This window comes from Arachis hypogaea, chromosome 19 (genome assembly GCF_003086295.3).
Source record: "Arachis hypogaea cultivar Tifrunner chromosome 19, arahy.Tifrunner.gnm2.J5K5, whole genome shotgun sequence".
NCBI lineage: Eukaryota > Viridiplantae > Streptophyta > Magnoliopsida > Fabales > Fabaceae > Arachis > Arachis hypogaea.
This window is the reverse complement of record NC_092054.1, coordinates 115,601,292-115,673,380: the sequence shown is the minus strand read 5'-3', so window position 1 is coordinate 115,673,380 and position 72,089 is coordinate 115,601,292. Positions and strand designations below refer to the sequence as shown.

The following is a 72,089-nucleotide window of genomic DNA, read 5'->3' as shown; positions in this document are numbered from 1 at the left end:
TATAGCTTAATTTTACATTCAGCAATTCCCCATTCCCATTTACATTCAAGTCATTTATGATCCTGCTCTTTACATTCTACCATTTCTATTTCTGTACTTTATTGCTTTTCTTTATATTCTAGTCATTTACATTTATGTCATTTACAATTCTGCACTTCACAACCTTATTGATCCGCTTGACTAATTCATCAATTAATTAAAACTGCTCGAATTTGCCAATCTCTGTGGATACGATCCCACTCCACTGTTGGTTATTACTTGACGATAATTTTGGTGCGCTTGCCAAAAGAACTAATTCACCAATTTTTGAATGGTGAATTGGACTCATCAACCACTGTCTGGGAATTCAAGCAAAGCTGAATTCAAATCAAAAGGGTTCCCCTAGTTAAGTGCATGTGTCGTTTATGTATCCGGTGCGAATACTGGAAAATAAAATGGTTAGAGTCATGGCTAGGCTCAATAAGGTGCAAAGAACCAAAAAGAAGCTGTGGGTCAAGAATCAAGAAAAGCTAAACTAGGAGAATCAATAATATCATCTGGATTCCAGTTCCAAGAGATATCAATACTTCTGAGCTTCAAAGGAAAGTGAGGTGCCAAACCTATTTAGAAATTAAGAGCTAATTTCCCCCATTCAATAATTGGAGCTAAGCTTCATTGAGAGCTCTGAGACTTATTGTATTCTTCTCTTCTTAATTCTATCTTGTTTTTGGTTGCTTGGGGACAAGCAACAGTTTAAGTTTGGTATTCTGATGAGCGGATATTTTATACACTTTTTAGTACTATTTTCCTAGTATTTTTGGTTATGTTTTATTAAGTTTTATCAAGTCTTAGTAGGTTTTAGTGAAAAAATCACTTTTTGGATGCTACTTTGAGTTTTGTATTTTTCTTATAATTTTAAGTGATTTTTGGGAGAATCTGGCAAGTTTTGGCAAAGTCTGATTCAGAGGCATTCAAAGGACTGCAGAAATTGTCAAATCCTGACCTCCGTGCATTCCAACGAGTATATCTTGAGCTACAAAAGTCCAAATGATGCCCTCTCAATGGTACTGGAAAGCTAACTTCCAGGGCTTTCTAGCAATATATAATAGTTTATACTTGTCTTTGGAAATAATGGCCCAAAATGGGCGTTGAACACCCAACTTACCCCCTGCCTGGCGTTCAACGCCCAAGAAGGAACAAGCTCGGCGTCCAATGCCCCAAGAGGAGCATAAGGACATGGATTCACCCCAAGCTCAGCCCAAACACTCACCAAGTGGGCCCGAGAAGTGGATTTTTGCACCTTTAGCCTAAGTTATCTTATTTTTGTAATCTCTAGTTATTGGATTAGTATTTATAGGAGAAGATCAACCATGTTAAAGATCTATCTCTCTTTCTTCCAGCACTTTCGAATTCACTATTATTTTTCTGTAAGCTATGCGCAACTAAACCTCCTAGGTTAGGATTAAGAGCCCTGCTGATTCTCATGGATTAATAATATTACTGTTTCTATTTCAATATATGTCTGATTCTATTCTATGATGCATTCTCGTTCTTCATTCTTATGAATCGGGGGTGAAACATGACATTCATCCCTAGTTCTACATGGGTTTACATGAGTCCTGACCAGGATAATGGGAGCCAGAGCTTGAGGACGCATCACAGGTTCTAAGAGAGTTATCTGGGATAATTGGGGATACGTGACATATAATCCCGTTAGTTCTGGGTAGATGAGGTCTCTGTGGCACTAAGGCTAGAGTTAGAAAAGCAGCATTCTCTGATCCAAAAGATCCGACCTTGTCTGTGACATTTTGAGTAGGATCATTTAAGGGGAGTGGATTGCTAAGAGCTTCATCTTTGGCTATAGTGAGAGACCATGAGCTAACTTGATGAGAGGACATGAGTTACTCAAATATGGTGGATTGCTATGGTTTAGAGGAGATTAACTTGATGAGAGGACATGAGTTAATCACTTACGGCTTTGCCATTGAATAAATCATTCGTTATTGAAGTAGACAGTAAGAAAAGTTAATCCGGAAAGATAAAGCATCTCCAAAGCCTTAACCGATTTCTTATCACTGTTTTCACATCAATCTGGTATTTCTTTCTTTATTATTTTGTTTATGCTTTCAACAAACACTCATCCTTTTTATTTGCCTGACCAAGATTTGCAAGATAACCATTACTTGCTCAATCCAACAATCCTCGTGGGATTCGACCCTCACTCACTTGAGGTATTACTTGGACGACTTGGTGCACTTGTCGGTTCAGGTTCGGAGGGAAGCACAAAACTGCACTTTGGAGAAAAATGTCCTTTATAAAAGTGGGATATCTACACCATTGCTAAAGTGCGTCCCGACTTCTATGACGGAGGAAGTCCTGGAGGAAGTGCACAATAGCATCTGTAGGAATCATCTCGGAGCAAGGTCTCTAGCCAGGAAAGAAATCCAAGCTGGGTTCTTCTGGCCGACTCTACAAAAGGACGCCACTGACTTCGTTAAAAAGTGTCAACCTTGTCAGATGCATGCTAACTTCCATGTCGCTCCCCCAGAAGAACTTATTAGTATAACTTCTCCATGGCCTTTTGCAAAATGGGGATTGGACCTACTCAGACCTTTTTCCCAAGCACCTGGACAAGTAAAATATCTTATTGTGGGAGTGGACTATTTCAACAAGTGGATAGAAGCAGAGCCATTAGCTACGATTACAGCGCAAAAAAGATAGAAGTTCCTATTCATGAATATCATTACCCGATTTGAAGTCCCTCACTCCATTGCCACGGATAATGGCACACAATTTACTGATTCTACATTCAGAAGCTTAGTGGCTAGCATGAAAATAAGCACCAATTCACTTCGGTGGAGCATCCCCAAGCAAATGGGCAAGCCAAGGCAGCCAATAAGATCATATTGGCAGGATTAAGGAAAAGGCTCCAAGAAGCAAAAGGAGCTTGTGCTGAAGAGCTCCCTCAAGTGTTATGGGCTTATCGAACTACACCTCACTCAACCACGGGGGAAACACCTTTCCAACTTGCTTATGGCATAGAAGCCATGATTCCTATAGAGATCAATGAGCAAAGTCCAAGGGTGAGATTTTATGATGAGGTCAGAAATATTCAAGCCCACAAAGAAGAACTCGAACTGCTCCCAGAAGTCCAAGAACAAGCCCAGATAAGAGAAGCGGTGTTAAAGCAGAGGATGACAAGCAGATTCAACAAGAAAGTCATTTGAAGAAGCTTCACCTCAGATGACTTAATTCTGATTAGAAATGACATTGAAGTAAATAAGTCCGGCAAAGGGAAGCTTTCCGCAAACTGGAAAGGACCTTACAAGACAATTGAAGTCTTGGGAAAGGGTTATTATAAAGTGTCCGACCTGAGTGGAACCGAGCTCCCCAGGTCATGGCATGCTTGCAATATGAAAAGATATTATAGCTAGAAGCGAACCTCGCTCCCCGGTGTACTCTTTTTTCCCGACTTCATGATTTTTTTCCCGAAAAGGGTTTTCTTGGAGGAGGTTTTAACGAGGCATCATAGCGAGGATTAGGGGCAAGAGAATTTTTAGTCCCTTAGTAGCCAAAGCATCCTTGTAAAGTTAGATTTCATTAATGATAATGCTTGTTTCACCTCAAAAGTTCCATTATTATTCTTATGATATGCATCGACTTAAGCACAAAAAAGCACAAAAATCTATTGCCTGACCTATGTGTTCAGAAAGATAAAGCGACGAGGTACAATTCGATGTAAAGAAGTTATAAAAGGCGATCATAACAACGTAGCCATAAGACAGCAAACGACTTACAAGTCGAGAAGCCCCGAGCAGAATAAAAGTGCATCGCAAAAATAACCTAAGTTACAAAAATGATTCAATAGTAATAGATTGAACGTTTGGGCCAAAGTAATGGAAAGACGAAGTTGCAAAAGTCCCTAAGAGATCTTTTGGAAAAGTTATCACAAAATCTTGTCAAATTGAAGAACTACTTAGAAAAAAGTTTTCTTAAAGCTTAGCTAAACGACAGTAAAAGCATCTATCAAACACAAAAATTTTACGAAGAAAAACAGAAAAAAGCTATTTCGTTAAAAGTCCTTTATAAAGGACTAAAACACCTAAAAAATAGCAATTGTTGTTAAAGATCCTTGGGAAGGATCAAGAGTCAGAAGCCATACATAAGCAAAATATACAAAAAATACATAAAGTGTTTGTAAAAAAAGGTCCCACAAGTCGAGCCTTAATAAAAACATCACATCGAACCGAGGAGAGGAATGGGATCATTAGCAGGAGAAGGAGTCGGGTCAACCACAGAAGTCGAAGGAGTCGGAGGAATCTCTTCTGCACCAGAAGTTGGAACGACCTCAGGAGCTACTGAAGAACTCATAATTCCTCAGTTAATATGACCTCGCAAGGAGGAGATTCAACCAGGCATTGTCTTGCCGTCTTAAGCTCGGAGTTGGTGTCATGAAGAGGAGGAAAAACAATTTCACCATTAACGACGACCTTGTCGGGGTGAAGAGGTTACAAGTCCAAGTCAGGAGCAAGAACTCCGACTTGTTGTTTCATCACCTTAAACACCTCTTCGGTGCCCTCAACCACAGAATCCTCCAAGTCCTGATACCCCTCCCAAAGCAGCTCTAACTGTTTATTCAGATCGATGTTGTCCGAGAACATCCGGATATAGTTTTGCTCTACCTTCTCTTTTAGGCCCTCAGCCATAGCACAAGAGGCCATCAACAACTTCTCCCTCTCCTGGGATTTAGAAAGTTCATCTTCCAGCCGAGCCTTCTCCTCTTGAAGCTTCTTCTCATCCTCTCGATACATGGCCAGTTAGCCCTGGAGAGTCTCCAAAGAATGCTGAGTTGCATTCAAAGGAGTTTTATCCAGTTCATCAAGAAGAGAGATGCAAACCCTAGCAGTCTGAATTCCTCCCCGGATTAAGACCTAGAGATGAGTTCGGATAGAAGCATCATTCAAAGCAATAGAGTTATAAGGAAGGATGTGCTTATTGCTGAACTTCACCCCATCAAAACCAGCGTCCCCAATATTAAAGACACTAGCTTCCGAGGTCTTGCGTTTCTTTGAAATAGGTTCCGAGGAGGAAAGAACTGTGGGGGTAGGGGCAGGAGGAGGAAGAGGAGGAAAGTGTTTATAAGATACCAGGGGCATAATCATGAAACTACTCAATCATTAAAGGGGTGCGCCTTTACTAATGTAACCGCTCCCTACGTGTTAATGCGGAAAGCCAACAGACATGACGGTTAGAAATTCAAAATCACGCCGGTTTTAAGCCAAAATAACATCGGACTTCCGACCTAAACCAATACTCAAACCCGACTCAAAATGAAGAGATCGAACTCAAGTAGGGGCACTGTTCATACCTTGGCCCAACACATAAGCCAGGCCCAACCAAGTTCAAAGGCCCAATCTAGAAGGTTGGCCTCCACCATTTGTCCAACCTTCTCAAAGATGTCGGGATTGATGAAGCCAGGAAGCTCAGACTTATCCAAGTGAGTAACTGCCTCCCCAAATCTCTCACCCACTTCTAGAAGAGAGATTTCAACAACCCTAAGATAAAGTGACGATTATCCACCATCAGAAGTGGAACTACTTCAATGGTGGTTATTGGTTCGTCCCCTATAAATACACTGACATACTCAAGTAAATCTAAGTTCTAATACCTTAAAACCTGCTTAACCCCTTGCTGACCTAGGTATCAGAGTATCTTGCAGGTACTACCCCCCACCTATTGGAACACATGTACAACTTGGACGGCGGCTCTCAGAAGTGAACAAGTCGGAGGCCACCTTCTTTCAATGCTTGGGCCTCACAAGCAAGCCCAGTCATCATCCAGTTTCAAGTAACCCTCAAAACAGATGGTATTGAGCTCACCGGCATAAAAAGATGGGAGTTCCCTTCTCTTAGCAAAGGTTCTTATCCCAAAAGTTTATCAATCACTTTCCGAAGGATCATTTCGATATCTTTTCTTTGGGGTCACCTTTTCTTACCGAAAGATTCCCTCCGTTATTTTAATAATCAATTTTATTTAAAATATACACAAGAAGAGAGTCAGGTAAAAAAAAAGACATATACCTTCAACATAAGAATTATACATGTGTAATTGTAAGAGAAAACTTATGTATATAGACAGTATTACATTTATATATATTTAATTCGAGTATAAATAATAATAATAATAATAATAATAATAATAATAATAATAATAATAATAATAATAATAATTGCATAATATATATATATATATATATATATATATATATATATATATATATATATATATATATATATATATATATATATATATACTCGTTAATTTAAAGATTCGTAATATAATAATGATAACAATATTAATGGCACAAAAAAAATAATGTAGGATTATACTTTTAGGAAATATAATAGTAATTATGCAAATTAAATAACTATATAGAATCACAAAATACAAGTACTCTTGGCATAAATAGTTTGGAATATAATGACAATGATTATAGGAATGCTATCAATTAAGGAATCATACAGAAATGCATGTAATCTTAATTAAAAAATCTCATATAATGATAAGTTTGTATGTGATAGAAATTTGGATGATAAACCAAGTATACATGTATAGAAAGAGAAAGGATAAATGCGATAAAAAAAATATTAAAGATTGAAAAGACAAAGCATTAGATGTATAGTAAAGACATAGATAATAAGGATTTGGTATAACAATGACATAAGAAATATAATCCATGCCAAGAATGTAAAATAAAGAAAACATAAAATTCCTACTTTTTCTAACGCCTCTTGATCAACTTATAAAATTGACTCTTCCTTGTGTTCACTTATGGAATACCCTTGTAAGAGAAAGAGGTAGAAGGATAGGACTGAAAGAGACGAGCTTTCACTTGTTCGTCTATCTTTATTTATATACTCTGGTAGCATGTGAGCTTAGGATATTTAAATTTTAAAAAGAAGGGGTTTAGAGTGGCGGTTAGGCATTTATTCAAATTTTAAAATTTTGAGACGTTCCGACTCTATCTTATAATTGACTTTTTGAAATTTCAAAATGAGGTTTTGAATAAAAGGGAGAGCACAGTTGTTATAGTTGGTGTCTTGGTTGTGTGCTGGTACTATGGTAGTTGGATGTTATTGTCACGTGGAAACACCACTGCCATGAGTGCCGGTGATTTAGCCACTGTCGGAGTAGCACGACAGAACCAACCTCTGCGAAGATCTCCGTCGGAACTCAGTGCTATCAACATGTGACTGTTTGTCGCTCGTGGTTCTCCTCCTCATGTCACGACAATGCCGCTGTGAAGCATACCCGTAAAAAACCACTCACATCACCCTTATTCATAATCTTCACCACTGCAATTGCCTCTCCCTCCATAGAGGCACCAACCTTGGTGCTGCTCTTGTCAACGTCGTCAATGTCACCACCGTCGAACGCTACTGCTGAAGACCCCACAATAAAAGCGGTTCTGCTTGAACTTTGAAAGTTGTTCTGATTTTTCCACTATTGTTGTGATCTGCTACTTTATTTGCAATTGTTTCTGAGCGTATGTGATTTTTTATATTTAGAATTATTTTTTATTGAATTTCTGGATTTAAATTTAGAAATCCTGCTTGATCTGTAATTTCTGTTGATTCTTCTTATTGCTGTTGTGGTTGAAATTCAAAATTAAAATCTAATTCTTCTTCTTCTCTTGTGATGTGTTGCAGTTGCTGTGGTTGATACTTCTTCAAGTACGCACTAATTTCTTCCAAAGATACATCTAGATCTGAAACTTCATTCCACAAAATTTCTGATAAGATTGGGCGAGAATCTGACTGATATCTATTCATAAAAGCAATATCTAATACCATTCTGTCTGCATTTGGATTGTGTTTCTTCCATAATCGGTACTAGGCAAGAGCCTTTTTCTATGAGACCTTTCTCAACTTTCAAAAATCTTTGCACTTCTGTAATTCCTTGAGCATTCCAAAATTGTTTTGTGAATATAAGTCAATGGTAACCATCTCTAGAACTATCGAACGAAAGAGATTGTGATGGAATTTGTAACACCCCGTTACCTTAAACCTTACCTCTAGCTATAAAGCCGTTAAATTCATAATATATATCCAAGAATTTATATAACTAGAAGCCCGATGAAGGAATAAAGTTCAAAGTCGCATAAAGCGGATTTACAAAGCGCGACGCGTTCCCAAAACAATAACTAAACGTGTAGGCATGAACAGAATAAGACATAATATATATAAAACCTTGTAGATAACTCCAGCATACACAAGGTAATAATTAAATTTTATAATATATATATATATATATATATATATATATATATATATATATATATATATATATATATATAAGTAGGATATACCAAAAAGAGGACTAGTTACAGCCTGCGGAGTTTAGGCCGGCTAGTCAAACTGAATACAACAGAGTTTTGATGTCTAAAATAGCTTATACAACTTCTCTCTCAAAATCAAGCCTCTAAGGCCATAAAGTCTAAAAAAAAGGTGAAAGAAAGTACTACAACAAAATAATCAAAATACGAAGATAACAAAAGATCCTCCGCTCTATCACCATCCACAAACTCACCGAGGTCGGTTGTGACCTGCATCTGAAAAATAACAATGTATGGTATGAGAACCGAAGGTTCTCATTATGGTAACAAGGCCCAATATATAAGATGTAAGGATCTGGGATGCCAAAGGCAATCCTAGAACTTCACACTGATACAGATATCCAAGCATAATGAAAAATAAATAACTTAAATCATAAACCATAAACAGGGTTATCTAAACTTAGGAGATTTCTAACTAATGCTAATCACACCGCTGTATCCCACAGCCTCTGCCAACCTACCCTCCATGTGAGCCCATCGCCATCGCCTCTCGGTCCTCCTCAACGCCATTAAAACACATTTAATGCAAACAATTAAAGCACAAATACTATTTATGTGTAACAGGTAAGTCAATTAGCATTTAGACATATTATTCAATTAGGCATAACTCAAGTAATCAAAGCAAACAAACAGATAGAAGGTGAATATGATGAATGCCTACCCTATTTGGCTGGTGATATCACTTGTCGGTTCAAAATGCCAACCCAACACATCCCCTGCTCACTCTCTATAGTGCCCAGCACTTTATCTTGCGCCCCGTGAGTTATAGTGTCCGGCACAATCTTTCGGGTTATAGTGCCCGAGTTCACTCTGGCAGCAGAAAGGTTATGTGAGCGGGAGACTGTCACAGTCCTCATATCTCAATGTTGGCGGGAGACTGCCTCAGTCCTATGCTGGCACTGCCACCTCGACAAGTGGGAGACTGCCACAGCCCTTGCCCAAGGTGCACAACGACTTACCAAACATAACAATTCAGTAATACAGCATAACTCATTAGCCAATATCAATATACCTCAAGTTCATCAATTTCAGATCAATCTCAACTCATTCACGAGTTCCGGTCTCATCATCCATTATTCATATCTCAGGTCTATCATCAACCCGGCTCCCCACTAGTTCACAAGATAAAACCACCCAACTGACATACCAACCTTAAGTCACCGTCTTCTAAAACCCATATATAAATCCATTAAATCTCAAACATAAACTCATATATAGTAGTCCTAGGTCTAATTACTAGCCAAAAGGTTTTAAATCAGTGTTATAGAAGTTTACAAGCTTGCCAGGAAGGTAAAACAGTTAAAAACAGAGTCTTAGGGGAAAAACAGGGCTTGTGCATATGCATGATGTTGTGCGTACGCACAACTTGCAAATTTCACAGGGTGTGCCTGCGCACCAGAGTGTGCGAGCGCTCTCAGCAGTAGGCATATCCCTGAGTGTGCGTGCGCATCAGAGTGTGCGTCACACGTTTTCAAAATTGTACAGGGTGTGCGTACGCACAAGTGAAAATATGGCCCCTGCTCAGAGCACGCACACAAAGCAGAAAACACAAATTCTGCAACATCACAGAATTTCATATTTTTGGCACCAACTTTCAACGATCATATCTTTTTCTACTAAATTCCGATTTCTACAAAATCTATACCGTTTTAAAACTCTTTAAATTATCTTTAATTTGATACAAAATTCAATCAATTTTAAAAACTGTAGCTCAAGATATGATCTGCCAAATTTTGCTCAAAATCCGTTTTTACCAAAATCCTTAAAAATCCAATTTCACCAAAACTCTCAATTCAAACCTAGTTACTCACAACACAAACAATACCCAAAACAACACAAAAGTCCATACTAATCATTTCTCAACTTAACCATCAATAATGTCCTAGTTACGCCATCCCACCTATCAAAATCATTAATCATCAATATTATCAACAAACCTTCATCACAACAATAAATTACAACATTCGTCATCAACCTTTGTCATCACACATCATAATCATCAATATCCTTCATCAATCATCATAATCATAAACAACAGCAATACTCATTATATTATCATCATGATTCATACATCACACATTTTAATACTTCGTATAATTCTCCTCATCATCAAACATAGATTCACATATAATTAATCATACACCAACATCATTCAATCCTATCTTAGGGTCAACTAGCCTAAGTGTCCAGAAACATTACATATTACATAAAGAAAACTAAAATCATACCTTGGCCGATACCCAATATGCACCAAACACCAAAAACGAAGCCACCAAGCTCGATCCAAAAGCCTCAAACCAACTCCAACAAATACCAAAACTCAATCTATCATCATACAACATACCAACATCAAACCTAGAGTTCACCAAACAACTAAACACAAGGGTTTAGCGAAACCTTACCTTACCCAACGAGATTAGGGACAAAATTCAATAATATTCCAATACTAGATCACCCCTAAATAACCAAAAACACAATCTACTCAAAAACCACAACCAAAATGCAAAAGAGTTAGGGCTAGAAACTGGAGCTTGGATTTAGAAAATCTTATCACTTTTCCTAAATAGAAACGAAGAGCTTGATAAGAGCTTCATGTGGCCACAAATGGCTCATCAATCGGAGGACCGTAGCTCAAGTTATGGCTCCCGGAAGATGGTGATGAATAGTAACCTAACCCTCTTCTCCTCTTTTCTCATATCGACGCCCCACTCTCTCAAATTAGGTTAAAATGAGATGAATGCTCATTAAAAGTCATATATATGTGTGTGTGTGTGTGTGTGTGTGTGTGTGTGTGTGTGTGTGTGTGTGTGTGTGTGTGTGTGTGTGTGTGTGTGTGTGTTGGACTTGGGCCCAACTTGAGCCCGGTCCAACGCTTGTGTGTGTATGTTGGACTTGGGCCCAACTTGAGCCCGATCCAACCCGTTAGCGTTTTAGGTCTGGTTGGCCCACTTTAGACTAAAACCTTTAAGATTAGTGCCCGATTTTTAATTCTAAATTATTTTTGTACTTTCAAAATAATAAATTAAATTTTCAAAATCTTATTTTACTAAAATATGTAGTACCAGACAGACTAGAGCTGGTACTGCCAGCTTAAACTCCGGTATATATTTTTACAAAAATTTTCTATAAAAGATACATTTTCCCACTCAGAAAAATTCATTAAATTCAAATTTTACCTTTATATTTTTAAATTAAAACTTCTAAATTTTGAATCTACTCCGAACACTCAATACTCTTATTTATATTCCTAACAATCTCTAATCGACTAGCCAACTAATTAAGTGGCTTAATATTAGTCGAGTTGTAACATAATATGGTACAATGTACCCAATGATAACAAAATAAAACATATAATATGGTACATGTACTTTTTTGTTAAAGAACTAAAGTGATTAATAAAATACATGTAATTATCAATAAATATTAATTTTCATATTGGTCATTGGAAATTATTTTTGTATAATGCACTTTATATTTAAAATTTATAATAATATTGTATGAACAAATATTCAAAAATTAATTTTTTAAGAGTAAAGTACCAATCCGGTCCCTGTCTTTTTACCCAAATGATAACCCGATCCTTAACCAAAAATACGATCCATTTTGGTCCCTGACCCTATGCTTCGTTTACCAACGTGGTCCTTCTGTCACTTTCACGGTGAAAGCTTGACGGAAATTACTGACGTTTGTAGACAAGTGGATGAGGTGTATGGCTGAGGTGGTTACGTAGATGATGGAAGCCCACGTGGCTTCTTGGAAAAGATAGGGGCTTACCTGTCCTCATCAACCAAACACAAATGGCATCGTATTTTTCATTAGTTTTCATTTGGTTTTCATGCATTTTTAGGCAATAAGTGTTTGAGTGACAATTTCATGCTTGTCTTGATTCAATCAAACATTAGTAATTTTATGCATTTTCATTATATTTCTTGCAAGATTTAGTTGATAATATGAATGATGCAAGATTTGATAATTATGCCAAGGCTTTGATGTATCTGTTTGGTTGATGATAGATGGAAAGATAAAGGAAAAGAAGCAGAAAACACAAAATAAGCTCAAAGGAAGAAATCTGGACATACTTTTGAAGTTTGAGCACGTTTGGAGCCTTAGGCCACGCTTTTAAAAGCGTGGCCCATGATTTACCAAGGAAGAAGTGCTCTCAGGCCAAGAACGCTACGTTCACAAGTGACGCGCATGCGTACAAGGCGCTTACGCGCAAATGATGATTTTGCAAACTACGAGAACGCATACATGGCGCGTCTGCGTGGGTGGGGGATCAGCGTTCACTCAGTGACAACGCTACGTTCATTATCAAAGAATGCCTACAACAAAGAGCAAAGTTTGGATTTGAATATTTTCCATCGACGCGTACGCGTGCATGACGCGTACGCGTGGATGTGATTTTTGGAAGAAAGCGCGCGAATGCGTGAATTGAGCGCAACGTGGATTTAACATTTTACAACCCACACATAAGTGTGAATGACGCGTACGCGTGGGAGGAGCGTTCGTTGCATGAATGCTACGTCCGTTTTGTGAACGCTGCAAGGGACGCGTACACGTCGATGAGCCAAAACACACCAAGGACGCGCAAGTGTACAGCACGTATAAGCGTGGGTGCCCGAATTCTCTGTTCTCTAAATGAACGCTACATTTTCCTGGGAGCAGAATTCTGGCTCAATTAATCTGATTCAAAGCCCATTGAAGCTCCAAAGCAAGCAGAGCCCATTGAACATCACTCAGGCACAAGACACACTTAGAATAGGATTTCATTTGAGTTGTAATTTGTTTTCAATTTCAATTTCATTTTATAAAGCCTATATAAAGGCATCAAATTCATTTCATTAGGGAGAGCTTGGTTAGGCTGCTAGGCAGCAGTAGGAGTAGGAGTAGAAGTAGAATATGAGGCTCTCTTTAATACACTTTTATTTTTCTGCACTTTCTATATTTCAGTCTTGAATTTAGTTTATGCAAATTTCAATTTCTACAATCCTCTACTCCAATTTCCTTCTCTGCAATTTTACTTTTCTGTTTACATTGCTCCCAACTTACTTTCCTACCATTTACATCTTCTGTAATTATTCTGAATTCTGATTTAAGTTTCTAGCACCCAACTCCCTTTACATTTGCTGTAATCTACATTTCTTACTCTTTAAGGTTCTGTCAATTTACTTCCTGCAAGTTAGATCTTCTGCAATTTACTTTTCTTGCTCTTTAAGTTTCAGTGAATTTACTTTCTGCAATTTATAATTCCTACAAGTTACTTTCTGTTGCTTCAATTTTCACCCAATTCACTATTGTTAGCTTAACTAGACTAATTATTCACTAAAGTTGCTTAATCCATCAATCCCTGTGGGATTGACCTCCCTCTTGTGAGTTATTACTACTTGATGCGACCCGGTACACTTGCCAGTGAGTTTTGTGTAGAAATCCAATTTTCACCATCAAGTTTTTGGCACCGTTGCCGGGAATTGATATAGATCGACAATGATTAAGTGGGTGAGGAGTCTAGATTAAGCATTTTCTTTGTTTTGTTCTGATAAATTTTCTATTTTAAGTTGATACCAAGGTATTTGAGTTATTGCCTCACTAAGAAATTCTTCTCTGTGACATGAATTTCAATTTTCATTGGTGATGTGTTTTTCGAAATTCAAATGGAGTTCAACTCATCTTGTGATCAAACAAATTTTATGGGATGTTACCCACCATCACCAATTGACAATTCCAATAGTGGCTGGGAATATCACCAAGAAATCACAGATTCTGAGCACTCCAATCAATAGAGATATGCTTCAGAGCCACAAGATGAGCAAGACAATTTCATGGGATATTGCCCACTATCACAATATGATTCAAGTCATTATCCTAATGATGGCTGGGAATATCACCAAGAAATGATAGATGATGAAGTAATTCACATGAGATATAATCCAGAACCACAAGATGATTTATGTCATTACCCTCATGGTGTCTGGACATGTCAACAAGAGTGTGAACAATCAGTTGAAATGGGACACTTCCCAGAGATACAATATGATCCAGATTTTGATGAGTCTAACAACTACTCATATTGTAACTGAGAAGGTCAAAATCAAAGAGATCTTAGTGATCCATACTTTGTTCATCAAGAGACATCTTCACTGGAGTGTACTTTCAATAAATTCATGCAAGATTGCCCCCCCACTGCCACAAGATGATCCATACTGTGATGAATTCCACAATTTTTCAAGTTGTGCTTGGGAGGATCAAAATCAGAGAGGATTCAATGTGTCATACTCCATTAATCAAAAGCCATCATCATTTGAGCAAACCTTCAATTCATTCATGCAAAATTGTCCAACCTCACCTCCCAGTTTCTCATGTGAAAATTCTTCATCACTTGATGATGTCTTAACTCAAAGTTTCCTCCACAATCTATACCAACCACAAAATTTAGTCCACAATTCACAAGATTCATTCCATGTCCCTCAAAACATCACCACAACACATCCATGCCCACAAAATTTCTCTCAACCTTCATCTCTTGATCTAGCATTTGAACAATACCTACAAACATCCATAGACTCTTGGAAAGAGCAAGAAACCCTCTGCAATAAGATGGATGGATATTTGGAGCAAGCAAAGAGAAACTAAGAAGTGCTAAGCAAGGGAGATGAAGACCAATTGGTGGATATGAAGGAGGAAGTAGAAGAGCAAGATAAAGAGGCTACTGTGTCAAGCAAAATTTTGATGAAGAATGAGGTGGTGGAGGTATTTGAACCTGAAATTGCACATCTACAGAAGCCACTTGAGATGACAAAGGAACATGAAAACTCACAACCCCCACAAAACCTCCCTGAACCAAAAACTCTCAACACTTGAATCTGTGATTGAAAGATATGAAGAGGAGATAAAGAAATCATGGGAAGAACAACAAACCTCCTCCATAAAAGTGCTATTAAATCAAATCTTGAGTACAAAAGAGGAGGTGGAAAAATAAGAAAGTGAGGAACACTATCAAGGAAGTCCATACTCAAGTGAGGCAGAAAGTTGCATAGAAGATGGGCTTATTGAAGCAAAAGAAACAACAGAAAAAGCAAAAGAAAAATCCAATAAAGCTCAAAAGAAAGGAAAAGGAGAGCTAGGGTCCAAAGCTTTGAGCATCAATGGTTAGGAGGGTCAAAAATAAGGCCTAAAAAGATCAAATAAGCTGCTTCCCTAACTATATGCTTATGGCGTGAAGGTGTCAAGTGAAAAGCTTGAGACTAAGCGGTTAAAGTCGTGATCCATTGCAAAAGAAAAAAAAAAGAGTACGCCTAAGAACTCTGGGTACCACTGTCTGGGGATTCTAGCAAAGCTGAATCACAATCTAATTGGGTTCACCCAGTTAAGTTCCTGTGGCGTTTATGTATCCGGTGGTAACACTGGAAAACAAAATGGTTTGGGTCACGGCTAGGCTCAAAAAGGTGCAAAGCACCAAAAGAAGCTGTGGGTCAAGATTCAAGAAAAAGCTAAACTAGGAGAATCAATAATATCATCCAGATTCTAATTCCAAGAGATGCCGATACTATTAAGCTTCAAAGGAAAGTGAGGTGCCAAACCTATTCAGAAACAAGAAGCTAATGGCCCTATTCCAATAATTAAAGCTAAGATTCATTGAGAGCTTTGAGACTTATTGTAATCCGCTCTTCTTTATCCTATTTTGTTTTTGGTTTCTTGGGGACAAGCAACAGTTTAAGTTTGGTGTTCTGATGAGCGGATATTTTATACACTTTTTAGTATTGTTTTCTTATTATTTTTGGTTATGTTCTGTTAAATTTCATTAAGTTTTAGTAGTTTTTAGTGCATAAATCACTTTTTTTATGCTACTTTGAGTTTTGGTGCTTCTCCTATGTTTTTAGGAGATTTTTGGGTGATTCTGGCAAGTTTTGGAAATGTCTGATTCAGAGACAGAGAAAGGGCTGCAGATGCTGTCAGATTCTTACCTCCATTCGTTCAAATGAGCGTATCTGGAACTATAGTAGTCCAAATGGAGCATTCTCAATGGCATTGGAAAGCTAACATCTAGGGCTTTCCAGCAATATATAACAGTCCAGAAAAGCAGCACTCTCTGATCCAGAAGATTCGACCTTGTCTGTGGCATTTTGAGTAGGATCATGAAGGGGATTGGATTACTTAGAGCTTCATCATCGGCTGTGGTTAGAAGCCATGAGTTAACATGATGAGAGGACATGAGTTACTCGGATATGGTGGACTTCCAGAGAAAGAGAAGAGACTAACTTGATGAGAGGACATGAGTTAGTCAATTACGGCTACCATTGAAAGAATCATTTATTATTGAAGTAGTCAGTAAGGAAAGTTAACCCGGAAAGATGACGCAACTTTGAAGCCTTAACTGACCCCTTATCACTGCTTTCATAATCATCTGGTATTTCGTTCCTATTTATTTCATTTATGCTTTCAATCAAACAACCACTTTTTCTGATTTCCTGACTAAGATATATAAGATAGTCATTGCTTGCTCAATCCGACAATCTCTGTGGGATTCGATCCTCACTCACCTGAGGTATTACTTGGATGACCCGGTGTACTTGCCGGTCAAGCTGTGCAGAGTTCTAAATTCCATGCCACCACTGGACTTATTTAGGCAAAAAGAAAAGATGGTTGTTGTTGTAAACGCATAAACGGAATAAGAATGAAAGTAATACGGAATTGATGTAGAAACAGTGGTGGGAAATCAGTTAAGGTATTCGGTCTGGGTTTAGACCTGGTTTGCGTTGCCCTAAATTGGATGCGATCGCTTTGAATGATCAAAACCCTTAATATGCACCATCAATTTGTTTTATGTCCAAGTATCAAAAGAACCAAGATGCTCATTTTAGCCACTAAACTAAGGGTTATGCTACGATGAGGAAGATTATTTTTTCCTCACTTGCGGAAAGTGATGTGGTCATTACTGGAGGGCTACGCATGTAAGCAGCAAGGTTCTGAAAACCGGACCAGTCATCAAACTATTTTATTCACGGGTTCAGTGGTTTACTGGTCCAACCGGTCTAACTGTGGTTCGACCGAAAAAACTGTTTCATAATAAAATAATAAATAAACTATAAATAAACATCCTAAATATCTTTCAAATTTAAAACCCTACGTAAAATATCACCAACTAAATGTAATTAATCATCAAAATATGCAGTAACTTGCTGCAAATTTGTTGACAATTAACATAATTATACTTCCATTAAAAATAGCTGGATTGAATTACAATGCACAAGTTAAAGATAGAGAATATTGTCTTAATGTAGCTAAGTCAAAAAGTAAAACAAAAAATGATAGTGTTGCACAATAAACACACAACAGAGCCCGAAACAAACACACAACACAACAAAGGCTGAAACAAAAACACAACAAAGCCTGAAACAAAAAGAATCCAACACGGAGGAGGGGTAGCAAGTCGGCAGACATCAAGAATAGGGACAGTGCAACCAAACAGTGAAAACAAAATTTTGTTTATATAACAAAACAATCAAAACATGAATCATACAATCAATAATTGCAATTTTTTTTCTTCATAAGAACAGAACAATAAAAACATGAAGCATATAATAAATCAAAAGATCACCAATTACAAATCTTTTAATAAGAACAGAAGTTAGAATAGTGAAAAATGAAGAAAGATTAGTAGTTTTCAACCCAATTTTAACAAAGCTCATCACAATGATTAACAACAAAAAAAAAGCAATGAAGGAACAATTAATCAATAACATAGGTAGTGCAAATTCAAGAAACTTTAATAAAATTTAACTACAAAAATAGACAGTAAAGCAGTAATAGAGTTATCAATTTAAAATTTTTCATCAAATACATTCAGTGAGCAAAACCAATCAACCAAGTATTAACTGGGCATTCGGAAAAAAAAAAGAATCAAAAGAACATTTAAATCACAGCAAAAACACAACAACAATAGGAACATTTAAAACAAAGCAACCCAAAAAAATCCAAAAATCACCATTGCTGAAAATAATGATTTGATCTGTGTATGCTCAAAGAATTAAAAGCTAAGCTTACAGGAAAGTGAAGAACACCAAAACCAAAGAACCTTCAATCACAGCTTAAATCAAGAACCGAAATCACAAAAAAAACAAAAGAAAATTAAAAGTAACAGAAGAACAACAAAACAACAACACAAGAATAATTAGTAAATTAATAAATTCACAATAACAGTTAAAATTTACCAGAAGGACACTAATGCAAATGGAATCATCATGCTAATATGTTTTCTGCAAAGATGCTATTTGTGCAGCTAAAATTTCCTAATTACTAAGATCCAATTATTCTAATTTCACATGCAATCAACTTACTAAGTTTCTAAAAGTTAGAAATTATAAAACCAACCAGAAATATGGTTAAAGCATTTCATCAAACATGTTGAGTGCGGTAAAATTAAAACAAAATAAGAGAATTAAAAGCTTAATATCAATGTGATAGAGAAGAGAACATAACTATTGTAACTTTAATTCTGCCTATGAAATAATCCAAACTTCTACCAAATCAAATAGTTACTTATTGTAATAGAAATCAGAAGTTGCAGAGTTTGAAGCAGAGTGTTGGTGTTGTGTGAGTGTATTGTCTGGTGGCGGGTTTAGGGAACTCACAATGTCGACAAAAGAGAGCATTTTGACGGTAAGGTAGAGCGCGCAGGTTGGTTGCAATGTTTGAAGCAGAGCAACGTGGCTTCGAGACGAACACGAATGCGAACTCGAACGGTGAACGGCGAGTGAACGTGAATAGTGAACACCGAGCGAACGTGAACGGTGAAGAACGCGAACGAAGATGACAGATGAACAAAGACGCGAACGTGAATGGCAAACAAACGGCGACGGAAGCGCGGCTGAGCAGACAAAGATGACGGACGCCAAGCTCGAGGAAGCAGCCGCGATCAATGACGGCGAACAGGGGTTGAAGACTTGGATCACGAGGGAAGCTAGATAGACGGACAGCTAGCAAACTTTGAGTGCGATGGACGTGGCAGTATGCCACTTCTTGCGGCGGTGGTGTAGGCTTACAGTGCTAGGGTTTTTTGGCTGGGGTTGTGTGATTTCTTTCTGAATGAAAGAATGAAAGGGGAAAGGGATAAAAAATGAAGGAACTTCCGTTTTTGTGTAAACCGGGCAGGTTCCGGTTCGGTCCAACCGGCCAGTTCTTGTCCGGTTCAATGATTTTTCACCAGTTTTCTACACGAATGTTTTACATGCCTGACCGAATCGCTAATGTTGCCGGTTCGTAGTTAAACCGATTCGACCGGCCGGTCTGGTCCAATTTTCAGAACATTGGTAAGCAATGTTTGGAGAGAGGGAAACAGCTCCTGTAATACCTTTTAGAGATTGCAGATATTTTCATAGTTTAATACTTAATAATGTTGAATGTGTCAGCGCAATGGAGATGATTAAGTTTGTGGACCTTTTTGGTATTTGATTTGAAAATTTTGAAAAAAGATGGATTGGATTGATAATAGATATTTTTAATCCATCAAACAAATAAATATAGAATGAATTTTTTTTCCATGAAATCTGTGTAGGTATAATAATAATAATAATAATAATAATAATAATAATAATAATAATATATAATCCTTTCTTTCCTCGTCTTAGGTTTTCTCTCCTAGGGCTTGGAAAGTGTAGTGCAATTTGTCCGTATTATATCGTGCAACTCGTCCGTCAATGATCGTGCACCCCAAACTAAAACAGGGAGGGGTTTTAGTACTCTATCGACTTTGTCCTGAAAATGCAAAACATGGAGAATGAGGAACAAAGAAAAAGAAAAGAGATAATAGAATAGTAGAAGAAGAGGAAATAATAACCTATGATGAGGAGGATATAACGAAAGTGGTCCAAGATTGTAAGACAAGCATAATAGGAAAACTAATCACCAACAAACTAACGGAGAAAAAATATCGGTAAAGATTTTCACAAAAATGTCGCGTTGCAAGTATAGTTCTAAACCGACAATTAAACCTCAATCAATGTTTAAATTGTTTGTCACAAATACAAACCCAATGAAATTAACCGAAGTACTCAAACCTCAGGTCGTCTCTCAAGGAATTGCAGGAAAGTATGTTTATTATTGGTTATGGAAAAGTATATTTTTGGATTTTTGAAATAAGGAACAAGAAAATATAGATTGCGAGAAAAATAAACTAATAACTAGGAAAGCTCTTAGCAAGGATTGAGAATTAGAAATCCTATCCTTATTATCATCATCAATTGTGATGGTAAATGTGAATTGCCTTCACTTAGTTAACCTCTAACCAATGGAGGAAGGTCAAGTGCATATAATTAACTTGAGTTCACAAGTCCTAGTCAACTCATAGTGAGAAACTAGCTTTGGTGAAGTTCAAGCTAACCGGCAATCTTCAATCACCAATCAACAAAAGACTTTTCATAACTCAAGAGTCTCTAAATAATCAATCCAAGTCAATAACATAAAAATCTAATTTAAAATCCAACCAAGCATTTTATCAAACACTTGGAAGACACAAAATAAAAGCATAGAAAATTGACAAGACATAGGAAATTCTAAGACTAACCAAAGCAAAGAAATAACCATAACAAAGCAATTGAACAATAAGAAACATGAAACATAAATTGCATTAATGAAAATTGAGAGTAACACATGCCTCATAAACTAAATTAGCAAAATAAAGGGATCAACAAGGGAAGTAGATAACTAAAGTGCTAGAACAAATAAAAGTAAGAGAAAACTAAATTAAAGGAAGATTGAAATCTGAATTTGAGAAGGAACAAGACTAAAAACCCTAAAAACCTAGAGAGAGGAGAGAGCCTCTCTCTCTAGAAAACCTACATCTAAAACCTAAAGTGTGAATGAATGAGAAGTGAATGATTCCTCCTTCCTGCTCTACCCTGCAGCCTCTCATCTGTATTTTCGGGCTTGAAAACAGCCCAAAAATCGCCCCTAGCAAATTTGCTTTACTGAGGCACGTGACGCTCATCACGCGTACGTGTCAGCCACGCATACGCGTCACTAAACGAATTCCTGGTCACGCGTACACGTCGCTACCAGCTTCTGAAATTCTCAATTTCTGGTGTTCCTTCCACTTTTGCATGCTTCCTTTCCATCTCTAAGCCATTCCTGCCCTATAAACCCTGAAAACACTTAACAAACATATCACGGCATCTAATGGTAATAAGAAAAGATTAAAAATTAGTAATTTTAAAGCCAAAGAAGCATGTTTTCAATCATAGCACAAAATTAGAAAGGATTTGTAAAATCATGCAATTTATATGAATAAGTGTATGAATAATTAATAAAATCCACTCAATTCAGTACAAAATAAATCGTAAAATAGTGGCTCATCAAATCTCCCCACACGTAAACATTAGCATATCCTCATGCTAAGCTCAAGATAACCAAAAGAGTGAAGGGAAAATGGTAGGACTTATGCAATGCAACCTATCTAAATGAAGCTACCTACATGCGTCTAGCTATTCTAATTACTATCTATCTATATATACATATAAGCATATATGTGGTCAAAGTGAGTCAAGTTTCCAAGAAATCATATATGCACAATCAAGAGCTAAATCACTCATATCAAAACACATTCACAGTTGAATTGAGTTATTCAAAAGAGTTCACAAACTTACAAGATAAGCAATGATCAAATATGGACATATGGAATTGAGCAATTGAACCATCACCGGATGTGTATATGCACTCTAATCGCTCAAGTGTTTAGGGTTAAACCACTCGAATCTCCTCTAATCATGCTTTCTAAAACTTTGTTCTTCATCTAACCAATCAACAAATATTTAGTGTACAAATACAAATACCATGAGGACTTTTTAAGGTTGTAATGGGGCTAAGGTAAGGGTGAGAATATATGTATGGCCAAGTGAGCTATCATTTGAATCTTTGACTAATCTAAGTTCTCAACTAACACATACACACTCTCTATACAATTCTAAGATCAAGCCTAGCCACCCACGATCTCACTTTTACACATATACTTACACTCATGTATCAATTCCAATTCCATCACATATGCATTGATCTTTTTATTGAACTTAACATTGGGGTAATTTTATCCCCTATTCATTTATTTCTTCTTCTTTTTCTTTTTTTATATGTGAAAGAATAATACATCAATGCATATGGTTTCTATAATTTCACACGAGTATATACCCAAATTCTAAATATTTGTCAATAAAAACAAAACACATTCTCATCAACCAAAGTTCTCACATTTCTCCACACTTAGTTTACACACACTCACTATCCTAAGCTAACCAAATATTCAAATAGGACAATTAATTATTTTCCGCTTAAGGCTAGTGATGTCATAATCTAAAGAACAAAAAGGGTTAAAAAGGCTCAAAGTGGCAAACAAAGGCAAATGAAATAGTAGGCTATTTGGGATAAGTGAGCTATAATCAAATGATAGCCTCAATCACATAATTGAATGAATATACACTAAATAATGGACATATAGAATGGAACAAACCAATGATTGTAATCATAGGGAAGAAAACACACAAGAATCAAAATCATGGTTAAATAATGTAACCATATAATTAGACTCAAAAACTCACATGTTTTGTGTTCTTTTTTCAAAAACCATATTCCAAACTATATATATACATCATGCAAGTTTGAAAAAATTTCAACTCAAATCAATGTGAAGCTTAATGCCTTTTTAAGAAAAAGAAATATTCCTTGAAAATTTCATCAAATTGACCAACATTTATTATATATATATATATATATACTAAATGAAATGTTATAATTATGAAAAGCCAAAAATTTTTAGTTCACTCCCTATTTTTGATCAAACCAAATTCTCATATGCAAAAGGGTAAACTAAGCTCAATAATCCACATTTTTCCAAATCACAACTACTAAGCCATATATATATATATATATATATATATATATATATATATATATATATATATATATATATATATATATATATATATATATATATTACTAAACTAAAAGATGCAAATCCAACAAAAAATCTAGAGTATATACAAGCCAAAGTGCAAAATGCGACTGTTGCGAGGGTTACCTGAAACTGGGAGGTCGATCTCGGACGAGATCTTCTAGTCTTGGTCAAGGCTGCCATGTCCGACTTGTTGGACTATGAGGTGTTGCTGATCCTCGTTCACCGGAGGGGGTAGTACCTGCAAGAGACTATGATGCTTAAGTCAGTACGGGCTTTAGGCAGGTTTTTTGTAGAGTTAGAGTATGAGTTATACCTAGGTGCTCCAGTGTATTTATAGTAGTGTTGAGTGACTTTCCTTGAGATAAGTTTGTTATCTTATCTTATCTTTTTGGAGGTGAGATTACCTATCTTTTGGCCAGCCGCCTTCTGGTAGGCGGTGACTCTTCTTTTGTGGGCCTCTTTGGGCCTCTGCAGTGATTCGTTCGAGCTCTTTGTGAAGAGGTTGGCGGTCGACCATACTTCAAAGAGGTCGGTCACTTTTTCTTCATCAAACACGTACCTTATAGCTCAGTCCAGGGTATGAACAGTGACCCTGCATGAGCTTGTACCTTTCTATGAGATCGTGCTTTTCTGAGCCTCGATCTCTTTGGGGAAGTTGTGTTCAAGCACCTTGTCCGGTCTGCTCCTCTGTTTGTGAGTTTCGCGTCATTTAAATGCCGTTTTAAAAAATGCGAATTGTTTTTACTTTTGCTCCTTTTATTGCTACGTTTGTTTCTCAAGGGGGTTGCCTCCTTGGGAATACACACGCACTTTTAATTCCCATTGATTGGGCTTTTATTCTTTTACGCCGTTTCTTTTCCCTCTTTGCAATTTGAAATTGAGAAGGGGTTTTATTTTTTCAGTTTCTTGCTTTTGTCTGTTTCATTTTCATTCTTCTGGAGAGGAGGCCTCTTTCTCTGGTTTACTTCCTTGATTCGCCCCAAGCTCTCTTCTTTCTTTCGAAGCTTCAAAGCTTTTGCTGGTGTGGACCATTCGTGCTTTTCTGTTCATCTGTTGTTGCTTCTTTTCTTCCTTGCATGTTGGTGCTCTACTTCATACCCTTTTTCTTTTTATGTGCTCTAATTGTAGTTCTTCTTTGTGCTGTACCACTGCATGTTTTTCTTTTTGCACAAAGTTTTGATCTTGTTGAGATTTTTTGAAAAAGGTTGAGGCTTTCCAGTTTTGGATTTTTTCGTGTTTTTGTTTGCTAGAGGGGTTAGGGTTTTGATTTCCACTGCTTTTCCTTTATGCTTCTTCCTTTTTGTATCTGCATTGCCTCCAAAGGGTGCCCCTGGGGTTTAGTGGTGATCGACGAGCCTTGGGGCGCCCATTTTGTTGTTGTGTTTTGTTGGTTACTGGTTGCATTTCTGTTTCTGTCCGAGTTACTTGGTAGTGACCCTTGTTCCATTTTCTTGCTGTAGGTGTAGTTTTCTATGTCTTCACGTAGAAATATTGTTGAGATATCTACAAAGGTACCCCCTGGTATGGCTGAGTGGTTAGATTCTATAGTGTTGATGTGTGTTACTGTGCCCGATCCGAAGTATTCTGAGAAACTTAGATGATTTTATAGGATCTATAGTAGTAGGGATGATGAAAAGAACTATGAGCTGGTGTCGCTCGATCCTGAAGAGAGAGTTAGTTTCCCTCCCTTAGGTCGGGTAGAGCGTCCTTTCTTCTATGCCTAAGACTATTTCTTTACCCAACTAGGTATTACCCTTCCTTTTACCGCATTTGGGAATGAGGTTTTGTGGAATTGCAATGTTGCCCCGTCGCAGCTTTACCCGAACTCTTGGATTTTATGAAGATTTTCCAGTTGTTGTGCCAAGAGCTGGGTGTCGGACCTACCCTTTCCCTTTTCCTTTACTTGTTCATGTTGACCAAACCGGGGGTGGCCAAGAAGAAGGCTTCTTGGATCTCCTTCCGGGCTACCCAGGGAAAGAAAGTTTTCTCTATGTTTGATGACTCTTTTCGGGATTTTAAAAACTTTTATTTCAAAGTCCGAGCTGTTGAGGAAGTTCACCCTTTTTTCTTGGATGAGAACAATGAGCCCATTTTTCCTTTATGGTGGCAAAAAGAGCCTATGGTCCTTAAGTATTCTATAGAGAGTCTGGATGAGGTGGAGAGGGCCTTTGTTGGTGTTTTGAAGGAGCACTGGGGGAAACCTCCTCAGCTGGATACTAAGAGGCTTTTAGGGAATCCTTCCCTTCCTCGCTCCGAGCTAGGTAGTGCCTGATTTCTCGCTTTTTAGAATTTATACGTATAGTTATGTTTTTGTCATTGTTTGTTGTGTGACTGTTTTCCCGATTTCTTTCAGAGATGGTGTCATCTTCCGATTCGATGAAGGTTTTTCGCAAAACAAAAAAGGCGGTGGCGGCCCCATAATTTGTCGAGAAAGACGTCGGGGGAGAGCTCTTCACAACTGCCTCCGAAGAAACCAGAATTCGATCTTTAGGGTCCAAGGAAGGTCATCCTGACTCCCCGAGTTCGGGTGGCTTCAGTTGATCCTCCCTTGGCGACCTCGGGTGCCCCTTCCTCTCCTACTGGTCCGCCGCCTAAGAGGTCGAAGACTTCCGGGACTTATGATCTTAAAGATAAGGAGTTTGATGGTGTGGCTTTTGCCACAGAGCTTATTGCTCCTTATGGCAAGGTCCCCACTGACGATGTATCCATCATTCATCACCTCGACTTCATTTCCAGCAATATTATTCGGATGGCTAACCTCAGTGCTACCTTGTCTCGGGTTGTTAGAGAGTCTTCTATCCGTGCCACCAAGGCTTTCCTTGAGGATGCCAAGGCTGATTATGATAGGGTGAAGAGCCTGAAGAATGAGTTGGAGGCCAAGAGCGTTGGGTTGGAGCTTGCCGTAGAGAGGGAGAAGGCTCGGGCTACTGCGGCGGAAGCGGCTGCTAATCTGGCCGAGGACATGGCCAAAAAGACCAAGGAGAGCTACACCCGGACTTACGGCGAGCTGTTGGAGACCAGGGAGAGGCTTCAGTCTGCTCAGGATGACTATGTTGATCTCCAGGGTCACGTGGTGAATGGTATGACTGCGCTATATGAAAATTTGAAGGCCCAGGTCCGAGTTCTTGCTCTCGATGTCGACCTCTCTCTATTCAGCACGGACAACGTTGTGGAGGATGGGAAAATTGTGCCTGCCCCTGACGATGATGATGATGACGTTCCTCTTTTAGTGTCGACAGCCAAGGCTTCTGCAGCCCCTCCTACTGGAACGTCCGCAGTTCCTTCTGCCGAGGTGGTCCCTCCTGGTCTTGAGCCCGATGTGGAAATCTTGAATGGCCCGGACAGGGTTGTTAGAGCTACCCCGATCTCGGTTATCCCTCCTTCTCCTGAAGATGCTGCCACCGGGGTGAAGTTAGATCCTTTATAGTTCTCTTTTTCATTTCTCTTTTATTATGTGTTGATGCAGTCCGACCTGTGGACCTTTTAAACTTCTAGTTTTGTATCCTTTTTTGGGTGTTTTCTTGACATTTCCTAGTTGTTTCTTAGCAACTTTTAGTTTTAATCAAAACACTTCTTGCTCTTGGGTTGCCATTGGCTAGCACTCGAGCCTTTAATGTTTTAATTTTTGCATCTGGTGCATTCTGGTGATGAGTATTTAGCAAAGTACCTTTATTTTTAGGCTGTTTCCTTGACCTTTGTATGGCCTTGGGTTTTGGTGGATGGGACCTCTATGCGAGTTCTTGTACCTTTAGTGCTTCCTCTCTAATCCGGACTCTTTCTCGGACTTCTGGAAGTAGGTCGAGCTCTTTCCTTTGTGCTTGGGAGTTGGTATTTTCATTGTAGAGCATCACCCTAAGGGATCTTTCTTCTACTTCTACGGGAATCATTGCCTCCATTCCGTAAGCAAGTCGGAAGGGTGATTCTCCGGTGGTGGAGTGTGGTGTTGTCCGGTATGCTCATCGAAATTGCGGGAGCTCTTCAGCCCAGGCTCCTTTTGTGCTTTGTAGCCTCTGTTTTAACCCAGCCAATATGACTTTGTTGGCGGCTTCTGCCTGTCCGTTGGCTTGTGGGTGTTCCACAGAGGTGAACTGGTGCTTGATTTTTAGATCGACTACCAGGTTCCTGAAGCTTGTGTCGATGAATTGAGTGCCATTATCCGTGGTGATGGAGCATGGGACCCCAAACTTTGTGACAATGTTTCTATATAGAAATTTCCAACTTCTTTGGGCAGTGGCGGCGGCCAACGGCTCTACCTCGATCCACTTTGTAAAGTAATCTATTCCTACAATGAGGAATTTAACTTGCCCTGATCTCTGGGGGAATGGTCTGAGGAGGTCAAACCCCCACTTTGCGAATGGCCAAGGTGACGTGACGCAGATGAGATCTTCGAGTGGGGCAATATGAAAGTTGGCATGCTTCTGGCATAGGGGGCATGTTTTGATGAACTCTGTTACTTCCTTTTGCAAGGTCGGCCAATAAAAGCCAGCCCGGAGTATCTCTTTGGAAAGGGCTCGTGCCTCAAGGTGGTTGCCGTAAATGCCGCCATGGACTTCTTCTAGGACTTCCCTTGTAGCGGAGGTCGGGATGCATTTTAGGAGGGGTATTGAGATCCCTCTCCTATATAGGATGTTGTGTATTATGGTGTAGTATTGTGCTACCCGTACTAGCCTTTTTGCCTCCTTTTTATCTGCGAGGAGTATTTCGGACTTGAGGTAGTTGATTATGAGAGTCATCCACCCTTGGTCCTGATCCGATATGCTTAGGACCTTCTCTTCTTTCGAGGTTGACGGGTTTTGTAGTGTTTCTTGGATGAGGCTTCTATTGTTGCCCCCTAGTTTGGTGTTGGCTAGTTTCAATAGTGCATCAGCTTGGGCATTTTGTTCCCGAGGTATATGTCGGATCTCAAATCCCATGAATTTTTCGAGCTGTTCTCGGGTCTTGTCTAGATACTTTTTCATGGTGGGATCTTTTGCCTAGTAGCTCCTTTCTATTTGCGAGGTGACTACTTGTGAATCGCTGAATATGGTAAGCCTTTAGGCTCCGACTTCTCTAGCTAGCATCAAACCAGCCAGTAGAGCTTCGTATTCGGCTTGATTATTTGAGGCGGGGAACTCGAACCTTAAGGAGAGTTCGAGTTGGGTTCCCTGGTCACTTTCTAAGATAACGCCCGCTCCGCTTTCGGCTTTGTTTGATGACCTATCAACGTAGAGGTTCCAGTCGGTGGGGTTCCTGGGGTGTCGGTGTATTCTGTGACGAAGTCGGCCAGGTACTGAGACTTGATGGTTGTCTGAGCTTCGTACTTAAGGTCAAATTCGGATAGAACGACCACCCATTGTAGGATTCTCCTAGCTAAGTCGGTTTTATACAGGATACCTTTTATGGGTTAGTTGGTCTGTATTCTGATGGTGTGGGCTTGAAAGTATGGTCGAAGTCATCGGGAAGTAAGTATGAGGGTGTAGGCGAACTTTTCTATTTTTTGATAGTTTAGTTTGGCCCCTTGTAAAGCTTTACTGATAAAGTAGATGGGTTGCTAACCGCTTTTGCCTTCTCTTACTAGGGCTGAGGCTATTACCCGACTTCCCACGGTGAGGTATAGGATCAGTTCTTCTCCTTGTCGAGGTCGGGTTAGAATAGGTGGTTGCCCCAGAAATGTTTTGAAGTCTTGGAAGGCTTGTTCACATTCTGGGGTCCATTTGAACCTCTTTTCTTTCCTTAGAGTTGCATAGAAGGGAAGGGATCTTATGGCCGATCCGGCTAGGAACCTAAATAGGGCCGCTAGCCTTTCGTTTAGTTGTTGTACCTCTTTACCGTAGGTCAGGCTCTTCATGTTGAGTATAGCTTGGCATTTTTCTATGTTTGCCTCAATCCCTCTCTGGGTGAGCATGAACCCTAGGAATTTGCTTGTTTCTACTGCGAAGGTGCACTTTGTGGGATTTAGTCTCATCCTGTGCTTTCTTATGGTGCTGAATATTTCGATGAGGTTGGGCAGCAGCGTTTCTTCCTTTTGTGTTTTCACCAGTATGTCGTCTATGTAGACTTCCATTAGTTTTCCAATGTGGTCGGTGAATACTTTGTTCATCAACCTCTGATATGTGGCCCCTGCGTTCTTGAGTCTGAATGGCATGACTACGTAGCAGTAGTTTACTTTCGGGGTTAGGAACGAGGTCTTCTTTTGGTCGGGTTGATGCATCGGGATCTGGTTGTACCCTGAGTAAGCGTCCATGAAAGAGAGGTACTTGTATCCCGACGAGGTGTTGACCAGGGTGTCAATATTCGAAAGAGGGTAGGGGTCTTTTGGGCAGGCTTTGTTGAGGTCGGTGTAGTCGACGCACATCCGCCATTTTCCATTGGGCTTTTTTACCAGCACGACATTGGCTAGCCATAATGGGTATTTCACTTCCCTTATGAACCCTGCCTCTTGTAAGGCTTGCACTTGCTCTTCCACGACTTGTGACCTTTCTGGGCCAAGCTTCCTGCGCTTCTGCTGTACTGGCCGAGATCCTAGGTATACTGCCAGTTTATGGCACATTAATATGGGGTCTATGCCGGGAATATCTGCCGCTTTCCATGCGAAAAGGTCGGAATTGTCCTTTAAGAGCTTTATTAGCTGCTTCTTCAGTCCTTCCTTGAGGTTTTCTCCTATATTTGTTGTTTGGTCTTGGGAGTCTCCAATTTGGACCTCCTCTGTTTTGCCTTCTGGTTGCGGGCGGAGTTCTTCTCGAGCCCTGGCTCCACCGAGTTCAATGGTATTGGACCCTTTCCCTCTGGGGACGCCTTTTAGATTCAGGCTTTCATTATAGCAACGCCGTATGAGATATTGGTCTCCTTTGATGGTGGCTATCCCTTCCGGAATTGGGAACTTCATGCATAAGTGTGGAGTGGAGACTACTGCCGCGAGCTGATTTAGTGTTGTCCGGCCTATGAGGGCGTTGTATGCGGAGCTCACGTCGATTACGATGTAGTCGATGCTCAGTGTTCTAGAGCGGGTTCCCTTTCCAAAGGTTGTGTGTAGTGGGATGTAACCTAGGGGCTGGATTGGGGCATCTCCGAGCCCGAACAGGATATTTGGATATGCTCTGAGCTTATTTCCTTGTAGGCCGAGCTTGTCGAAGGAGGATTTGAATAGGATATCCGCAGAGCTTCCTTGGTCGACCAGTATTCGGTGGAGATTGGCATTGGCGAGTATGATAGTAATGACTAAGGGGTCATCATATCTGGGGATGATGCCCGCAGCGTCTTCTTTGGTGAAGGCGATAGTGGGGAGGTTAGATGTCCTATCCCCTTCCCCGAGATGGTATACCTCTTTGAGGTGTCTTTTTCAGGATGATTTGGAGATTTCTCCTCCTGTGAATCCTCTGTTGATCATATGAACGTGCCTTTCTGGGGTGTGAGGAGGTTGTTCAGCTCACCCCTCCTCTTCATCCCGTCTTCTCTTTTTTGGCTCGTCAGTTCTGTTGGCCAGGAATCAGTCTAGTCTTCCTTCTCGAGCTAATTTTTCTATGACATTCTTCAAGTCTTAGCACTCGTTGGTGGGGGTGTCTGTAGATCCTGTGGTATTCGCAGTATTCGGTCCGACTTCCTCCCCTTTTGTGTTTAATCGGGCGAGTAGGTGGGATTTTTTCTGTGTTGCATATCTCCCGATAGACATCCACAAGGGATACCCGAAGAGGGGTGTAATTATGGTATTTTCTGGATTTCTTTGCGGATTGGTCTTCTTTTTTCCTGGAATCTTTATCCTTATCCCGAGGTGGGTAGGAGAATCCAGATTTGGAGTTTTCTCCTAATCGGGAGTGCTCCTCCATGTTGATATACTTTTTGGCCCGTTCTTGTACCATGTTCAGGGATATCGGATGTTTCTTGGATATGGAGTGGCTAAAGGGTCCTTCCCGTAGGCCATTGATGAGCCCCATAATTGCCGCCTCTGTAGGGAGATTCTGTATGTCAAGGCATGCTTTATTGAATCTCTCCATGTAGCTGCGGAGGCTTTCCCGATCTCCTTGTTTAATTCCTAGCAGGCTGTGAGCGTGTTTTGTCTTGTCCTTCTGGATGGAGAATCTGGCTAGGAACTTCTTGGCGAGGTCATCGAAACTTGTGATCGATCTTGGTGGCAGGTTGTCGAACCACTTTATTGCTATTTTGGTCAGGGTGGTCGGGAAGGCCTTGTAGCGGGTTGCATCTGAGGCATCTATGAGGTACATCCGACTTCTAAAGTTGCTGAGATGATAGCTTAGGTCGGACGTACCATCGTACGGGGTCATTTCAGGAGCTTTGAAGTCCTTCGGGACTTTAGCTTTCATGATTTCCTTCGTGAATAGATCTTGGTCCTTGTAGGGGCTATCCTCGCGGTTAGATCGTGTGGTTTTGGTTTTTAAGTCGGCTTCGAGTTTTAACAGCTTGTCTTCCAGTTCTCGACGTCGTCTTGTTTCTCTCCGGAGATCTCGCTCTGCTTCTCGCTGACGTTCGGCTTCTTGCTCGAGCTGTCTGAGGCGATCCTGCTGTTCACGAATGGCATCTAAGATTTCTGTGTTTTGAGGTTGCCTATCTCCCTTGGAGTGGTCCGCATCCTTTTGTGTGGCATCCGTGTTCTTAATTGGAGTTCCTTCTTCTAATCCGGAGTTGTGGTCGTTGGCAGGGTTGTTTGCCATATCAAGGGGATGACTTCCGGCGCCAATGTTCTGAGGGTTATCTGAAACTGGGAGGTCGATCTCGGACAAGATCTTCTAGTCTTGTTCAATATTCATTGGTCAACAAGGTTCGATTTGACACAGAAATCCGTCAAATAGTTCTTGTTGTCAATGATGCAATTCAAATAAAAGGAGCCAAAGGAAGGGCGGAAATGCCAACCAACCAACCCATGAATGTAGTTTGGTAAAAGCTAAATGAAACCCAAGTCAAAATGTACCAAACTCAATTTATAAGTTGGAAGTTAAAAACATAACAATTTTCAAAAAAATTCGGCAGCATTCTGACAGTAAATTAAGTGTTCCCGGATTAAACAAACAGCAAAACTCAGTCCATATGAAATTTAAAACGATTAAGACAAAATCAGCAACCATAATTTCATAGGAATTAAGCATTATGAACTAAAATAGCACCAAAACACTGAACTATTTAACAAGCAAGCAAGCTGAATTCAAACACTCAAATGCAGAATTGCAAGAACATCTCAGCAACAACCAATCTTGAAGCAAGGACAAATTGGAAAAATTGAAATGGAGCAATTGATAGTTCAATATAAATTCCAGAAGAGCAGCATCACTCCATTAATAATGAACCATTCAATAAGCAAGTAATTTCAATTCAAACATGTTAAACCCAATTGAATTTCAACTTAAACAGCAACATATGCATCAGATACAATGTATGAAAATCAACAAAAAAAAATCACCATCGTCCTTATATCCCTGGAGCAGTGAAGCATGCCCCAATTCAGACAGCAAAATAAACCAAATATTAAACCTAAATCCACTAACAAACAACTAAAATTACCTAACCACATGCAATTCTAACTAACTAACTAAAATGTGATTAAACTAAGCTAACTATACTAACTGAACAGAACATAAACAGAACGTAGCAAGGAATGCAGGGGAGACCTGGGAAAAGCAGAAACAGGGAAGAAGCTGAACAAAAGGCTAGAAGTAAAGTTAGTATCCATGTCAAAAAATCACATAGATATGGAGGTAACCGAGAAAGACAGTGATCGAAAGTGGAGAGCCACTGGCTTCTATGGATGCCCAAAAAACCAAAACAGAAAGGTTAATTGGGATATTTTAAATGCGCTTGGATGTAATTCTAGACTACCTTGGATTATTTTTGGAGATTTTAATCAGGTGTTAAATGGGAAATCGGGTGATAGGAATATTCAAGAACGTCTGGATAGGGCCCTAGCGAATGTAGAATGGAAAGAACTCTTTCCAATAACAATAGTCCATCACTTGGGAAGGTTCAAATCAGACCACAGTCCAATTCTAATAGACTTACAGGGCGACCGCCATTTCAAGTTTGAGGAATTTTGGTTATCGAATGAAGAGTGTTACAAGGTTGTTAAAGAATCTTGGAGAAATGGCACAGGAACGCTTGAAGAAAAGTTAGGGCAATGCAGGAGAAAACTGGATAGATAGGGGGAGAAAAATTTTGGAAATATCCCAAAGAAGATTAGAGAAGAACAAAAGGAACTAGCCCACTTAAACTCAATCCAGCAAACCGAAAAGGTTTTGAGGAACACCAGGGAAGTAGAAGCTAAACTGGATGAATTATTGAAACTGGAGGAAATTTAGTGGTCGCAAAGATCAAGAGCCAACTGGCTGAGACATGGTGATAGAAATACGAAGTATTTTTACCAGAAAGCATCTCAGAGAAAAATAAGAAGTAAGGTCGAAGCGATAATAGATGATGCGGGAAGAAAGATTGAAGATGAGAAAAAAATTGAATGTGTGATGAGGAGTTTTTTTGAAGGACTTTTCTCATCGGAGGAGACAGTGGAGGCAACAAAGATCTGTGAAGTTATTGGAGGCCGAATAGATGAGGAGAAGTTTCAATTTCTAAATAAGGATTTCTCTAGAGAGGAAGTGACGCAAGCTCTCCAGCAAATGCATCCAACAAAGGCTCCTGGGCCAGATGGTATGCCAGCCCTGTTTTACCAAAAGATATGGCCTATAGTAGGGGAAAAAATAACCAGAATAATGCTCAAGATTCTTAACGAAGGTGCTGATCCAAAACCAATTAACCACACCCACATCTGCATGATACCCAAGGTAGCTAAACCAAAGCATACAAGGAAATTCAAGCCAATCTCATTATGTAACGTGATCATGAAGATAGCTACCAAGACAATGGCGAATAGACTAAAGAGAATCCTACCTCAGATTGTAAGAGAAAATCAGAGCGCCTTTGTTCTCAGGAGGCTTATTACAGATAATGGGTTGGTTGCATTTGATATCTTCCACTACATGAAGAAGAAGACGGAGGGAAATAAAGGTTATGTGGGGATGAAGCTCGACATAGAGAAAGCCTACGATAAAGTTGAATAGAGTTTCTTAAGAGAAGTCCAAATCTCCATGGGATTTCCGGACAGGTGGGTTCAAACTATTTGGAGATGCGTGAGTACGACGTCCTTTTCGATATTACTGAATGGGTGTGCCAGGGAAAGTCTTTCAACCAGGGAGAGAACTGAGGTAGGGGGACCCAATTTTCCCTTACCTGTTCATTCTTTGTATGGAGGTACTCTCTGGTAATCTAAACAGAGCACAAGAAAACAGACAGATTCAAAGGATCAAGATAGCCAGACACAGCCCATAAATAAATCATCTATTCTTTGCGATGATAGTATTTTATTCACTAGGGCCTCTGATCAGTCAATCCAAGCCATGACGGAAATACTGAATTCTTATCAGAACACGTCAGTACAACGCATCAACCTAGAGAAGTCGGAGATGTCTTTTAGCCAAAACATTCCTACTAACAGACAGATGATCATCCAAGATCGGATGGGGTTTAAGGCGGTGAAAAGACACTCGAAGTACTTAGGTCTACCAACTTTGGTGGGGAGATCTAAGAAGAGGGTTTTTGAGTTTGTTCAAGAGAGAGTTTGGAAGAAACTCAGAGGTTGGAAGGAGAAGACATTATCAAGAGTGGGAAAGGAGATTCTTATAAAGTCAGTTGTTCAGGCTATCCCGGCCTACATATTGTGCTTTTTCAAGTTGCCGAACAGCCTCTGTAACCATATAGAGGCAATGATTAACAGATTCTATTGGGGTTCGAGGGAGGGGGAGAGAAAGATACATTGGGTCAGATGGGAGAAGTTGTGTTGACCTAAAGACAGAGGAAGTTTGGGGTTCAGAGAAGTAGAGGCTTTCAATTTGGCGCTCTGGTGAAACAAAGGTGGAGAATGATCAACAACCCAGACTCATTGGCAACGAGAATTCTAAAAGGTAAATACTTTAACAGAAAATCCTTCTGGAACTCGGATCTAGGCTGGGTACCAAGCTACACTTGGAGAAGCATATGGCAAGTTAAGGGCGTTATTGAGATAGGTGGATATCGGAAAATAGGAGATAGAAAAAATGTCAACATTTGGAAGGATCCATGGCTTTCGAAACAAAATGGCTCCAAGCCATGGACTCCACCAAATACTTTGGATTTAATAGAACAAGTGGCAGAACTCATTCAAACAGAAGATAAGAGTTGGAACAGAGATTTAATAGAACAAATATTTCTACCATTTGAGAGCCAACAAATCCTAAACATTTCAATCCCAAGAATAGACCAACCAGACAGGTTTATATGGAAAACAGCTAGAGATGGCATCTTCAAAGTCAAATTAGCATACCATGAAATTAAAGCCATAAATCAGAACCAGTCCACAGACACAGAGAGTGAAGGAAGAAAGGAGGTTACCTGGAAAGAAGTTTGGCAAATTAAAGCACCCCCAAGATCGAAGAACTTTCTTTGGCGTTTGATCCATGGATCCCTCCCTACAAACAAAAATCTCTGCAGAATAGGGATGACGAGAGCTCTGTTATGTACTAAATGATGGAAAGCCACATAATTCTGGGATGTCGGTTTGCAAAGAAGTTCTAGTTTGCGACCCATTGCTGCTGAGAACGGAAGATGAGGCTGGAACTACTCTGAAAGAATGGGTTGCTATATTGTTGGGGAATCTGGAAGAGAAAGAAAAAACTCTACTCTGCACCCTGATGCACCAGTTGTGGATTGCGAGAAATAGAAGAACCTTCGAAGGTAGAGAAGACACAATTGAAGCAGAAGTGGACACATGCAAAGAAAATAGCGAACGAATTTTGAAAAGCTCAAGTACAGGAAAAGGAGAGAGGCTCTGTAATGACCACCCAAATGAAGCATAATTGGGAACCACCAACTACCACTCTCGTTAAAATTAATGTGGATGCAGCCATATCCAATGGTAATAATGGAGGAGTTGAGGCGGTGATTAGGAATGGTATGGGTCACATTCTTGCAGCAGCAATATGGCCCACAACACAACCACTTGAAGCCCATGAAGCAGAGGCTCTTGCAATATATTTGGGGATGAAGCTAGCAAAAGAATATTGCTTTATGGAGATTGTTGTAGAGAGTGATTGCATAGAAGTGGTAAATGCACTCAAACACGGTAGACCAAACCCAACTTACTTCAGAGCTTTTGTAGTAGATGCTCTATCTTTGATGTGTAACTTTAGATTAATGGCTTTCACTCATGTTAAAAGAAGTGGAAACAAAGTAGCCCATGAATTAGCAAAAGAGTAGTGCTACACATACAAGTCATTTGGGTTTACAAGTCATACAAGTTAGGCCAAACCACACGCGCGCTACTCAACGGTTTTCATAGCGTGCTTCGCGTTCCTCCTCCTCCTCCTCCTCTTCCTCCTTTTTCTCCTTCTTCTTTGCGTTTCTCCTCCTTTTTCTTCGCGTGTTTCATCTTCATCATTGTTTTTTTTTATTACTGCTATTGCTGTATTTTTTCCCTCTTTCTCTGTCTATTGATTTTGTAACATTATGTATTTTTTCTTCTTTGTTTGATTTTTTCTCCCAAGAAGAATTATAAGAAAATGAAATAAGAAGATGAGGAAGAAGAAGCAGTAGAAGATGAGGAGGAGAAAGATGAAGAATTTTGAATTATGCAGAACTTATCAGAATAAAAATACACCCAAAATTCTTAAAAATATACCCAAATATCTTCGTGTTACACCCAAATTTGCTGCAAATATAGAAAAATATTTTCTCTAATGCTGCATTTTTTCTTCTTTTTTTCTTTATTTCTTTCTTTCTTTTAGTTTAATGAATGTAAGTTCATCCTCTTCCAAGTAATTTTGCAGCATTATGTGTTTTTTCTTCTTCTTTATTTGATTTTTTTTTTGTTTTTATTCTTGTTAAGAGAGTAAAACAATAAGAAACTTGAGAAGGTAAAACAAAATAGAAAAGATGAATAAGAAAAAAAGAAGATAGTTATGATGATGAAAAAACAAGAAGCAGTAGAATATGAGGAAGAGGAAGAAGAAGAGTTTTGAATTATGCAGAACTTATCAGAATAAATATACACCCAAAATTCTTAAAATACACCTAAATATCTTCGTGTTACACCCATATCGTTGTGTTATACCCAAATTTACTGTAAATACAGAAAAATATTTTTTCAATGCAAAACTTTTACATTATATTTTCATTGAAGAAGAAGAAGAACGTGCAGTGAAGAACGTGCAGTAACGGCTGAAAGCGCGTGAATATAAATGACTTGTAAAGACTTGTATAGAAAAATGCTTGTATATGGAGAATTATTCTTAGCAAAAATAGCCGATACCAATCTTAATACTATATGGATGGAAGAGGCTCCTAACCATATTCAAAATTTGGCTTGGCTGGACATTATAGCCCATATGAAATGAAAGTCTCTTCTTCCATTAATAATAATAATAATAATAATAATAATAATAATAATAATAATAATAATAATAATACATTTAAAGTATGTTAATTTATTTGATTTTTTTCTTATGCATATTACAAAAAATAATTATTTCCAAAACAAAAAAATAATTATTTACGAATGAACATAATTAATTATACGACAAAGATAATACTAATACATTTATTTTTATCAAATTAAATCCTATTAAATTATTAATTTAAATTCAATCTATTTAATTTTTAATTTCAAAAACATTTCATACATTGTTCTGTGTGTGAAAAAATTACATAGAGATTTTTAATTGCCCAATCATGCCATTAATACATTCTCTTGCACTTTCTAAACCATACATTATTCTGTGTGAAAACTTTCAATTATTATCTTTTGCCATAATCTTAAACTACTTCATGATACCAATAATTTTCTTTCTCCTGCTAATTATATCATCGTATACTATTGTATACTATTTAACGTACTAATAAATAAAATTCATAACGTAAAATTGATATCATTACAACCAGTGGCGGAACTTTCTTGGGACAATGGAGGCCACGGCCCCAAAACTTTTGTAAGTAGTTCTATCTCAAAGAAAAACAAATTAGCTCAATTAGTTAAAATAATATGCTTTCAACTTATATACTTGGGTTCAACACCCATCTTCACCATTCTTTAAAATTTTTTTTTCTTGCATGCATATATTTAAATCAATATTACACTGAATTATATTCTGTTTCTCGTATATTTTCATGCATTATTTTATTTTTAGAATAATAAAAATTATAGTATAACTAATACTAATATCAGTTATTAATAAAAAGTTAATATTTTATTTTAAATCAACATTACAAATTAAATATTATTGTAGTATCAACACTGTTTACATTAATAAATTTTAATATTTTTATTTTATTAGAAATTTAAGATTTTATTTTGTTGTATTGTATTATTTGATTATAATGAAAATAATACCAAAAATAATTAATCTTGAGACTTTTGAGAGATAAATATTATCGAAAATAAAATTAATCTTTTAAAATGTTACAAAATAATTTATAAGTTGTAATCGTTTTTGTATAATTTAAATAAAAAATCAATTTTTTTGAAAAGAAAAGTTAGTTTTTGGATTAAAAAATGATTTTTTTAAATAAAAATAAGTTTTTATGAGCAAAAACTACTTTTTTCATGTAAAAAGTAATTATTTTTTTAAAATTGACTTTTTATTTAAAATCAAATTGGTTTATTAATCTAAACAATTTTTTTTTTACAAAAATCATATTTATTTTTTTTGTTAACCTTAATCATATGTAATCCTACATTTTAATTAATAAATTTAAAAATAAAATAATTATATTTATAATTTTTATTTTAATATAAATACTATTATATAATTTTTTATTAGATTTTTAGTCCCTCCAAAAATTTCTTTCAAGCACCGTCACTGATTGCAACTTTATCCAAAATTCGAATTAAATTAAGATTTAACAAATTATAAGTTACTCAACTATTTGTTTCCATAACAAACATTATTGTACAATCCGTTCCAACCAAAAACCATACAACTTCATCGAAAATCAGTTATTTTTTTTCCCAACCCAAACTTTCATGTGAAACAAATAAATTGTCACATTTTCATCGACAAAACTAACAACAATCGACTGGAGACCAACCAGATAACAAAAATATTCGAGGTCCAATAAAAAAAGCCCACAACCTTAATTAACGACATTAACCATTAATCAATTTCACTTGATTAATCTCTTTCGATCAACACGCAACACAAATATTCGAGGTCCAATAAAAAAAGCACACAACCTTAATTAACAACATTAACCATTAATCAATTTCACTTGATTAATCCCTTTCGATCAACACGCAACACAGATTTTGACAGTTTGCAGATCTTGTTCTCCTCCGTCGAAACACACACCGCAGATCTTGTTCTCCTCCGTCGAAACACACACCACACGCGTTTGTTTATCATTTGCCCACGTACATTTCATAGGTGAGGAACAAAAATTACTTTCTCACCGTAGCATTGGCCCTAAACTAAAACACATAACCATTGTTAGCAAAACCGGATTGGACCAGCCGGCTCGACCGAAAAATCAATAAATCGGACCTTAAATCGGTCCAGTCCGATAATCTGACTGGATGAGGCAATGAACCGGTGCGAACCGGTCAAACTGGTTCGATCGAACCGCTTGAATTTCAAAATTTTTTCAAAATGTTGAATCTGGGGTTCGAACCCCCTCATCAAAAAAAACATGATACTCACAACCACCAAGTTGTTTAGCTTGTTACCAATATATACACAAATTAATATATATATAAATATCTTTTAGCAAATAATTTACTTCTATTTAATTTATTTTAATTTTAGTTATAAACTTATTCATTCTTAAATTAATTATATTTTTATTTAACAATAATTATAAACTCATTTATTTTTTTATAATTATATAATATCTATTAATATTATTTTTCAATAAATACTTGTAGTATATAATAGTATAATAGATATAAACTAATTAATAAATTATTAAAATTCAAAAATAATAGTTATTTTAATATAAAAAATAAAAATATTTATGATAGAGTAAAATTAACAAAATACTTATTGTTCCTGTTTCATATTATTTTAGAATAGCTAGATATTTTTAAAATGTTAGTGAAAATATGTATTTTAAATTTTAATTTTAAATTTTTTACTATATTTTATTTTTTATTTACATAGGACTGGGTCAATCGGTTTAACCAATGACCCACCGGTTGAACCAATAATCCAGTGACCCAATAACCTGACTGGTTCAATCACCGATTCGGTTCTAACAACTATACACATAACTGCATCTAGTTCTTTTTTTCACTTTTCTCCTCTTCATCTACTTCTCTTTCTGTATTCATTTAAAAACCGGTCAATTTTCGGTTTGACTCACCAGTTTCCAACTGATTTTCCACTTTTTATACGGTTCTTTGGTTGGTCAATTTTTTTGTTAGATTAAATTGCATGTCATCAGTTTATAATTCAACCGGTTCAACCAACTAATTCGAACCAATTTTCAAAACCTTGAAAATAGTCTCGATTACAAAAACTTATTTATTTATAATGCAAAGATTATCAATATTTTATAAAAACTTAATTTTATTTAATGGACGTATACTCATGTAAGGAATGATAATAAATCTTAGCCAAAATCGTATCGCGTACTTTTTTTTTTTTAATGATTATCAATCAAATAAAAATTGTAAAATATTTTTTTTATTAATATATTATTATTGCTACTAGCATTACTAGTTACTAGTAGTAAACAAAAAGTTACAAGTGATGGGATGACCTCGGATTCGATCACATTGAAATACATATACTAGGAGAATTTAATCAAATCCATATTAAAGCATGGTAAATGGAAACATGTGAAAAACTAATGCCATAACCAAATTCATTGCCAAAACAGCTACCTAATTAAAAATTTGGAACAAGGTATCCAAGCCCTTCAAAGATCAGGCATGCCCATCCCTGTTTTAGCATCATAAGTCTTCTCTAACACATGCTCCATTGGAGTATCTTTGGGACCAGCTGCAGAACATTGAAACGTAAACATAGGATAAGAATTCCTCTCTACTATAGCTAGAAACAATAGCAGAAATAAAAATACAAGAGATATCAATGAAGAAAAGCTTTTGGACCTGGTCTGAGAGAAATCATGGTAAAGATCATGGGCTTTACACCATATTCATGCCAAACATCTAATTGTCCAAAAATTTGTCATCGAAAATAAGCAGAACGCTCTCCAACCAAATACTCCACATAGTGGCGTAAACTACACATTGCCACAAAGACTTTGCCTTTTTCCTACTTCCAAATACAAATAAACCTAATCAATAGGAATTGGTCTAAGGTATAGACATGATATTATTTTTATTCCAATGAATCCATATATCCCTTTGGCTACATTTGAAAGAGTGGGAGACAAAGACCAAGTTAAGTCTCTATATTGTATTTTGTGTAAAGTGTACAAGACTGAATTATGTTTCAGTATCCTAATTGATTTAATATAAATATAGAAACTGAAACAAATAAAATTACTTAAATACCCTTTCCTCCTTTCCCCTTTTCCTTATCAATTTTCTTCTTCTATCACAAAAACAATCAAAGTATGGGGTTAGCAAGGCATTGAAATGGTCATTTGCTCGCATTCCTCATGGTATTCATAGCCCAAAGCTTTCAATGCTCACAAATTCTAAATCAATTTCAGCTGATCAAAGTGACCAGAATTCCTTGGGTTTTCTTTGTGTTGCTTCTTATTCTCTATCTGGATGTGCCACTGTCTACTCTCATAAAACAAATAAATAAATGAAAGACCAAGGGAAAAAAGAGGGAAAAAAAGGAGAAAAAGAAAAACTAAAGAGAATACTTCGTCGGCGGCGGTGGAACTTACAGTTGACACTTAGCATAATGGAAGAGAGAGAATGCAGAATGGAGAGGGCGAGAGAAATTGGAGCGAGTGAGATAGTGGAATTTGAAAAGTAGGTGAGGGTATTTTTGGAAATAAATGTTATTGAAGTTTCAATCTCTGTCTCTAGAAATTTCAATCCCATGTGTCCCCCACCTTCTGGAGGGACAGAAATTGTGTTCCAAGACTGAAATTTTAGTTCCAATCTCTGCTATCAAACACAATACTGAGTCTCAATCTCCTAGTTTCAGTTCCAGCCCCCTGTTTCCAAACACTATTTTTAAGTTTAACACCGCATTGGAAGTAAGAGGTACAAACAAAACTAGGTTGAAGAATAGCTAAAGAGTAACTGAAGAGATTGGCCTTGTAACAGGAACATTTAGCCCTGTTTTTGGTAGCTATGTCAACTGCCAAGATACATATACAAAGACAACGAGACAGTAAAGATAGAGAATATTTCCCCCACAGTCCCCATATTTTGGGCAGAAAGTACAGAGGAAACCTTTCCTAGGATAGAGGCATTTTGCTTGCTTTTGTACCTATGTCTTCTCTAACAATTTTGTGTCCCTCAGGATGTGTGTGGTTCAAGTATTACATTATTATAAAGATTCCATTCCCATGGGAATTAAAGATACCCAAGGGGAAGGTGGGAATTGAAATGATAGTATTTTGATTCCCTGGAATCAAACTTGCTTAGAAATAGTTTTTCAAACTTTGAACTAAACATGGGAATATGATATTCCTATCTTAAAATTCCTAGGAATTATTATAATTCCTCCAACCACACACACTCTCATGGTTTTCTGTATTTCTATCCTTGGAAGTTGCCAAATGCAGGTTTAGAACTCCCATCGATTACCTTGCCTCTAACCTAACTTTTAACTTAATGAATATCACAATAAACTTTAATTGATCGATCAAAATTACTGGGATAAATGCATTACAGTGTTATGATCTAGCTTCCTAGTTCGGCTTCCGCATTTAGATATGAATGCTTCACTGCAAGTATATTAGTTTAACTAACTCAAATTCTGGAAGCAAGATTCTTCTTCTAAGCACTTCACAATTACAGTTAGGACAACTAAAATTCTTCAACATGAAATAATTCCAATTCCTGACCACTCTTTGAACAAGACTCTTATTGATTAGAATCCAAAGTTCTCTCAATGATGAAATATTCTATTTAGACAAGAGTGCTTAGTTGAATTAACTCCAACAGTATGCTATTGAAGAATTAGAAGTCTATTCCCTAATCAATGTATTATATGTTAGTGCTAATTTGGAATTGAATATACATATATTTGTGCAATGTTCTATTGCTAATTTTCTATGGAACTCATTGTCTGACATATTTGATACAACAACAATAATGTTGGGTTTATCCTGAAAATTTGGGTCAGATTTTATCAATTAAGTTTGTAGGTTTTGGGAGAAGAATGGAAGCCAAATGTTTATGGCAATGTGCTGTCTGCCATTATTTGGTGTATTTGGGAGGTGCAATTCTTGCATTCTTAATAGAAGGCTTTTGGGCAGCAAGTCTTGTGAGATAGATTTGCACCTACCTAGTGTAAGGAACGCGATCTATTTAAAGGGATAATATCCTGCTTCGTTTTTTGTATTGAGGACCATAGTTATAAGGAAACTGATACTTTCAAATACAGGAACAGGTCACCACATGTAAAATATGTTATGTAGGAAGTATATCCATGGCGTTCCGATACGTAGATGAATTGTTAATTGTTAATTAGTACGTGGTATGTCACCTAACCAGTGAAATTATGTAACTATGTTGAGGACATCTTATGTACCATCATCCTCTATGTAATATCATTCCCTTAATCCCTTTGTATCAAAAATATTTCTTCTTTTATCACAAAAAAATAAAGGAAAAAAATTTCTTCAACATGTAATCAGTCGGACAACTAAAATTGACCACTCTCCCACTCTCTTTCCAAATATGAATTTCCACTCTATATATCTGCATATTTTTGTGCCAACTGCCATCTTTTAAATTGTATATTAAAGGAGGATGGATCAGCTCCAAAAGTGACTCCTGAGTATAATTAGAAAGGCAGAAGAAACAACATATGCTTACCATATATGGAAACTTTAAAGAAAAGCTACAGCTACTACTTAAACAAGGAAAAAGAGGCAAGGTTTTAGATATGTACGTTGTGTAGGTCTTGGTGTAGTTCTTATCTTGAGGATCTCAGGTCGAGGGATTATGGACCCAGATGTTCCTATTCCTCTGGATACTCTGACTTTAGTACCATCTTCAAGATATTTAATCCCAACCTTGCAAGGCTTCCTGCACAAGTGAAAGTGAAAATCAATTACTGTGAAACATTATTCCAAACCTGGAGATGCAACAATCACTGGTGCAATTTTCAAACACAAGTGCATATACCCTGTAACTGGGTCAACGACTTGCACATTGGAGGCATGAAGTGGGGCTTCAACTGTAAAGATCCCCCCTTCATGACCTGGCCCTGCCTTTATATGTTTCTTTACCTGTATAAAGGACATCAAAAAAATCATTCAAGTAAAAAAAATTAGAAAGCATAGTGCACCCATTTAATAAAATTCTCACTTAATCTCAACAAAATACAAGAGTAGTTACTGATGCAAATATAGATATAAACTCACATGAACACCAAATCATTCAAATTATAACAAAATACCCAATAAAGCACTAATACTTACATGACATAGAAACCAAGACAAGCCAAATGTTTAAAATAGCACGAGAATAACATTGTTATAAACACATACGTACATATACGATTTATATAATTTTCATGATTTTATAAATATCAATCTACCAATATATACAACATTCTAGGCTCTGCCAGAAAATTTAAGAGACATTATTAACATATGTCATTTGTGTTACTACTTACTACAACTAAGTTCATTCGAAAATTTACAAAATATCATTTTTATTGATATTTCCCAACCTATTTATACTATTTCCAAGTCATGTCTGAAGTGTGAACCAATTGAGAAATACATGTTTGGTCAAATATAGATACAGATACACATTCGTCATGCTATGTTGGTGTCCTTGCGACCAACACATCACTTAATTGGTGTCCATGGTTTCTAGAGCATACCATATCATTATGACAAAGGTTTGTATATTGTTATTGTATCAATTTTTTTCCATAATCACATGCTAAATATGACAAATAATATAGTAGGGATGAAGAGTGTTTTATTTTTCTCACCAAATTTTTACCCTCGACAATAACACGATTCTGGGAACGAATAACACGTTTAATGACCCCAGACTCACCCTTATCTTTACCCCTTATGATCATAACCTGTTACATACAGAAAATGAATATGTAAAATCAAAATTTATAACATAAATATGTAAAAAAGGACAAACAATATTTAGTTGGATTCGGGGATTGTTATTACATTGTCACCTCTGACAATTTTCCAGTGTCTAATAAGTTTCTCTGCAGCTTTCCAACCCATTTCAATGTAACACTCTGCAACCAGAAATCTAAAAACAAATAAACAAACAAAATTAAATTCAATTAAAGAAGAAGCAAAGCTGGGTGGAAAAAAAAAGGTAAGACAAGAATTTTAATGAAATTGCAAATGGTGTTAATGGGCTTTGCTTTGGCCTTGATCCGGCACTATATTTTGATCAGGTCTATTTTATAGACCCTTTATCCAGCCATAGACCCAAACAGAACATAGCCTAAACACATTAACCACCAACTTTAACATACAATGGCTAATGATATTCATATTCTGTTCACAGCACAATATAGCATAGTAACAAAAAAAACCATAAACACCAATAATCAGGAAAAAAAACATCAATCAACCATTAAAACTATATATATTACACTACCAAGAATCAACAGCATCAATCAGTTACTGAATAAACAGAATCATAATCAACAAGTTATAATCAACAACAATATATATAGTTTGACCGAGGTTCAACCGGTTTAATTAAATATTAATTAAAAATTCAATTTATAATTTCAAATATTTAAATTCAATAATTTCTAACTTAATAAAATTCAAAATTTCACAATTTCACCTAATGTTCTACACAAAAAAAAACATTAACAACCAAATTTTTAACTAAACACATGCACTAATCATCACTAATCAGTAATCATCAGAAAATCAGCAACAAGCCAACAACATATCGGCAACAACATCATCATCATTTCAGAAGATCAGCAATTCAGAATAAGCAAACATCAACAAAATCAGTATTATTAACTCAGCAACTCACAATTAAACCCAACTCCAACTCAGAATTGAACAAGCAAAAATAAATTGAAGATACCCCAATGCCTGTTCCAAACAAAACACAATAATTTATATCAGATGCATTATGCCACAAAGATATCCCATATAAACCTTTAAGAATTATAGGAAAATTTCCCTAAAGCAGGTACAAATAGCTCTTGAAAATGATATCTTATAACTTCTAGCAGAAAACACATATTTGAACAAAATATATGGACTAAATTTTCAGTATGAGAAATAAATCATTATAAAATGCAGCAGAAACCATATCATTAAGTTGACTGTAGTAGAACCTTGTATGCAAAAAGCAAAGGTGTAATAATGGTGCTTATTATCAACATAAATAGTACCAAATAAGATGAATCAAATGTGGCCACAACTTTCAAAGCAACTGAAACTTAAACCAACGATTGTAATTCGAAGCTGCTTGGATCGTGCTAGTAATGATGGCAGGAAAGAAAACTACTGAAATTGCCAATTTAATTATTTTTATTTTTTACAACCAAATCATGAAAATATTCAGAGATGCATGTGAGAACTGGAAATCAAAGCATACCGTAGAAGTTACAAAATTGAGAGGGCCACAGAGGAGAAAGGGTACACAGCAAAAATTATTAACAAAACTACACAGTATTATCACAGAGCTTACTGGCGGCGAGGAGGAAGGGGAGTGACGGCGACGACAGAGGAGACGGCGACACCGGCGAACACACAGAGAGAGAGCTCGAACAGAGGAGACAACGATGGCCACAGAGCTTCCACACGACGGCGAGGGAGCTTCCTACGACGACGACACAGCTCCTGCGACGAGATACTATGGTGAGGAAGAGAGCCTTCAAGGGGTTTAGCCGTTTAGGGTTAGGGTTGTTTTTTTTTTCAAAAATGACCAAAACAACTTCGCTTTGGTAGGGGGCAAGGTTGTGAGAACCGGACCGGTCAATGAACCGGTCAAGTAACTGGTTCATTGGTTCAATGGTTCAACCGAGGTCGAATCGTGGTTGAACCGGTTTAGTTAAATATAACAAAATTATTAAAAATTCAAAGTGGCATATATCGTGAGATAAGGTGCAGAGCAATTAAAGCATTGTATGAATTAAAATTGGTGGAAGCTTGGTTCTTTCATTTAAGTTTCTCAATCTTCTTGTATATATAACACATTAGCAACTTCTAAGCTTGGTCAAACAATATCAGTTCCAGATATAATAGAAGATAATGATCCATTATAGGCTACCTAAATTTGAGGCCACAAATTTTAGTATGGTGCAGGGAGAAAAAGAAATCAGTATAGTCTTCAATGAACAAGAAGAAGCAATTCCACAGCACAGTAAGAAGCTCAGAATACACAAAAACTGAACAATTAAATTAACTAAACAAAAAAACACAATATAAAAGCATGAATAACCTTTATAAATTAGGTTTCCATTCCTGAATTTTCCATTTTCATAAATTAGGTAATCTTTTTGTTCTTTACTTCTTAACTTCATTCTCTTTTCCTATGAATGAACTATCTCCTTGTCTGAACTTCATCCAACTCTTATTTTAAAGCCATATAGTAAATCCAATGCAGAATTGTAGCAATGTTCCTCTTTGAATCAATGACAGCAAAATAACAATTTACCAAAATAACAAGGAAAACAGATTGGATTTATAACCCAATCTCAGTAGAATTAATTCAATATCAATCTCAGCAAATATAATCTCAGCATAATTAATAAATTAAACTTAAAAAAAGTAAATTTATAACTCAATCTTAGCAGAATTAATTCAACATCAACTGACTGAATTCAAATAAAACTTCAGAAAATGAATATCTCAAAACTCAGCAGAATCATCAATAATTTATCATACGTATATTCAGAACAAAATAAAGAAGAAAACAATGTAATACAATTACAACAAATTGAACATTATTGAAGAGGATAAAGGGGAGGTTTTACGTTATCTGGATTGCCAGTGAAGGAGAGGAAAAGACAGCATAGAGCCAGCGAGATAGAGAAATTCAAATTGGGAATTTTGGTAACGTGAAACAGAGAAGCGACGACAGTGAGACACGGTGCGGAGCAGAGAGGCAGCGACGACAAGACTGGCGGGGAGACGAGAAGGGGCCACAGCCAAAAACGACGAGGAGGTGAGAAGAAGAAACGACACGGCAAGGAGGGGAGAAGCAGTGATGACCCACGGCGAGGAGTGGAGAAGCGGCAACGACCAACGGTGAAGAGCAAAGAAGCAGCGACAAAGAGAGCTCGGACAGAAAAACGGCGATGCCAACAACAGCCCCGAACCGACCTTAGCTTCTGGCGACGCGAGGAGCAGAGCAGAATGAAAGGGGAGATGGTGATGGTGGCTCTAATAGGGTTTCTCCGTTTAGGAGAATCTAGGGTTGGTGAGGGTGTGTTTGTTAGAGAAAGAAAGGGGATAACTCAGCATTCGGTTTTTGGTTTTTCTCTGGAATCAAAACGGCGCCGGTTTGATTGTTGGATCAGCGACCGGGACTTGAAAAACCCGGCCGGTTCGCTCGGTTTGCCGGTTAACCACCGGTTCAGCCGGTTTTTTAACTGGTTTTTTGCAGAACGGTTCTAGAGACTAACCGGACCGGCCAAATGACCGGTTCTCGGTTAATCCGGTCGAACCGGTCGCTCTGGTCCGATTTTCAAAACCTTGGTAGGGAAAAAAAAGGTTTTCGAACTGGACGGTCTGAACCGGTTCGATGCCTTGTGCAGTCAAATATCCAAGGTTCTGAAAACCAGACTGGTCATCAAACCGTTTTAGTTACTGGTTCATTGGTTTACTGGTCTAACTGGTCTAACCGTGATTCAACCGGAAAAACCGTTCCATAATAAAATAATAAATAAATTAAAAATAAACATCCTAAATATCTTTCAAATTTAAAACCCTACGTAAAATATCACCAACTAAATGTAATTAATCATCAAAATATGCAATAACTTACTGCAAATTTGTTGACAATTAACATAATTATACTTCCATTAAAAATAGCTGGATTGAATTACAATGCACAAGTTAAAGATAGAGAATATTGTCTTAATGTAGCTAAGTCAAAAAGTAAAACAAAAAATGATAGTGTTGCACAATAAACACACAACAGAGCCCGAAACAAACACACAACACAACAGAGGCTGAAACAAAAACACAACAAAGCCTGAAACAAAAAGAATCCAACACTAAGATCCAATTATTATAATTTCACATGCAATCTTTTTTTATTTTTGTTCAGACGAAGAAGCCACCTAGGTGATAATCTATATATATTAAAAAAAACAAACAAATTAAAAAAACCACAGAAACAAATATTAACCAGCATAAACATTATAAACTAAATCACGCAAAGATGAGAATAATATATAATAAGAAGAAACCAGAAACCAAGAGATCCCACCTAGATCCCAATCCAAACCCACTGAACCTGGTCTTACAAAGTAACCACTAACAAGCATTCCACAATTACGATAGGAAAAAAAAAAACACTACCAACAACCCAAAAATCAAAATAATAATAAACATTTAAAGAAAAAATCACACGTACGCGCACGAAGAGAAATTCAAAATGAACTCACAAAGAAGAAAGGATAGAAACTGAAAGTACGTCAAAATCCAACAAAGATAAGAGAAGTGGAAGGAAGTAAAAATAAAAAATAAAAAAATAAAATAGGGGAATTGAGAGAGGAAAGTATAACGTTTAAAGGGAAGTGATGAAATAGGGGCAATAGCTTACATGGTTACATGGGGTGGATGGTAATCAGAAAAAGATCATAACTTTGGAAGTTGAGAGAGTGGAAGTTCAATAGAATATCAGAGTATCCAAAGAGGATGCAAAAATGGATAAGGGTATGCATAAGGGTAATAAATTGAAAGCTGCAATCCAGGCTGCCCTACTTAGAAGGCCTGAAATATACAAGAAGAAAGAAACACCTAATCAAACTGATGGGGTTTCTGCATCAGGCACAAACTTGAATGGTGAAGTCATTTTGCAAGACTAACCAATTGTTTTGAGCTCGCCAACTGATGGATCAATTGATTAATTTTCTATTTTTCTTTCTTCTACATTACTTTCTTGTGGAAAACATAGGGACTATGGGTCCAAAAATCTATTCCTAGATTCCTTGATTCCTTTATCCTTACATGGAACAAAAGGAATCTACTAATTCAGACACCTCATAAAATAAAATCAAAATTAAAGATAGGGAGAAAAAGAAAAAATAAGGAACGAAATTTGGAAAAGGATTTGATTTATTTAGTTTTTGTTAATGCTTTGCATTTGTTTGAGTGACTTGACTTGATTCTTATTAAGCTTGTCACTTTTTGCAACAAGCACCATGTCCATGTGGTTATTTTCCTTATTCTTGAGAATGAATAAGTAATCTTCTTTTCATCATTGAATTGGTTATTGTTGATGTATTATTTTATATTAATCTTGCGCTTTCACTTGCACAACTTCATCCAATATTTACTAAATTCAATTCACTCTTGTTATAATTGCCTAAGCTTGCTTGTGCTTTAACCTTTGCCTATTCATTGCTTGCATCTTAAGCGTTTAATTGAGAAAATCATTCTTAATTGTTGATTGTGTGGCCTTCATTTTAACCGGCCAATATGTGTGTTCTAATCATGCGCACGTTTAAAATACACGCATTGTCTTTTACCATACCACACCCATATGAACTCTTCCTCAATTTATGTTTAGTTGTTTTATACAGCAACCCGAGCCCCCGCATTTAGGAGAGAATTTTTACACCCAAGAAGTAGCAGATCCTCCCCCACACTTAAATGTTGCACGGTCCTCCGTGCCAAAATCAAACTAGGGGTGACTAGCTCTATGAAGCTCCACCGTTTGGCAGTGGTGGGTGCTGTGGTGGCTGGTAGAAGATGATGTCCTGGGTCGGCTCTTGATAACGAGATTTTGTCGTGTCGGTATAGAATTTCACACAAAATGAATTCTCGTTGCAAGTATAGTTCTACACCAACAAACAATTCTCACATCAAAAATTTTGGTTGTCACAAAGAACAAACCCCAAATAAGAATTAACCGAAGTATTTAGACTCTGGGTCGTCTCACGAGAAATTGCAATGAAGTGTATGCTTATTGGCTATGAAGGAACAAGGGGGTTTGATTTATAAGGGGCGGAAAATAAATGGCAAGAAAAGTAAATCAAGCAAGCAATTAAAGAAAGCAAAATAGAAAAAAGCAATTAATAAAGAGAGACATTCATGGAAAGAATTGAGATCATAGGCCTTCCATCTTAGTCACTAATAACAATAACTAACAAGAATTTATCTTATTACGTCATCTCCAATGATGGAAGAAGATATAGGTTATCTTCCGTGAGAGAAAGTCTAACAAGACTAGCTAATCTCAATCCAAATGTCCTAATCAACTCACTAATTGGGTTAGCAAGAGATTAGAGTCAATAGAAATGATATTAACTAACAACTCTAGATCACCAACATAGGTTGGGTTTTCATGACTCAAGATTGCCTAATTACTCTTTCCAAATCAAGAATGCTCAAAGTCTACTCTAAAGCCCAACCAAGCATTTTGTCAAACACTTGGTGGGTACAAATGGAAAACATAGTAAAAATGCAAGAATAATAAATCTACCAACTACTAATTGCAAGAAAAGTAAATTCACAACTCAAATCAACAATTAAAAGAACATCAAACATAAATTTCATAAAAGAGATCCAAATCCATCAAGAGTTAATCATCACAAAAGAGAACAAAAAAGGAAAATTAACGAGAGAGAGCAAGAGAGTTATATCACTAGAGCATAAAATTGTAGAAGAAACAAGATGAAAGCAAAGAATTAAACATGGATCTATGATGCAATTAATCTTAGGAACCCTAATTCTAGAGAGAAGAGGGAGCTTCTCTCTCTAGAAACTAAGCTACATGATGTAAAAACTTCAAACAATTACTCCTCTTTTTCCCAAGCTTGAATTCTGCATGAAATAGTATTAGAAATGAGTTGGATTGGGCCCAAAATGCTCTACAAATCACTGGCCATGAGTTGCTTTTAGTAAATCACGTGCACCAATCGGCGTGCACGCGTACAATGCGTGTGTGTGTCCCTAGACATCAGGTAGCTATGGAAAATTTTATATCATTTTGAAGCCCCAGATGTTAGCTTTTCAACGCAACTAGAACCGCCTCATTTGGACCTCTGTAGCTCAAATTATGATCGATTGAGTGCAAAGAGGTCAGGCTTGACAGCTTTACGGTTCCTTCATTTCTTCATGAGTTCTCCCACTTTGCATGCTTTTCTCCTCACTTCTTCCATCCAATACATGCCTTATGAACCTGAAATTACTCAACAAACACATCAAGGCATCGAATGGAATTAAGGTGAGTTAAAATCACCAATTTTAGGGCCTAAAAAGCATGTTTTCACATTTAAGCACAAATCAAGGGAGAATTGCAAAACTATGCTATTTCATTGAATAAATGTGGAAAAAGGTGATAAAATTCCCAAAATTAAGCACAATATAAACCACAAAATTGGAGTTATCAAATCTCCCCACACTTAAACTAAGCATGTTCTCATGCTAAAATCAAGAAATAAGCAAAGGGGTATCAAATTTATTCAATGCAAACTAACTAAATACAATCTATCTATATGCAATCTATCTACATGAATGCATCCACTTGGTCAAAACAAGTCAACGTCCAAGAAAACATATTTAAGTACAAGGCCTAAAGCCATAGCAGTCAAATCAAACCCACAATTAAATTGAATTATTAAAAAGATTTTACAAACTTGCAAGAAAAGAGATGATCATGGGTGGAAACATGAAATTGAGCAATCGAACCCTCACCGGATGTGTATCCGCTCTAGTCACTCAAGTGTATGGGGTTAATTCACTCAATTCTCCCCTAATCATGCTTTCCAAGATTTGTTTTTCATCTAACAATCAACAATTAATTCATGCATGTATACAAATATCATGAGGGCTTTCCCATAGGTTGTAATGGGGCTAGCGTCAAGGTAGGATGCATATGATCAAGTGAGCTAGAGATTCGAATCTTTGATCAACTTAAACTTCCCACCTAACCTATGACAACCTATACAATTCTAAACAAACCTAGCTATCCATTCTTCACTTTTTCACACACTCATGCATTCCCTTTTGATCACCATACATATGCATTGATTATTATTGAACTTCACTTTGGGCATTTTGTCCCCTTTTTATTGCAATTCTTTGTCTTTCTTTTTCTATTTCTATTATTTATTTTCTTTTTTTTCAAACTAAAATAGATACAGGAACATCAATGCATATGGTTTACACATGATTAATACATGAGTATGTACCCAATTTCCATGATTTTTCAACAAAAACGTAAACACACTTTTATCTCTACCCACTGTTCCCGACTTCCCCAAAATCAAATGATGGACACTCTCACTAGCCTAAGCTAATCAAAGATCCAAACAAGGGACATTTGTTATTTTTTACTTATGCTTGTAATGTGCTACAATTAAGAACAAATGGGTTAAGCATAGGCTCAAAATTGGCTAACAATGGAAGATAAAAGGTAGGCTATTTGGGTAAGTGAGCTATTTGAACAATGGCTTCAATCATATAATTGCATGTATACACAAAGTAATGGACATAAAGAATCAAACAAATCATGGATTACAATCATAGGAAGAGAATAATGCACACAATAAGGAAAGTAAGTGGTTATGTATGATGTAACCACACAATTAGGCTCAAATCTCACATGCTTGTGTTCTTGGCTCAAGACATGATCCACAAAGTATATAAATCAAGCAAGTTCTAAATAAAAAAAATTTTCAATCAATTGGGGTGCCCCTATAAATAAAATTCTTGAAAAATTTTATTATTTTGACTAAGCTTAATATATACATATGCAAAATAAGAAAATGAAACTAAGAATCCTAAAATAAAATGAAAAAGTGTTGGGATTAGAACTTGTTACCCAAAAACGCCGAGTGGTCGGACGACCTCCCCACACTTAAAATTTTGCACCGTCCTCGGTGTACTAAATGAGCAAGGGGGTACGGCGACTCTCCGAGTTGTCACCTTCATCTGGTAGGTCAACCGGTTGCTGCGTGTTCTTCCTCCCGCTTCTATTTTTGCTTATAGTGCATCGATCATGAAAAAACAAAATAAACACCGTAAGATGAAAACATACAAAAGTTAGGAAGCGTGAATTGTTGGAATGAGGTGAATCACTAAAATTGAGTGAGTGAATTAGTGTAACATTGATGAAAAATAAGTGTGTGGGTTCTAAAATTGCGCGCGGTTTAGAATACACACACGCTAGTATAAAAAGCCATGTCACATTTACACAAAAGAAAGCATACACTTCACTCATTCTAGTGTACTTGAAGTACTTTGAAAGACTTGTAGGTTAAGGCAACCGAACAAGTAGTGAAGAAGCATAAAAGCATTCAAGCAAAAATCAAGCGATTGTGAAATTGGATAATGAATGGGCATTGATTGATGTGTAAGTGAACTTAATGAACATAATGGTATATGAAACTTACACCACAATTAATGACACTTATTGAAGTTGTTGCAGCACCTAAGTGACATAGAGGTAGAACACATGGATGCTATGGAACTTAGAGAAAAGAATATAGAAGTCAAAAATCAATCACATAGCAAGCATGGTCCACAAAGTTTAGAAAGCTAAAAAATATGTCGCTAGGTAAGCTTTCGATCCAATTTCTCAACCGCACAATTTCAATGCATGAAATAGGTGATAATCAATTAGAACAAGCATCCTAAAAAAAATGCATTGATAATGTACAATTGCCTAACAATAGATGATGAATGCACGGTGGCCAAAACATGCAATTCAAAGAGGTAAAATGCATGAAGGCAATGTAACAAGTACTTGGTATTCAAAAGTGTTAAACATGAAAAATTCCAAACCAAGTAACCAAATATAACCTCAACAAATAATCCAACAATGACAATTAACATCAATGATATTAAACTAACATCTTATTAGTAATAAGCAGTAGTAAATAGTAAACAAGATTAGTAATCCAACACTTATAATGGAAAACAAAAATTAAACTAACTAACTAACTAAAAGAAATGGTGTTACATGGTGTTTGGTAGTGTTGGATGATGTTTGAAGGGTGGAAAGAAAAGAAGAGAAAAGGGAAGAGGAAAGAAATGGAAAGAAGAGAAGAAAAGAAGATGGTTGAAACAGAGCAATCCACGCATGCGCGTCATATGCGCGTAAGCGTGGATTGATGAAATGGAAGTGACGCGTACGCGTGCATGGCAAAGCAGAGAGTCAACGCGTACGCGCAAGGTACGCGTGCGCGTGCCCTGGGCACAAAGTTGGCACACTTCAGGCACAACTCTCGGGTGAATGTATGGGAAGTAGAAAAATTCAACCCACGCGTACGCGTGCGCGTGGATGGTCGAAATTGCTTGATTCACGCGTATGCGTGAAGCACGCGTGCGCATGGATGGTGCTCTATTTTTTAAAATTTTTCTATGTTTTATCACCAAACCAAGCATTCCAAACCTTCAAACAACTACCAAAACACCACAAAACCTTATTTAACACACTAAACTACCAAACAAACTTGACAAATCAATCAAAACATGAAATTAAACCTATTTTACCAATATGTACAAAAGAGAAAAATGAAAGGATATTACCATGGTGGGGTGTCTCCCACCTAGCACTTTTGTTTATTGTCCTTAAGTTGGACTTATGGGGAGCTCCTCATCAAGGTGGCTTGTGCTTGAATTCATCCTTGAACATCCACCAATGCTTGGACTTCCATTGTGCTTCATCATTCAAAGTTAATAACTCCAAGCTTTGATGGAGTTCTTCACAAACTATGGGCTCCCAAATTTGATTTTTCTTGTGTGATCTGGGATCCCACACCTTGTTTTCACACCCGTCCTTGAGTTGATCATGGTGATTTCCTCTGGGTGGCAAGAGAGATGAATTCTCTTGGAAGCACCAAACTATCCTCCTAGACCCATTCAATTGAGCACTACACCAATCCATGCTCCTCAATTTTGAGCTTCCAACCATAATGAGCCTAGACTTACAACGCCAACCACTAAACATCCTCCTCTTACGCTTAATTCCACAAAGCGCCCTAAGTTGGCCATCCATCTCAAGCAAACCATATTCAAGTGGGATAATAAAGCTAAGAGTTAGAAGTTTTACCCACTCAAATGAAGGATTAGATGACAACCTAGGTGGAGGAGTTCCCAACGGTCTTGATAAGGCGCGCTCTACTCCCGTCCATCCTTTCCTAGAGGCTTCCACCACTTGGCAAGGTTCTTCAAGCTTTACCTCTTTCCAAGCTTCCTCAAGTTCAAGTTCTTCTTCACCAATGTCTTCTAGCTCTTTCCCATCACTCAAATCATAAATAGGAGGTTGAGTAAAATCTACCTCATCATTAATTCCAAGTATAGTGGGGAAGGATTCCTCAAATTCAAGAGGATCATATGTTGATGTGGAGTCATCATAAATAGGAGGGCCTATTGATTGGAACACTTCTTCCAATTCTTCAATCACATTGTGTCTTGGAGGTTGTGCACTCTCCTCCTCAACATCAACTTCAAACTCCATGGAAGAGGGCTCTTCATTTGTGATTCCTCTATATACTCAACATATCCTAAGACTCCAACCACTACTTCCTCTTGTTCAATAATCTCTACCTCATCCTCTTGTTGCATTTCTTGCTTTGACTCTTCTTCTTCACCTTGGAGCTTCAAGTTTACTCCCTTACTAAGCTCCTTGGTTGCTTCTCCACATTCAACAATGGGAGTGCCTTGATCGCATAGGCTTAGGCGGGATGAGACTATGTTGCCAATGGCTTCTACCATGATAGCCATGTTTGCTCTTAACTCCTCAAACTTCTTTTCATCCTCCTCTTGTCGCCTTAAGATATGAGATTCAAGATCTCTCAATTCTAGCATGGGGGCTTCATCGGGAGGCGATGGTGGAAGAAAGGGTTCAATGTTTGAGGGAAGGTTGTTGTAATTGGAAGGTGGTTCATATTGGTGAAATTCTTGAGTTGGTGTGTGTGGACTTTGTGATTCTTGGGAGTATTGGTGTTGGAATAGTGGTGGCTCTAGATATGGCTCATATGGTGGTTGGTATGGTGGGTGTGAGTTAGGATCATATGGAGGTGAATGGTGGTATGAGGCTTGTGAGTATGGTGGAGGGCTATATTGAGGAGGGGGTTCATATGTATGTGGTACTTGTGGTTGACAATCACAATAAGGGTCATCACATACATTAGATTGGTGTGCAATAGGATAAGGAGTATACCCATAAGAATCCGAAGAGTAGTCACGTTGAGGTGGCGCTTGGATGGCTCGGGTGGCAATAAATTTCCTTTGGTTGTTGCGCATCTCCGTGAGGATAGTAGTCATGTCCCCAATCACTCTTGCCAAACTTTGATCTCCAAATCCTTGATACACATCATCATTGTAAATTCTATCTCCTACAACATAGTTTGAACCACACTCATAGCCCAAGTGATGAGAATTCATAGTGATAAGAGAAGACAAAAATAAAACTAACAAGAAACAGAGAAAATAAAGTCCTACAACTAGCAAAAATCAACAAACAAACCAAAAATAAAGCTATTCACAATATATACAATAGCCAATAACATAGCACCATTGCAACTCCCCGGCAACGGCGCCATTTTGATAATGAGATTTTGTCGTGTCGGTATAGAATTTCACACAAAATGAATTCTCGTTGCAAGTATAGTTCTACACCAACAAATAATTCTCACATAAAAAATTTTGGTTGTCACAAAGAACAAACCCCAAATAAGAATTAATCGAAGTACTTAGACTCCGGGTCATCTCACGAGGAATTGCAATGAAGTGTATGCTTATTGGATATGAAGGAATAAGGGGGTTTGATTTATAAGGGGCGAAAAATAAATGGCAAGAAAAGTAAATCAAGCAAGCAATTAAAGAAAGCAAAATAGAGAAAAGCAATTAATAAAGAGAGACATTCATGGCAAGAATTGAGATCATAGGCCTTCCATCCTAGTCACTAATAACAATAATTAACAAGAATTTATCTTATTACGTCATCTCCAATGATGGAAGAAGATATAGGTTATCTTCCATGAGAGAAAGTCTAACAAGACTAGCTAATCTCAATCCAAATGTCCTAATCAACTCACTAATTGGGTTAGCAAGAGATTAGAGTCAATAAAAATGATATTAACTAACAACTCTAGATCACTAACATAGGTTGAATTTTCATGACTCAAGATTGCCTAATTACTCTTTCCAAGTCAAGAATGCTCAAAGTCTACTCTAAAGCCCAACCAAGCATTTTGTCAAACACTTGGTGGGTACAAATGGAAAGCATAGTAAAAGTGCAAGAATAATAAATCTACCAACTACCAATTGCAAGAAAAGTAAATTCACAACTCAAATCAACAATTAAAAGAACATCAAACGTAAATTTCATAAAAGAGATCCAAAAAAGGAAAATTAACAAGAGAGAGCAAGAGAGTTATATCACTAGAGCATAAAATTGTAGAATAAACAAGATGAAAGCAAAGAATTAAACATGGATCTATGATGCAATTAATCCTAGGAACCCTAATTCTAGAGAGAAGAGGGAGCTTCTCTCTCTAGAAACTAAGCTACATGATGCAAAAACTTCAAACAATTGCTCCCCCTTTGCCCAAGCTTGAATTCTGCATGAAATAGCATTAGAAATGAATTGGATTGGGCCCAAAATACTCTACAAATCGCTGGCCACGAGTTGCTTTTAGTAAATCACGTGCACCAATCGGTGCGCACACGTACAGTGCACGTGCGCATCCCTAGACATCAGGCAACTATGAAATATTTTATATCATTTTGAAGCTCCAGATGTTAGCTTTCCAATGCAACTAGAACCGCCTCATTTGGACCTCTGTAGCTCAAGTTATGATTGATTGAGTGCGAAGAGGTCAGGCTTGACAGCTTTACGGTTCCTTCATTTCTTCATGAGTTCTCCCACTTTACATGCTTTTCTCCTCACTTCTTCCATCCAATACTTGCCTTATGAACCTGAAATTACTCAACAAACACATCAAGGCATCAAATGGAATTAAGGTGAGTTAAAATCACCAATTTTAGGGCCTAAAAAGCATGTTTTCACATTTAAGCACAAATGAAGGGAGAATTGCAAAACCATGCTATTTCATTGAATAAATGTGGGAAAAGGTGATAAAATCTCCCAAATTAAGCACAAGATAAACCACAAAATTAGGGTTTATCAGCTCTCTAGAGGTGACTGGTATTGGCTCCTGAACTGGCTGCTCAACTGCCTCCTCTACTGTTGTCTACTCTGCTGCTGCTACCGGCTCAGACTCAGCCTCAAGCTCGGGCTCAGGCTCAGGTGTGGCTATAGGAGGTAGACCGGGGGTCTCTACCCTCTTGTCTAGCTACTAACCACTGGAAACGATGCTTACAACGGCGCTCATGGAAGCAGAGCTCCTAAAAGAGATCATGAACCAACTCATAGAGGGGTTGTGCTGCAAGGGCGGGAGCTAAAGGTGCAGGAAGTGCTGATGGTGGTGGTGGCTTAGTGGTCTTCCACTTCTTCTGTGCTGGTTCCTCCCATTCCCCGAAAGGAAAAAACGGGTGAGTACTGATAAGGGTAGACGTCTGGTCACCCGGCCTCCGCTCCACCTCGGATGCAGTGGCTAGTCTCATAATCATGAATGGGAAGGCGATGTTATACTTCTGGTTTGTGCACACCTTCCATATCTCCTCTCTAATCAGGGGTAAAACAGAGATCTTATTACCCTCCAAGATGGCCGAGAGAAGGACGGCCACTCGAACTCTGATATAGGTGGCATGTGTACTCGGTGGTATATAATCGGCAATTATCTGTTGCCAGATCCTTGCCTCTGGATGAATATCAGAGCACGCAATGCTAATTTAAAGAAATGTCTCATTTAATCACATCCGCTGTTATCTTTGGGAGGGCATCACAGCTCAGTGGAATGTGAGAAATCTGGAGAAGTGCCTCAAATGCATGGTTGGAGGTGTCTAGCTGCACTCCTCTAAGAAAAACGGTCTCGGCATCCACTTTCAGCAGATTTCCATAGAACTCTCTAACTAGGTGTTCATTAATTTCCCCCGGGTCGAGTTCTATGAACTTCCACTGGTAGTAATCAAGTCGGTTGTGGATGGCATCAGAAAAATTTTCAAGCACATTGAGCTTCCTTTCATAATGGAAGGCCTTTTTCTCTAACTTTCTGTATTGTTCTTGGGCCTCCTCATTAATGAAAGTGTCTGGCTGATTGCTCGGACCAACAAGGATAGGATCCCTAGAAGAAGTTGGCTCTTTACCCTTACGACGCATCCTGAAAGAGAAAAGAAAAATGGAATACAACTCAGGAGAGATAGATAATCATTACCAAAGCAGAAAAAAGGAATAATTAAAATATGTAAATTAGAGCCACAAAAATAAACAAACACTTAATTAAGGAAAACATGTTGAAAATTTTATATGTTCAAAGAAAAGTGAGGTTTTCCTCAATCAAGGAGCCTAAGGATGAATGAAAGATAGAGCATAAACAACTTAGGCTAAAATGATGAAAGTGAATTGAATTAAAAAGACTTTGGCATTGCAATTGTGCAATGAGAATGCAAGATTTAATTAAAAGTAGCACAAGAACAATGACCAATGTAATGTCAGAACAACTTACTTATTCATGTCAAAAGTGGAAAATAATCAGATAGACATAGTCCTTACTCAAAAAGCAATAAACTTTGATGAAAATCAATTTGAATTGCTCAAAAATCTTCAAAGAGCAAGTACTTATGTATTTGATTATCTATGTTAAAACCCTTTATGAATAAGTAATTGCTTTAATTCACTCAACAAATATGCTACGCACTTCTAAAATTACCCCAATTACATGATCAAAGTTGAAAATTCAAGCTAATTTGGTGTGTAACAAACTATGACAAACAAGTGCATAACAAAAATTTGATCTCAAATAGCATCAGAAATTATACGAAATTGCATAATTCTTAATCACAATGCCTAAGGGTAACAAAACTTAACACAGATGGTGGCCAAACATGTGAATTAAGCAAAAATTTCCATTCAGGCAATTCATCGAGCATGTGGTGTGCAGCTCATGTAAACAGAGATTTCAGTTTAATTTAAGAAGCATTCAACCCAGAAAACAACCAATCAATAATTTCAGTTTAGAAAACAGAAGTTAACTAACCTAAACTTAAATCTATATATCAGCATCAGAATTAAAAGTAAGAAAAATTGATGAAAACAAAAAGAACAAGGGACAAAGGGAGAAAGGAAACCTGCATTGACGAATAGAGAAAGGAGAACAGAGACAGAGGGATGGGATTGATGATGACACAGCAGCACAGAGTTCTACCGCTGCTGGTTGCTGCTCGCCGGAGCTGCTGGCTGGGTGAGGCTGGAACAGGGCAGCGCGCAGGGGCAAGGGGAGAAGGAAATGGGTGAGGTGGGAAAGGAGGAGAGAGAGAGGGTGGGCGACGATGGTCGCCGGTGTTGTTGTCGGATGAAGGTGGTGGATGGAGGTCTGGGGTGAGTATTGAAGAGAGTGAAGAAGAAGAAAATGGGGGATGGGTTCTGAAGTGCGATGAGTCTCCTTTCGAATTAACGTTCGAAATTCCACTTGTGCATACGCACAAGGGAGTGTGCGTACGCACACTAGGGAAAACAAAAGGGTATGCGCATGCACATACATGTGCGAGCGCTCTGGACAGGGAGGGTGGTAGAGGGTGTGCATGCGCACAGGGCTGTGCGTATGCACGGAAAAAGATTTTTTTAAGAGGGGTAATGTGTGTGTGCGCATATGTGTGTGCGTACGCACGGTAAGGAAAAAGGATGGGGGTGCGCACGCACAACGTGTGTGAGCACTCCCAACAGTGAAGGTGTCCAAGGGGGTGTGCGTACGCACAAGTGTGTGCATACGCACATATGACAAAAATTAAAGGAAGTGTGCGTGCGCACAAGGCTGTGCGTACGCACAATGCTCTATTTCTGCAACACATTTTAATGTCTCTAAGGCACTAAACATGACTTCTAAAATATTTTTCCAATCCCCAAAACATTTTTAAAACCTCAAAAACATATTATTCTACTAGGAATAGTAAATTAACATCAAAATGCAACTAACCAAGCTAAGCAAATCAAGCAATTATTTAAGAATTAAAATGTAAAATAAAGAAAAGGGTTAGAAGGATAGTACTATGGTGGGGTGTCTCCCACCTAGCACTTTGGTTTAAAGTCCTTAAGTTGGACATGTTTGAGTGAAGCTTGTATCAAGGTGGCTTGTGCTTCCACTCCTCCTTGAATTGCTAAGTTGAAGTCAAATCAAGAGAAAACTTGGTTGGCAATTCCAAACTAGCCTTGAGGATCCATAAGTATTGGTTGTTGAGATTAATGCCCGGATCCCATACTCTAGTTTCTCGTTCATCTTCTTGTTGATTTCCATTTTCTTTTGCATTTGGATGAACAAGCTTTTGAATCACCATTAGAGCACTTGTACACTCTCCGGAATCCACTCAATTGAAACTTACACCAAATTTGAAATCCAAATGTTGAATCCACTCAACAAATATGCTACGCACTTCTAAAATTACCCCAATTACATGATCAAAGTTGAAAATTCAAGCTAATTTGGTGTGTAACAAACTATGACAAACAAGTGCATAACAAAAATTTGATCTCAAATAGCATCAGAAATCATACGAAATTGCATAATTCTTAATCATAATGCCTAAGGGTAACAAAACTTAACACAGATGGTGGCCAAACATGTGAATTAAGCAAAAATTTCCATTCAGGCAATTCATCGAGCATGTGGTGTGCAGCTCATGTAAACAGAGATTTCAGTTTAATTTAAGAAGCATTCAACCCAGAAAACAACCAATCAATAATTTCAGTTTAGAAAACAGAAGTTAACTAACCTAAACTTAAATCTATATATCAGCATCAGAATTAAAAGTAAGAAAAATTGATGAAAACAAAAAGAACAAGGGACAAAGGGAGAAAGGAAACCTGCATTGACGAATAGAGAAAGGAGAACAGAGACAGAGGGATGGGATTGATGATGACACAGCAGCACAGAGTTCTACCGCTGCTGGTTGCTGCTCGCCGGAGCTGCTGGCTGGGTGAGGCTGGAACAGGGCAGCGCGCAGGGGCAAGGGGAGAAGGAAATGGGTGAGGTGGGAAAGGAGGAGAGAGAGAGGGTGGGCGACGATGGTCGCCGGTGTTGTTGTCGGATGAAGGTGGTGGATGGAGGTCTGGGGTGAGTATTGAAGAGAGTGAAGAAGAAGAAAATGGGGGATGGGTTCTGAAGTGCGATGAGTCTCCTTTCGAATTAACGTTCGAAATTCCACTTGTGCATACGCACAAGGGAGTGTGCGTACGCACACTAGGGAAAACAAAAGGGTATGCGCATGCACATACATGTGCGAGCGCTCTGGACAGGGAGGGTGGTAGAGGGTGTGCATGCGCACAGGGCTGTGCGTATGCACGGAAAAAGATTTTTTTAAGAGGGGTAATGTGTGTGTGCGCATATGTGTGTGCGTACGCACGGTAAGGAAAAAGGATGGGGGTGCGCACGCACAACGTGTGTGAGCACTCCCAACAGTGAAGGTGTCCAAGGGGGTGTGCGTACGCACAAGTGTGTGCATACGCACATATGACAAAAATTAAAGGAAGTGTGCGTGCGCACAAGGCTGTGCGTACGCACAATGCTCTATTTCTGCAACACATTTTAATGTCTCTAAGGCACTAAACATGACTTCTAAAATATTTTTCCAATCCCCAAAACATTTTTAAAACCTCAAAAACATATTATTCTACTAGGAATAGTAAATTAACATCAAAATGCAACTAACCAAGCTAAGCAAATCAAGCAATTATTTAAGAATTAAAATGTAAAATAAAGAAAAGGGTTAGAAGGATAGTACTATGGTGGGGTGTCTCCCACCTAGCACTTTGGTTTAAAGTCCTTAAGTTGGACATGTTTGAGTGAAGCTTGTATCAAGGTGGCTTGTGCTTCCACTCCTCCTTGAATTGCTAAGTTGAAGTCAAATCAAGAGAAAACTTGGTTGGCAATTCCAAACTAGCCTTGAGGATCCATAAGTATTGGTTGTTGAGATTAATGCCCGGATCCCATACTCTAGTTTCTCGTTCATCTTCTTGTTGATTTCCATTTTCTTTTGCATTTGGATGAACAAGCTTTTGAATCACCATTAGAGCACTTGTACACTCTCCGGAATCCACTCAATTGAAACTTACACCAAATTTGAAATCCAAATGTTGAATTGGCTCCCTTGATGAACTTTGAATCTCGTTGCCAATTAACATTCCTTTCTTCACCATCTAACACTCTAAGAAGGGTTTGAAGTTGATAATCCATTTTCAAGATAGCATATTGGTGGGGCCTATGAAGCTTGTTGGTGTAATTCTCACCCACTCAACTTGCTTTTGTACATGCACCTTCACTTCTTGTAGCTCACTAAACTTCTCCTCAACCTCTTTAAAATCTTCTTCATCATCACTCAAGTCAAATATTGGAGGTTGTGTGAAGTCCACATCAGCATCTCCTTCAAATTCGATGGGAGAAGATTTATGAAGGTCATTGAAGAGATTGACCAAGTTGGACAAAAAATCATGAATGATGGAATCCACTTGATCAATCTCCAACAATTCTCCAATTACCTCCTCTTGTGCTTCATGTTGTAACTTCTCGTCTCCTACTTGATTTTGCAATTCTTCCTTCACTCCACACTTTTCACTTGAGATTGGCTCCTCACGTTCATCCACTAGAATCTCTTGGTTGTAGCATGAACACAATGAAGCTAACCAGGTCAAGGTCTCTGCCAAAGTGGACATAACTTGCTCTTGCTTCTTCCGGAACGCTTGTTGTTCTTGAATAAGTACTAAGAGTGCTTCTTGTGTGGGTTGATCCATATATGAAGACAAAACTCGAGGTGATGAAGGTTGATAGTTGAACTTATGGGGATGAGGATTTTGATTTTGTATGTAGTGAGGCGATGATGTATAGAATTGGTAGCTAGAAAGATAAGTGCTTGGGTTCCAAGGAGGTGAATTGTGGTAATGGTATGAAAAAGTCATAAAGAAAATATAAACAAAATCTACTAATAAAAACAAACAAACAACCAAAAAGTGCTATTCACAATATGAACATATTCACAACAACCAAAAGTATAACACTGTTTGTATGATCCCCGGCAGCGGCGCCAAAAACTTGCCAAGAGTTTCTTTCACAAATCTCACTATATACTAGTACTTTGGTCATTGTATATATGTTAGTATGCTTATAGCTTATCTCTAGCATTGCATTTCTATTTTGATATATTTATATTGCACTTTTAGTTACTTGGTATATATATATATATATATATATATATATATATATATTGGTTGTGATTGGATGATGTGAATAGCATACCACCTAGTCAATTTTGTCCTAATTGTTCATTTTGATTTTTGGATATTGAAAATTAGGAAAAGAACTAGGAAATTTTGAAAAATTGCATCCATCACAATATATGCATATATAGAAAAATAATTTTGGTGAAAAATAACAAAGAATTCCAAGAATTTTGTTTTTAGGGCATGCCATTGAATTAATTTGGAAAATTCTATTTAACTTGCTTGAATGAATTTTTGTGAAATATAGAAGTGAGATAGAACAAAATACCTTGTGAGATTTGAGCTTATAATGAGTGGTCACATTTTATAACCACAATTTTTGTTCATTGTGTGATGTGCTCTTTCTATGATTGTAATCTTGGTTTTGCTTATTCTTTATTTCCAATAGTTGATGTTTGAATGCATTGAGCATGATTGAGGCCATCTTTGTTTTTAAACTCACTTAACCATATGGACATACGCTTGCATCTACTATTGTTAACCCCTTTGAGCCTTATTTACCCCCTTTGTTTGATTTTAGTACATTACAACCTTAAGCGAAAAATCATGATTTACCTTGATTTGTATCCTTGATTAGCTTAGGTTGAGAAGTGTGTTGCATTTAAGTGTGGGGAAATTTTGGAGGAACTTTAGTGGAAAAGATTAAAAGTATTGTATGCTTCGAAAAAAATATTTTTGAAAGTGGTTGCATTTATGTATAAAATTATAAAACCATATGCATTTTAGTTTCTTAAATATATATATATATATATATATATATATATATATATATATATATATATTTTTAAAAATAAAAAATTTGGGACAAAAGCTACCCAAAGAGAAAGGAAAGGAATAAAGATTGCATGTGGGAATTGAATGAACGAATATACATAAATGTATATAAAAAGAGATGATGGAAGGTTAGGATTACAAATTTTTGTGATTGGATAATATAGTTTGAGTTGGATACTTAAACTAATCAAGGATTCAATCTTTTTAGTCCACTTGGCCATATTTATCCCACCTTAACCCTAACTCCATTACAACTCTATGAAGTCCTCATAATTTTTGCATTCATGCATCCTATGTTGTTGATTGTTAGATGAAAAATAAATTCTTGAAAGCATGATTAAAGGAGGCTAGAGTGATTAGACCCTAGATACCGAGTGTGAGAGTGTATACACACCTAGCGAGGGTTCGATTACTCAATTCTGTGTTTCCGCACCTCTTAAAAATGTATTCTTGCAAGTCGCTTCATTTTGAAATTTAAATCAATTATTTGGATTTTGCTTGCATTAAATCACTTCTTTGTTTAGCCCTATATGTTCATATTCTTGCTTGGAGATTTGATTTGATGTTTTCACCAAACTCATAGGATACTATAGTATATATAGATATAGATAGCATTTAGTATAGTCCATGCATATAGTTAGTTGCATTCAATAAGTTGTTACCCTTTGATTATTCTCCTTGTTTGGTTTAGCATGAGGACATACTATTGTTTAAGTGTGGGAGAATATTGATGAGTCCATATTTGATGATATATTTTGGCTTGAATTGGACGGATTTCATCATATAAACTCACACTTAATCCCCAAAATAGCATACTTTTGTGATTTCTCCCGAGATTGAATCTAAATATGAAAACATGCATTTTTGTTCCTAAATTGATCATTTTAACTCCATTTTTATTCCATTCGATGCCGTGACATGTTTGTTGAGTGATTTCAGGTCCTAGTGGCAAGAATGGCTAGGCAAAAATGGAAGAAAAGTATGCAAAAAGGGAGAACACATGAAGAAAACAAAAGAGAAGCACACAGTGAAGTGTGTGTACGTACAATCATCTGTGCGTATGCACAAATGGAAAATTCAGCAAGTGTGCGTACGCACACATCTATGCGTACGCACAAGTCCCTGCACGTGACTTCATTAATAGAGCAAGTGGCTTACAATTTTGGGGGCCTCTTGGCCCAATTTTGAGAGTTGCTGAAGCCTTTTGGGGGTGCTATATCAAAGGGGAATGAAGACATATGAAGGCATGAGGATGTTATTAGGTTTTAGAGGAGGTTTTACATTAAGTTAGAATAGTTTTAGGAGTAGTGTAAAGTAGAAAATGCTCTCTTAGGGTTTTACTTTATTTTCATTGTAGTATTTTATAGTTTCAAGTTTGATCTTTGATTTTGCTCATCTTTATTGTAAGTACCTTTGATTTTCTCTTTAATTACATCACTTTTGCTACTTTGTCTTATGGTTCAAGTTACTTTGTTAATGTATGCAATTTTAGTTTCTTGAAGTTTTGATTGATGAATTTAATCTTTTATACCTTTTACTTGCTTGATTGAATGTTTATTATTGCTTTTGTGAATAGTTTGGTTATAGTTGTCATTTTCCTTTGTAATTTCTCATGTTTTATTTTTATGCCCGCTAAGTGTTTGTGAAAATGCCACTTGGTAATTTTGAGTGGATTTTCACACCTTGGCTAGAAAAATGAGTTCCTAGGATACTAGAGTCATAATGTTCAACATTTAGTGGCAATTCTTGGGTAGTTAGTTGACTCTTGTTTCCATTGACGCTAGCTTTTTACCAAGTAATTGGTAAGTTAGCTAGGACTTATGGATTAAGGTTAATTATGCTTGCGTAACTTACTACTTGATGTTAGGGATTGACGAAGCGAGACTGGCTCATCATAATTGTCATAGTTGTGGTTATGACGATGATAGGATTCCTTGAGTCTCATTCCTAAGTCAAGGCTCTTTTATGCAATTCTAGCATTTTCACTAGTTTTGATCTTGCTTTCTTTTAATTTGCTTTAATTTCTTTTTTGATCATTTCTTAGTTTTTTATCTCTTGATTCTTTTAATATTTCGTTCTTTGATTTCAAAACCCTTTCATCTTACAACCAAGAAAATGACATCTTAATTGCATGGTCTGAGGGAGCGACCTGAGGTTGAATTACTCTTGATTATTATCATTTTTAAATTAAACTTTGACGTTGGCCAATTGTTGGATTTGGACTATACTTGCAATGGAAATCCACTTTGTGAAATTTCCAAACCCACCCTTAGGCTTTTGTCAGCTTTTTACTTCAACTCTGCCCCCTTCTTGGGCGTTCTACTTCAGCTCTGCCCCTTCCTAGGTGTTTTACTTCAACTCTGCCCCCTCCTGGGTGTTTTACTTCCTTGGTGGTGTCCCTTGCTACTGTAATTTCACTCTCTGGTGTCTCTTTTGCAATCTGCTTCTCAGTAATTTGTACCTTTGTACTTTCCACTTGATCACTCATCAAGGTTATGGTCTTGCACTTCTCTCTGTTATTTGTAACCATGTTAATCAGTGCAAGTTGCTCAGATATTTTCTGGCCCATTCGTATTTCCTGGTTCCTAAATGAGGTTCAAACTTCCTACATAAAGCTTTGTTGGCTTTTTGCGAGTTCTGCAATAATGAAAGCCAAGTCAGGGGTGCTCTGAATGTTAGTGACTGAGCTCTGTATGCTGTTTAATTGTTGAGTGAGAAGGCTCATTTGTTGAACTAGAAGCTTGTTCTGAGCTAGAAGTACATCTGCAGTCTCTACTTCCTGAGCTCCATTTCTTACTGGAGTCCTCTCAGATGAGTATAAGTACTGGTTATTAGCCACCATCTCAATGAGTTTGTCGACCTCCTCAAGTGTCTTCTTCATGTGTAAGGAGAAGACGAAACACCAAAGGGGTGTTGGTTTATAAGTGCATCTGTTTTATTTTTCATCGCCGGATTATCTACCTCGTCTCTGTCATCATTTTTGTCATCGACTTTATAGTTGGCTTCGAACTCCTCTTCATTGTCATTGTTATCTTCTTCCCAATCAGTATTCCCGAGCTCCTTAACATTCACCTCCTCACCAATCGCGTTCAGCCCCGTATGCTGCTCGAACTCAACATACAACTCTATCATCGGCACATGAAATCAGATTTGTTGATAAATATAGAACATCTGCTGCATACATACGTCGTCAGTGATGAACATTATTTAAAATGGTATCAGCCCACCAAATACTTGTACAAGATTCCTGTATAAAATATTGCTCACCCTTTTTGAAATGTGACTTTGTATTTTCTCAAAAGACCATTTTATAACTCTACAAAACTTATAGTGCATAGAATAGCAAAGAAAAATGGACATTTACAAATAAAAGTCACTACTTCGTGTGTGTTTGGTATAATTTCACCATTATAATACGCTCGCAAATTTTTGCAATACCTTTCATAGCCTCAACTTCACCTATCCCAACCTTTTTAACACTATTAATTGTAAAAAAACTCACGAGTACGAAAGAAAGAGGAATGAGAGTGAGGTATGAATCATGGATGAATTGACAATGGTATTTATAGACAAAGCTCTCGATTAAAATATTTTTTCTTTATAAAATGCAAGCTTCATTTTGCAGCTTTCAATAAAATTTTTTTATGACATATAGAATGCAAGCTGCGCTTGATGTTTCGAAAACAAATAAAAAGAAAAACATTGTTAAAACGCAACCTGCGTTTTGCAGGTTGCCATTTTATAAAATATTTAAATCACCAAACGTAACCTGCGTTTTGCTCTGACATCATATCTGTAAAACTCACAAAATTAGTAAATAATTAGCTAATAAATAAATTATTAATCAAGAAATTAGAAAATAGAATTTTATAGTTTAACAGAGTAGAAAAAATTAAAATATAAAATTTGACACTAATTTTAAAAGATTTGGCCCAAGATTAGCTGAACGGGCCGAATCGGATGAACCAGGTCCGTATTGGGCTCAAGGCCCAACCTAATTTAATACAACACAAAAGAGCTCAGCTCTTCTTCTCTTCCCCAAATGAAAAACACACTTAAGCATGTCCAAGGAGAGAAGAGAGCTTCCAAAAACACAAATCCTCACTCCCATAATCAAATTGCTATAACTTTTCACTCCGAGCTCCGATCGCCGCACTGTTTGTAGCCACGCGTCCGTAGTGACGAGCTCTACAAAGCCCAGTATATAGTAAGATAAGAAAACCACATTCCCATTTTCAATTCCTCTTCTCAAATCTGAAAATGGTATGGTCTTGGGTGTTAAGATTTATGGTTAATTTGATGTTTTAGGACCAAATTGACTTGAGGAATTAGTGAGTCTTGGCTTAATTGAGGCACATACAAGGTAAAGATCTTCAACCCTAGTAAATCCTTTGATTTTGTGTGATGGATATTGAATTTGGTATATATATATGTGTGTGTGTGTGTGTGTGTGTGTGTGTGTGTGTGTGTGTGTGATAATATGTGTTAGGTAGTGTATATATATAATATTGAGTAAACTTGAGGAGGTGGAAGCTTGATTTGGGTCATTGGATGCGGAATTTTATTTGGTGGTGCTGTTTGTGAGCTAGCCTAGTGGTGTTGCCTTTGGGTTATACGAGAAAATCGGCCAAGGTATGGTTTTGGTTTCTCATATTTAATATATAATGTCTTGTGAAAACTTAGACTAAGTGACCATAGGATAGGTTAAAATTATATGATTGCGTTAAATGCTTAGTGAAGTTCATGAAGGATGTTGAATTAGTATGATAATGGGTTGATGATTGTTGCTTATGATTGTTAGTTGATGATGTAGTAAAAATTATGAATATGAGATATTGTTGATGTAAAATGTGATGTTGGGGGTGGATTATTGGTTTGGTAAAAAGGATTGATGAATAATGATATTGACGATAAAGGACAAGAACATTGTATGTAGGAAGTGTTGTTGATGATTGTGTTGTCATAATTTGAGAACTTTTGGGATTGAGACTAGTTAATATGAGGTATGATTGGTGGAAGTAGAGTGGGGAGTTGTGTTGGTTGTATTTTGGTATGTTTTGGTGCAGGGTATTGTGTGAATATTGTAAGAACCGGAATAGCTGCTTTGATAAAATAATAATTTAATACCCAAAATAGGTTCGAAAATATAAAAAAATGTTCTTTTTAAAATATAAAAGTGAAATTTGATTCCAATAAATTTTTCTGAGTTGAAAAATGTATCTTTTACGGAAAATTTTTGTAAGAATACGTACTGAAACTTAAGCTGGTAGTACCGGCTCTAGTCTGTCTGGTACTGCATATTTTAGTAAAATAATATTTTAAAAATTTAATTTATTATTTTGAAAGGACAAAAATAATTTAGAATTGAAAAC

At 37.3% G+C, this 72,089-nt stretch overlaps 1 protein-coding gene across 7 annotated transcripts; it reads right to left on the bottom strand.

Moving 5' to 3' along the window:
• Nucleotides 1–40,977: 40,977 nt before the first annotated feature.
• Nucleotides 40,978–50,723, bottom strand: LOC112775613 (uncharacterized). Of its 7 annotated transcripts, XR_011876940.1 has the most exons (9): nt 48,407–48,896; nt 47,119–47,270; nt 46,453–46,514; nt 45,612–45,699; nt 45,416–45,511; nt 44,596–44,699; nt 44,360–44,496; nt 41,422–41,590; nt 40,978–41,311 (listed from the first exon to the last, which is right to left on the bottom strand). XR_011876940.1 is itself a non-coding variant. In XM_072226607.1 (8 exons), the coding sequence occupies exons 4-8, from the start codon at nt 45,669–45,671 to the stop codon at nt 41,229–41,231; spliced, it is 480 nt and encodes a 159-aa protein (XP_072082708.1). In that variant the 5' UTR covers nt 45,672–45,699; nt 47,119–47,700; nt 50,203–50,372; nt 50,469–50,723; the 3' UTR covers nt 40,978–41,228. The 7 variants fall into 7 exon arrangements, 4 of the variants coding, with proteins under 4 accessions (XP_072082708.1, XP_072082707.1, XP_025675149.1 ...); XR_003189611.3 differs by lacking the exon at nt 46,453–46,514; XM_072226607.1 differs by lacking the exons at nt 41,422–41,590; nt 46,453–46,514; nt 48,407–48,896 and adding exons at nt 50,203–50,372; nt 50,469–50,723 and having other exon boundaries at nt 47,119–47,700.
• Nucleotides 50,724–72,089: the final 21,366 nt, after the last annotated feature.

What these genes read in the sequence shown, in the direction of transcription:
- LOC112775613 (XM_072226607.1), bottom strand. Translation starts at nt 45,671, where the DNA reads ATGGGTTGGAAAGCTGCAGAGAAACTTATTAGACACTGGAAAATTGTC. An exon ending in AAATTGTCAGAGGTGACAAT is followed by an intron (nt 45,512 to 45,611) that starts GTAATAACAATC and finishes TGTATGTAACAG; the next exon opens with GTTATGATCATAAGGGGTAA. An exon ending in GTCGTTGACCCAGTTACAGG is followed by an intron (nt 44,497 to 44,595) that starts GTATATGCACTT and finishes TCACTTGTGCAG; the next exon opens with GAAGCCTTGCAAGGTTGGGA.